This window comes from Hevea brasiliensis, chromosome 6 (assembly GCF_030052815.1).
Source record: "Hevea brasiliensis isolate MT/VB/25A 57/8 chromosome 6, ASM3005281v1, whole genome shotgun sequence".
In the NCBI taxonomy this organism is placed as follows: domain Eukaryota; kingdom Viridiplantae; phylum Streptophyta; class Magnoliopsida; order Malpighiales; family Euphorbiaceae; genus Hevea; species Hevea brasiliensis.
The window spans coordinates 48,617,535-48,689,623 of record NC_079498.1 but is presented as its reverse complement, the minus strand read 5'-3'; the positions used below and the strand labels follow the sequence as shown (position 1 = coordinate 48,689,623).

The following is a 72,089-nucleotide window of genomic DNA, read 5'->3' as shown; positions in this document are numbered from 1 at the left end:
GTTTTGTCTGTTTTTCGATTTCTCACTTTTCCTTGTACTAATAATTTAATTTTTCTTTGATATTTCTAATGATATTCCTACTTCAATTGATGTCTCTTTAAGTCCTAAAAATATTTTCCAGGGTTCCCCGTAGTCCAGGGCCAGTCAACGGTCCACGCCGTGACTTCCTGGTGCGGTCACCCATTGCTAGGGTTCTCGGCTCGCTTAACTTGGTTACCTTTCTTTGCTATTATTTTTCCTTTATTTTTCTTGTATTTTCTTTTCTTGTATTTCATTATTTTATGTCTCCTCCCTCATGTCAAAGTGTAGTTCTAGGCATCCTAGCTGTCCGGACAACACTGGTCACCGGAACAGTAGAATGCACTACCGAACTTTAGGGTGTTACAATTCTCTCCCCCTTGAAATAAATTTCGTCTCAAAATTTTACTTGGCATTAGTCTCTGAACAGCTGTGGGTGCTGTCTCCTCATATCCTCTTCACGTTCCCAAGTAGCTTCCTGGCCTGAATGATGGTTCCACAGCACTTTAACCAGGTGTATCTGTTTGTTCCTCAGCTGCTTCACCTCATATGCCAGAATTTTTATGGGTTCTTCCTCATATGAGAGGTCTGGATTTACCTCAATCTCTTCAACTGATAGTACATGAGATGGGTCAGATCTGTACCTCCTTAACATGGACACATGGAAGACACTGTGTATCCTTGCTAGCTCTGGAGGTAATGCCAACCAATATGCCAAAGGACCCACTCTTTCCAGAACTTCATATGGTCTGATGAAACGAGGACTCAATTTCCCCTTTCTGCCAAATCTCATAATCCTCTTCCAAGGAGAAACTTTGAGGAATACCTTATCACCCACTGCGTACTCAATATCTCTTCTTTTCAAATCAACATAGGACTTCTAACGGTCTGATGCAGCCTTGAGTCTATCTCTAATTAATATGATCTTTTCCTCTGTCTGCTGGATAATTTCTGGCCCAATCATCTTCCTTTCACCTACCTCATCCCAACATAAGGGAGTTATGCACTTCCTGCCATACAATGCTTCATATGGAGGCATCCCAATGCTTGATTGGTAGCTGTTGTTATAAGCAAACTCAATCAAAGGCAAGTGTGTATCCCAACTACCTTCAAATTCAATCACACAAGCCCGTAGTATATCCTCCAATATCTGGATAACCCTTTCAGACTGGCCATCATGCATGCATGGGTGGAATCTTTGTCTTTGAAGTTCAATCTAGTTCCTAGGGCTCTCTGAAGACTACCCCAGAATCTAAAAGTGAACCTAGGATCTCTGTCAGACACAATTGATACTGGCACTCCATGCAATTTTACAATCTCATATATGTACAATCTGGCCAATCTTTCCAGGCTATAGTCCATCCGAACTGGCAAAAAGTGACCAGACTTGGTCAATCTGTCAACTATAACCCATACTGCATCATGAGTACTCTGTATCCTTGGAAGTCCTGTAACAAAATCCATAGTTATTCGTTCCCATTTCCACTCTGCATCGACAAAGGATGTAACAAACCACTGGAACTTGATGTTACGCCTTTACTTGCGACAAGTTAGGCATTTGGAAACAAATTCAGCTATATCTCTTTTCATGCCCATCCACGGTAATGCTCTTTCACCCTCTGTACATTTTAGTTCCACCGAGTGCATAGCAAATGGAGACTCATGTGCTTCCTTCATAATGATCTGTCTCGGTTCCACATCACTAGGAACGCACATTACGCTTCGATGTAGCAATAAACCATCCTCTCTCACGGAGAATTCGGGTTTCTTGCCTGCTGAACTTCTTTCGGTAACCGATACTTTTCATCACTCTGAGCCATTACGATCGATCAATCAACACCGCTGTACATGCCATGCAACTACCGTCATCCCTCATCATCAATCTCTAAACCGCATCTTTGTGCTTTCAATTCATATACCATGGACAAAGGAGAAACTCTGAGACTTGCCATAGTCTTGCGACTTTAGGCGTCAGCCACCACATTTGCTTTCCCCGGCTGATAGTCTATTAAGCAATCATAATCTTTGATGAGTTCTAACCATCGCCTCTGCTTCAAATTCAATTCCTTCTGGGTACCTAAGTACTTCAAGCTCTTGTGATCTGTGTAAATATAGCATTTCTCCCCATACAAATAGTGTCTCCAGATCTTCAGAGCAAAAACAATAGCTGCTAACTCCAGATCATGTGTTGGGTAGTTCCTCTCATGCGGTTTCAGCTGGCGTGATGCATAAGCAATGACATTCCGATCTTGCATCAGTACACAGCCTAACCCATTGTGAGAAGCATCACTATAAACTGTGTATTCTTTACCCGGAGTAGGTAAAGTGAGGACTGGAGCTTCAGTTAAACACCTCTTCAACTCATAAAAACTCTGCTGACATTTATCTGTCCACTGAAATTTTACATCTTTTCGAAGCAGCTTAGTCAGTGGAGAAGATAACATAGAAAATCCCTTCACAAACCGACGGTAATATCCAGCTAAACCTAGAAAACTGTGAATTTTTGTGATGTTCCTGGGCGGCTTCCAATTAAGGATAGCTTCTACCTTGCTGGAATCTACCTTGATCCCTTTAGCTGACACAACATGTCCCAAAAAGGAGATTTCTTTCAGCCAAAATTCACATTTCGATAATTTGGCGTATAGTTGTTTCTCCCTTAAAGTCTGCAGCACAATCCGCAGATGTCTGTCATGCTCCTCTGCATTCCTTAAATATATCAAAATGTCATCAATAAACACCACCACAAATTGATCAAGATATGGTCTGAAGATAGTGTTCATCAGATCCATAAAAGCAGCTGGAGCATTTGTTAACCCGAATGGCATTACTAGAAACTCATAGTGGCCATATCGAGTTCTGAAAGAAGTTTTTGGAATACTCTGCTCTTGCACCTTCAACTGATAATAACCAGATCGCAAATCAATTTTGGAGAATACAGCTGCACCCTTCAACTGATCGAACAGATCATCAATGCGAGGCAATGGATATCTGTTCTTTATTGTCACCTTATTCAACTGCTGGTAGTCAATGCATAAGTGGAGAGTACCATCCTTCTTCTTAACAAACAACACTAGTGATCTCCAAGGTGACACACTAGGGCGGATGAAGCCCTTTTCAAGTAATTCTTGCAATTGTATCTTCAACTCCTTCAACTCTGCTGGTGCCATTCTGTATGGCGTTATGGAGATTGGATCCACACTAGGCATAACATTAATTTCAAACTGCACTTCTCTTTCCGGAGGTAATCCTGGCAATTCCTCAGGAAACACATCTGGAAAGTCATGTACTATAGGGATGTCCTTCATTGCTGGACTCCCCACTTGGGTGTCTACCACATGTGCCAAGTAGGCTTCACACCCCTTTCTGATCATTTTTCTGGCTAGTGCAGCCGAAATGATGTTTGATGGCAATAACTGCCTTTCCCCATGTATTACCACATCACTATACTGAGGAAGGCCAAAAGTGATCTTGACCTCTGACCAATCATGGCATGATGCCTAGCTAACCAATCCATGCCCAAGATGATATCATAATCTCTGAAGGGCATTTCAATGAGATCGGACAGAAAAGTGTGTCCTTGGATCACCAAAGGACAATCTCTATACATTCTATTAACCCTGACTTCCTGTCCTAACGGACTTGTTACTAGCACCTCAAAGTCCATTTTTGTACATGGAACAGCAATGCAATCAATGATGCTAGCACTCACATAAGAATGGGTAAAGCCCGGATCAAATAACACAAACACATTTTGGTCAAAAGTTGAGAAGGTACCAGCCACAACATCAGATGTCTCGGCCTCCTCCCTCTGTCTCATTGCATACATTCTGATTGGAGCACTGTCTTGCTCTGATTGTTTCACTGTGCCTTGGCACTCTTTGGGCTACCTCTACCCCTGCCTCTACCTCTGCTGGGTGGTTGTGAACTTCTGGTGACAAGGCTCTGAACTGATCCTTCTGCAGTAGTAGGAGGTGGTCCAACTCTGCGACTACTGGTGCAGTCCTTGGCAAAGTGTCCTGTGCCTCCACAGTTATAACAGGCTCCAATAGCCTTATAGAATATCCCACCATGATTTTTTCCACAAGTTTCACATTGGCGGGGAGGGTAGGAACCTCTGGTACTCTGCTGACCAGATAGGGGAGGTCTCTGTCCTGAATATCTTCCCCTACCAGATTTCTTGCCACCTCTGCCATATCCCCCATAGTTCTTCCTCTTCCCAGTATGACCACTGGAACTCTGTTCTACTGACTTTCCATCTTTATCTGTCTTCTCTGATTTCTTTTTCTCAGGAGCAGTCTCAATCTCAATTCTTTCCAACTCTAGGGCTTGAGAAATAAGTTCAGAGAAGTTAGTGTGTTTGAAGCCGATCACTTGTACTCTGATACTGGGCTTCAAGCCAGTTTCAAACCTCTTGCATCTCTCCCTGCTGGTAGAGAGTAGACTCACTGCATAATGGCTAAGGCGGGAAAATTCTCTTTCATACTCAGCCACTGATCTGCCCCCCCTGTTTCAGACTTAGGAACTCTTACAGCTTTTGGTCTACATAAGCATCAGGGACATATTTTTGTCTGAATTCCCTGAGAAAATCATTCCATGTTAGCACTGCAGGATCTACCAGACTGTGGGGAATGGTTTTCCACCAGTCATAAGCATCCCCCTGTAGTAAGGACACTGAGTATTAAAATCTGAGCTCTTCTGTACAATGTAGCTTCTTGAACACCCTATCCATCCTCTCTAACCATTGTTCAGCTTCTAGAGGATCTACTGTCACCTTAAACTCTGTAGCCCCATACTTCATCAATTTATCATCTTTGCTGGTAGGAGGCGTGGTTGTACCACTGGTTTATGTATTGGGAATTTAGTAAGAACATTACCAGCCATTTGTTGTAACATTGCAGCCATCTGTGGCGAGTGAGTAAAGGCTGCGATGCTATGCGGGTGGTCTTCTTTGAACCACTGACATTATGTAGGCCTGGGGCATCCCCTTGCACCTCAGCCTCAATAGATTGATCGACTGAACGATCACCCTCTTCCATAATCAATACGAGGATTCTAGATCTCCTGAACAAATAACACAAGGAGATTTGCTCCCGTTAGTGCATTTTATCTTGTAATGTCTTGTATGTATCAAACAATGATATTGAGCAGTTGTACTATGAAGAAAGAATATTCAAATAACATGTGAAAACAGAATTTAAAAACTTTGCTCTGATACCACTAAAACATGTCACACCCTACCCCTCTGTAAGGCATAACATGATCCCATAGTATACCTAATGAATTACCAACTCCGTCTACTGATAATCCATTAAATACACTACAAGGGATTTTAAAAACTTTTCTTACTTCTTTTACAGTGGTGAGCACTATTTACAGGTATTAAAAACTTTTGTGAACTGAAGTGAAACAATTAACTCATTTGATTTATTTGGAATTTCTGTAAAAATTTTGGCAGAGTGCCATCTGTATTTTGGATAAAACAGTTCTTCAGAAAACCTGTAAAAAGACACTTAAATAATTTTCCAAATCTCAACTCCAATACATTTCTCAACACAACAATTTATCAACTCAATTCCATAGAAATTTTTCAAAGTCTGAGATAAGGAAATATAATACAATTTTTACAAGTTAAATAACTCATAATTAATTTACAATTTCAAGGTACAATTTGAATTTACAACTGCTCAAAACCAAAAACAAAATATACATACAGTGAATATACATTCTGAGACAAAATGCCAAATGTGGTATACTCACTATACCCAAAAATCTCTCATTGGCGGTACTAGCGACCTAGTCTGCTTACATGTCTGTCTGTCTACTGCGGACAATAAAACCTATCATTTGAGACAATGTCTCAGTGGTGCACAACATTAACCAAATACAATTTAAATCACAATTCATAAGTCATGTAAATAGTGGATACTTAAAATCATAGTTAAATTCAAGACAGTAATTGTAAACAAGAATTTAAACTCCATTTGTCAATATCACAATAATTTTCATAAGTTAGATCATGTTTAAATTCAAAAGACAGTATATGTCAATGAGAGTTTAAATCCATTTCACAATCTCACAATACATATCAATAAATCACACACAGCTTAATCATGATCCATAGTTCAATTTGTCCCAAAAGCCAATGGCTAATGAGGTATTCAATTCGTCCCAAAAGTCGATGACTAATGAGGAATAACATAGCTAGCTAGCAAAAATATGAGTACTCATTCTATTCGTCCTCAACAGGCACACACCTCAACACTTGATCGGAGAGAATTCAATTCGTCCCACTAGACAAGCTAATGAGGAATACAATCAATATACATGATAGCTGTGGTTTCAAACCATTTCCAATGCTTTTAAATCAATAAGTATCCATCAATGTCATTCAAACAATTTCTCACAGTTTCAAATCATTTACAATGCTTTTCAAGCAATCAATATTCATTCAAATACATTTCCACAATTTAAAACAATAATATACAAATAGTCAATATTTATTTCAATTGAAAAATAATTCAAAAGAAATAGTTGTTGTGCACAAACCTCTGATATTTGTCTCCTTGTCTTGACTCAGAATTTCTTTCCCTTTTGCTGACTCCTTGCTAACTGAGAAACACAATTTGAAGTGTTTCAGTGCTAAATTAATTTGCCTCTAATGATAATGTTCGATAAACAATTCACTGAATACCTTTATTTGCTTAATCACCTAATATACCGACCCTTGATGTTTTCTAGGTAAATTAGGTTTTAGTGTCCTTTATATGTCACATTCGATAGGGTTTTAGGGTTGGTACGTGTTACCAAACTCAATTCTATGTATATTGCATTTTCTTGCATTTCATTGCAAATTGCTGGATTTCGGGATACTAGTTTGACCTAGCCGGACGATCTAGTTCCCTCGGTTTTCGGGTTTCGGTCAAAACTAAAAACTTGTAGATCTATGTCTTATGGACCGCGGTGCAAAATTTTAGGTCATTCCGAGTTAAGTAGACCGAGTTATGGTCATTATACTATTGCTGGTCAAATGGTATCAAATTAGGTCAATTTTAGGTAAATTTGGTCAACTCTGGTTCGGCCAGTTTTTGGACCCGAACTTATGCAAGTTGTTTGACTTGCTTATGGTCATTTCTGGGTTTTTGTGTCTTCATAAGACTTGTAGGTATGGGTCTTAACTATTCATGGTTAAAATTTCATGTCAATTGGACCTGTTTTGAGTGAGTTATGGCCTAAACACTCACTGCTGCCCAATTGGTCATTTTTCAGGTCCTAATTGTACCTAATCCGAATTGGTCATTTTCTTAGGTCACCTTGCAAGCAGAATTTTGGTATGCTTTCTCAATGAAAGTTGGCACATTTTGTGCCTAGTTCCACCTCCAATTGGTCTCATACCAATTGAGGTTACGCATTTAAAGTTATAGGCTAAAATGTACACTGCCCTTAGTTACCTTGCTTAACACACATCAATTACACACTTACATTGCAATATGTTTACTTCCCTACCAAATCTGTTTTGGTACATTACCAAAACCATACTCCACTTCACTTTAAAGTCACTTTGGGCAGATTACAATTATCCTCAACACACCAAATATAACTCTAATTCCCAAAGTCTAAATACAATTACACATACACATAAACATTACCAGTTTTTACATACACTTTACACAATCAATCTTTACACATCTCCATCAATTCTCAAGGTCAATATTCTGCCATTACTTTCATGAACCTATACATTTATTCAAGAATCTCAAGGCTGCCGCAAACTTCCTCAACACCAAAGTATTCCACAATTCATCAATTTCCATCCAAATGCAAAAATCACCATATATGTATGGAACAATTTACTAGGATATTACATCACCATAACCAACATAATTCTCATCAAATATATGTACAAATACTTCATCAATACATGACTACATGGCTGCCCAAAAATGGATATCTCAATAACTCTTCAAACTTAAAAATTTCCTTCACAAAACCAACACCCGTAACATGTACACAAAGTTTAACAAAGAAATCTTCAAAAATGTAAACTTACCTTATGGTTGGAACTTGCCAAACCTTGATTAAACTTCTTAAATTTGGTATCAAGCTCTTCCTTATGATGTCTAGACAATTTTTCATGAAGGGACCTAAGTGTTTGGAGATGAAATGGAGGGATGGATCAAGCTTTACATAAAACGGCCATGGAGGTTTCTAGGTTCTTCAATTCGGCTGGTTTGGTACAATGAAGAAGATGAACATTCTGATGGGTATAGTGGACTTACATCAGTATTTTTATGTTTAATTAAATCCCTAGTGGTCCACTAACTAAGATTAAATCATATAATATGTTAATTGTTCTTTTATCCCACATTAACCCATGATTTTAGCTATTTACTTTAGGTACCACCAAATTAATTTTTCATTTCATTTTCTAAGTGTAATATTATTTATTTTTAATGGAAATTTAGGTCAAAAGATAATTCGGGATGTCAAATGACCATAATGCCCCTGTTCGGGTTGCATTCCCAATTTTTCGGTAACACCGAGTTTTGTCTATTTTTTGATTTCTCACTTTTCCTTGTACTAATAATTTAATTTTTCTTTGATATTTCTAATGATATTCCTACTTCAATTGATGTCACTTTAAGTCCTAAAAATATTTTCCAGGGTTCCCCGCAGTCCAGGGCCAGTCAACGGTCCACGCCGTAACTTCCCGATGCGGTCACCCATCGCTAGGGTTCTCGGCTCGCTTAACTTGGTTACCTTTCTTTGCTATTATTTTTCCTTTATTTTTCTTGTATTTCATTATTTTATGTCTCCTCCCTCATGTCAAAGTGTAGTTCTAGGCATCCTAGCTGTCCGGACAACACTGGTCACCGGAACAGTAGAACGCACTACCGAACTTTGGGGTGTTACAAATATTTTGTATTTTGTAATGTAATGTATGTTCACTGTATGTACATATTGTTTTGGTTTTGAGCTTTTGTAAATTAAAATTGTACATTGACATTGTAAAGTAAATTATGAGTTATTTTGACTTGTAAAATTTGTATTATATTTCTTTTATCTCATCCTTTGAAAATACTAAAAAATTGTTTTGGATTGAGTTGAGAAAAATATTGTGTTGAATTTTGTTGGAGTTGAGATTTGGAAAAATATTGAAGTGCTTTTTACAGGTTTTTTGAAGAACTGTGTTATCCAAAATACAAATGGCACTCTGCCAAAATTTTTACAGAAATTCCAAATAAGTCAAATGTGTTAGTTCTATCACTTCAGTTCACAAAAGTTTTTAACACCTGTAAATAGTGCTCACCACTGTGAAAGAAGTAAGAAAAGTTTTTAAAATCCCTTGTAGTGTATTTAATGGGTTATTAGTAGACGGAGTTGATAATTCATTAGGTATACTACGGGATCATGTTGCATCTTACAGAGGGGTAGGGTGTGACATAATAGGCACTTATACATGATAAGTAGGTCAAACCAGTTACACTTATGACAAGCACATGGAGTTTACTCTTGTCAATGTATTGTCATAAATCATATCAGTGCATATAATCTTTAGACCTGAGATAGCACAATTATCTTGTATATAGGTGGTTTGAGTTTGATACGACTTTCATACTTGTACTGTGTATGGGTATATGGGCTTGTGTTGGCTCCTATTAGTTATATATAGAGGTAGGAGTTGATCAAGATGGAATATGTTCCTCTAAGTAAATACGGATAAAATCCTATGTTCATTTAATTATTCTTGATGTTTCAAGTTCCTGGCCAGGACAGATAGATTTAATCAGAAAAGGGTTTTTGATGGGAAAATCTTTTAATCAAGGACTGAAATTAATAGAGAACATAATATTCATAGCAAATGGGGTTTCACATAAACCATGACTCCAGCTTGAGTTGGGATTTTGTAATAGAGAGATTCTAGTGCATGGTAACATATGATTATAGGTTCATTTAAGGTAAACCTTATTACTAATTGGGTGGCCATGGCATGCTATGCTAGGTGTTAACCATGGTCAATGAGGTGCATAAAATGATTTAGAGAAATTATTTATGGTAAGAAAGAGTTCTGATGATATTAAGAGTTGATATCATGTCTCATTGCCAATTAGTGATGAGCCTAGTAAGTCACACACATACACAAGTAATCACCAAATTAAATATGATTTAATTAATTAATTAAAAAGTTTAATTGATTAATTAAATAGGTTTGGTTTGCAATTAGATTGCAAAATCCCTAGCATGGCTTGAAACTAAATCTAGGTTATTGGATGTATAGTATAAGTTAAATTTATATTTAAAGTGTTTAAATATGAATTTAATTAATGAGAAATTAATTAATTGAGATTAATTAATTTATTTATTGTGACACCCCTTACCCGTCTACAGTATATCCGGGTAAGATATGTCACACGGTGTACCGGGCATAAAGCCATGAATACAGGCATAAAGCCTTTCGCAGTACTGCTAAAACAATACCCTATTGGCATGCCAAACTATCCAATCTGACACACAAGTCTAGGCAATACAAGGGCACATAATATCATTAAACATTAATATATTGTGTTTTATGACTTCATTATTTCATAATAAATTTCAATTATAATTCATACATTCATTTGATCATTTATATGATCACAATTCACATCAATTATCCTTTTTATACCATTGTACTCAAAATACTTATCCTTTCTACAATAATGAGAACTAATGTCTCATTCATACATTAATATGGTTCATTTATTCATTCTTTATGTTATTCATATTAATCACAATTCTAAACAATGGTTCACATGTACCATTGTATTCAAAACATTTTTCCTTTTCTCATTTATACATTCAAGAATCTACTTATGTAATTGCAAATTTTATATTTCAAGTTGAGTTATTAATATTTTATGAATTCCATTTGTGATGGGCATATAAGCCCTAACTATCTATTCATATCAATTAGGTGACTTATTTTTCATGTTTCAAGTAATCCATAAATATTTCATGGATTTCAAATTTATGGCCTTAATTTCTTTTTAACAATTTTGACTAGGATGCATAGTCCACATTTGTCATACAATTCTAAGCATTTAAGCTTAGAATTGGTTCTAGGTCTTCATCTTAATTTACTAATCATTTTGATTACTATTCACCTTACTAGTCAACCAAAATGTTGACTTTTTTATACTTAATGGATATATTAATTCTAATTAAACCAAGATCCCACATTTTGAGTTTTACATTTGCTAGTATTAATTGCCAATTGCAATTTAAAGTCTCCTAAATGCATTTCTAATTTCACATTTGAATTTCAAGTTTTGGTGTCACTATTCACCTCATTGGTCAACAAAAATGTTGACTTTTGGATAGAAAATATGTACATTGGTTTTGACACTCCAAACATACCATATTTTGCATTTAAAACTTGTTGGAAGTGATCACCATTACCATTTCTAAGCCTAACACAAAGTGGCAGAATTTTCAGTTTTTGTACCATAAGTTTACTGTTCTATTAGGGACTGTTACAGTGGAAATTTGAGGAAATGGTAAACATGAAAGTTGTTCCTTATTTTGTCTAGTTGAATGTCCTTTTTTGAATCACTCCATTTGGAGTTTTGTAGCTCCAGATATGGTCCAAAAACCACAGCTGGCCGGATTTCAATTCTGCAGAATTTACCAAATCTATAGTACCATAAACAGTGACTGTGACTGCCATTTTGATTAAGTTCTGGTCATAATTTGGGGTAGGTTTCTTCATGAAAGTTGTTTTTCTATGTCTTAACTTGTTTCTGTAAAAATTTCAGGTCAATTGACCATTTCTACAGTGAGTTATGGCCAATGAACAGTTACTGTTCATTTGGTCATTTTGCAATTTCTGGGTGCAGGGTATCCGGATTGGGGCCAACTTTTGGTCCTCTTGCTTTGGTCTTTTGGGCATGGTTTCTTCAGTAAAAATGTGTCATTATAAGTCTAGTTTCATGTCCAATTGGCCAAACACCAATTGGACCTACACAGCCAAAGTTATGGCTGTCTAAGTGGGCTGAAATCTTAGCCACCCTGCTGCACTCACTAGGCTGCATACTTATTCACTTTGCCATGCATTAGCTCACTTTATATTATAATTAACTTGCCTCAAATGGTCACTAATTGACCATTAGAATGTCCATTAATCATTTCATAAGCCAAGTCCAATTTTTCACTCCCAAAACCCTAATTTTCCCTTTCAATTCACCCATACACCTAGTTAAGCACTTTCATTCATTCTATATGTGTACATACACCTTAAACATAATCTCTAATTCATTTTAAGTCCATTAGAATCATCAAAAACACTCCATCATTGTTCCTTCCTTAGGGCTGCCGAAATTCATGGTGGACATACACATATATTTGGTTCATTTAATTCACAAATTCTTACCTATTTTAAGTTTCTAACATAGAAATAAAGGGTTTAAGGTATATATGTGCACTAACCTCTTGTAGGGCAGATTTTCCCAAGCTCAAACTTCTTTTTCTTTCCTTTTCTAGGCTACCAAACACTTTCCCAAGATAAGTGGACAAGTTTTAATGAAGAGAAGAAGGGATTTTATGGTGGGGAGTGAAGGGAATCAAGCTTGAGACAAGAGCTTCAATGGAGGTCTCTTTCTTTTTTTTCTTTCTCTTTCTTTCTTATTCCAGCCCGTATGAAGAAGGAAACTGCTGGTTTCTTTTGTTTTTTTTTTTTTATCTCATTTTAAGTCATTTTTATCTCTTTTTATTGGTTTGTCAAATGGTGATTGGAGGGGGCTTTTAAATGACATCATCATATGTCATAATTAAGCATTTTCGTTCATTTTCTTTTCTTCTTTTCTCTACTCATTTTCAATTCAATTTTTAGTAATGTTTATTCATATTTTATGTCATATTAATTATTTACTCAACTGGACAAGTCGGCCAAAAATCACCTCTGAAGGCGAAATGACCAAAATGCCCTCCGTTTGGCTTAACGGGTCAAAATTGTCTGTACCGATTGAAAAATTTTTTTAAATATTTTCTTGGCATTCTAATGCCATAGGAACCTCAATGACTCCTCTCTGGAGTCCAAAAATTATTTGATGATTTTTTCTCCAGGTCTAGGGCTCCTAGTTGCGAAAACCGCAACTTCCCGCTGGGTTACCCATCGCTAGGGCACCGGCTCATTTAACTTGGTTGTATTTTATTTCTAAAATTTTTACTAAATTTTTCTTATCAATATTTGAGTTATTTATGGTTCCTCACTTTAGTCTAATTATTTTTCCAGATGTTCTAGCTGTCCGGACCGACACCGGTCACCGGAACAGTAAAATGTATGGAATTGCTACAGTGAGGGTGTTACAATTCTTCCCCTCTAATTTAAATTTCGTCCTCGAAATTTACTGGATATTTTGGATTCTGAGATAATTCTTTTACCTGTCTATTGCTCCATCTGTCTACTTCTTTTATACATATGGTACTATTTAATTTTTTTTTGAATCTATTATTATACACTTTGGCATATCATAAGGGAAGGATACTTTACCTCAAATTTACATTTGGGGCTTCTTGCTCCTCTCTGACTTGGGTGACATTACTGTTGTACTTGGTCCTTCCACGACCTCTGTTTGGGTCCGTGGTAAATTCCTCTTAGGACAATCTTTCAGACGATGGTCTATGGCCCCACATCTATAACAGGCTCCAGTCAATCCCCTACATTCACCTTTATGCCACTTGTTACAATGGCCACATTTTCTTGCTAATCCTGGCGCACTCACTACTAGTGTTTTCGTTGATCTCTTCAGGTATAGGCACAGGTTTGGATCTCCTACTTTGATCAAATGTCTGACTTAACTGTTCTCTCGGCCTCTTATTACTAGACTGTCCAAATTTCCTCTTTTGCTGATCACCACTCCTCTTCTGTTCCTCTTCATGAACACAGCTAATATATTTCTTTCTGAACTCTATCAGAAAGAATTCCCAAGTTACGTCGGCTGGTTGCACTGCCTTGGTTACAACATCCCACCACCGATATGTAGCTTCTTGTAACAATGAAACTGCACACTCCAAACTTTGTTCTGGTGTGCAATGGAGCTGCTGCAAGACTCTTCTAGTTCTTTCTAACCAATACTCAGCAGCTGAAGAATCGTCTTCCTTTCTACCATTAAAATCTACAGCTCCATACTTCTTAATTTTTCCTAGAGGTGATTTTCACTGAGGCAGTGGTGGAATAACCCCAGTCATCTGTTGAAAGAATTCAGTCATCTGCTCAAACAAGGCCTGTTGGGGTTGTACAGGCACCTCTTGCACTGGTTGAGCAGGATTTCCCCGATTTCCAATATCACTCCTAGTCGGGATACGGCTTACTACTTCTTCTTCTATTGCCCTCTGCGATTCTGAGTCCATACCTTAACCTAAAATAACCACGAAAATAGATCTGCATTAGTGTCACCTTGACTCATGTGAATGCAATGCATGTCATGCACACAATCTTATTTTATCTATCTATGCCTAGGAACGCCTAAACCGCGCTCTGATACCAATAAATGTGACACCCCTTAACCGTCTACAGTATATCCGGGTAAGATATGTCACACGATTGTCTTGACACACTCTATTTTTCCTTAATTAATTTTTTTGTCATAGTTTTGAATATAGTTTATGGAATATAATTTATTTAAGCCATTTATCAAAATTATTATTTATTTGAGGTTCCGAAAATTTTAAAGAAAATCCGGCGGAGTACCGGCTAAAAATGGAGAAAAAAGTTCTTCGGAACCTGTGAAAAACACTTCCAATATTTATATCTCATCACTCTCAAACTCCAATATCAAATCTCAACATTTTTCAATTTCATTTCTCAATCATTCATCTCATAATTCACATCTCATTCATATAACTCAATTTCATAATCATTTCCATATATTTCCATTCGTACTCAATTCATATGTAAACATTCTCAATTTACATAAGCAAAATTTTCAAATTTCCTTAATTTACATAATTTAAAAAATAATTATAAAATTTCATAATTTACATGATATACAAATTAATTACAATTTGCTAATTTATATTACAATATAAGAAATAATTAACATACACAAAATACATGATATGCTTAATGTGAGCCCTATCTACATGCATTACTGAGGAGGTGACAACCTTTGACACTCTGCAGGTCTGAACTCTCAAAATTTCCAGTCAAACGTCCAGTGGGTTCTAGCTTCAGTACCTGCGCGAGGAAATAATTCCATCGCGCTAAGCATTGCTGCTTAGTGGTGCAATAATATAGCAAGGAAATAATATACAAATAAAGATAGAAATAAAACATCATTCAAATAATTAAGATCTATTTATACTTCACATGCGGTTTCTAAAATTTAATATGTTTTATCCTAATTTAGTCTTCTTTGGAAGCGTTTATTTCGCCAATGTACAGTAATAATGTACAAGAAAAAAAAATGATATGAAAATAATAAATTTATGCTTATATTATTATATAAGTCTCATTTGCAATATTTATTTATTTTATAATTTTCTTTGCTAATCTTTTAGCATTTTCCCAATACTTGCTAGGTTGTCTCAGATTATCTCATAATAAGTAAATTTTAATATCTGTCCAGTTCATTTCGATTCTTTCTAATAAATAACTATTCTAATTTATTTTAGGTCATCTTACTCATTTATTTTATTTAATTTCTAATATTTTAAATTGCTAATATTCTTAACTTATCTCAATAAATTTCACTGCATAAGTAACCTATGACAGGCTGACTAAACTGGATAACGGGTCGTTGGCACTGGACACCTTGGTGCCTCAGGCCGTCATACCATGGGACGCAGAACGTCAACCACGTATGCAGTCAGTATGGCTAGAAAGCCATGATAACACATAATCGGGCATAGAAGCCATGAATGTTGGCATAATGCCATGAATGCAGGCATAAAGCCATGAATACGGGCATAAAGCCATGAATACAGGCATAAAGCCTTTTGCAGTACTGCTAAAACAATACCCTATTGGCATGCCAAACTATCCAATCTGACACACATGTCTAGGCAATACAAGGGCACATAATATCATTAAACATTAATATATTGTGTTTTATGACTTCATTATTTCATAATAAATTTCAATTATAATTCATACATTCATTTGATCATTTATATGATCACAATTCACATCAATTATCCTTTTTATACCATTGTACTCAAAATACTTATCCTTTCTACAATAATGAGAACTAATGTCTCATTCATACATTAATATGGTTCATTTATTCATTCTTTATGTTATTCATATTAATCACAATTCTAAACAATGGTTCACATGTACCATTGTATTCAAAACATTTTTCCTTTTCTCATTTATACATTCAAGAATCTACTTATGTAATTGCAAATTTTATATTTCAAGTTGAGTTATTAATATTTTATGAATTCCATTTGTAATGGGCATATAAGCCCTAACTATCTATTCATATCAATTAGGTGACTTATTTTTCATGTTTCAAGTAATCCATAAATATTTCATGGATTTCAAATTTATGGCCTTAATTTCTTTTTAACAATTTTGACTAGGATGCATAGTCCACATTTGTCATACAATTCTAAGCATTTAAGCTTAGAATTGGTTCTAGGTCTTCATCTTAATTTACTAATCATTTTGATTACTATTCACCTTACTAGTCAACCAAAATGTTGACTTTTTTATACTTAATGGATATATTAATTCTAATTACACCAAGATCCCACATTTTGAGTTTTACATTTGCTAGTATTAATTGCCAATTGCAATTTAAAGTCTCCTAAATGCATTTCTAATTTCACATTTGAATTTCAAGTTTTGGTGTCACTATTCACCTCATTGGTCAACAAAAATGTTGACTTTTGGATAGAAAATAGGTACATTGGTTTTGACACTCCAAACATACCACATTTTGCATTTAAAACTTGTTGGAAGTGATCACCATTACCATTTCTAAGCCTAACACTAAGTGGCAGAATTTTCAGTTTTTGTACCATACGTTTACTGTTCTATTAGGGACTGTTACAGTGGAAATTTGAGGAAATGGTAAACATAAAAGTTGTTCCTTATTTTGTCTAGTTGAATTTCCATTTTTGAATCACTCCATTTGGAGTTTTGTAGCTCCAGATATGGTCAAAAAACCACAGCTGGCCGGATTTCAATTCTGCAGAATTTACCAAATCTACAGTACCATGAACAGTGACTGTGACTGCCATTTTGATTAAGTTCTTGTCATAATTTGGGGTAGGTTTCTTCATGAAAGTTGTTTGTCTATGTCTTAACTTGTTTCTATAAAAATTTCAGGTCAATTGACCATTTCTACAGTGAGTTATGGCCAAATGAACAGTTAGTCATTTTGCAGTTTCTAGGTGCAGGGTATCCGAATTGGGGCCAACTTTTGGTCCTCTTGCTTTGGTCTTTTGGGCATGGTTTCTTCAGAAAAAAATGTGCCATTATAAGTCTAGTTTCATGTCCAATTGGCCAAACACCAATTGGACCTACACAGCCAAAGTTATGGCTGTCTAAGTGAGCTGAAATCTCAGCCACCCTGCTGCACTCACTAAGCAGCATACTTATTCACTTTGCCATGTATTAGCTCACTTCAAATTATAATTAGCTTGCCTCAAATGGTCACTAATTGACCATTAGAATGTCCATTAATCATTTCATAAGCCAAGTCCAATTTTTCACTCCCAAAACCCTAATTTTCCCTTTCAATTCACCCATACACCTAGTTAAGCACTTTCATTCATTCTATATGTGTACATACACCATAAACATAATATCTAATTCATTTCAAGTCCATTAAAACCATCTAAAACACTCCATCATTGTTCCTTCCTTAGGGCTGCCGAAATTCATGGTGGACATACACATATATTTGGTTCATTTAATTCACAAATTCTTACCTATTTCAAGTTTCTAACATAGAAATAAAGGGTTTAAGGTATGCACTAACCTCTTGTAGGGCAGATTTTCCCAAGCTCAAACTTCTTTTTCTTTCCTTTTCTAGGCTGCCAAACACTTTCCCAAGATGAGTGGACAAGTTTTAATGAAGAGAAGAAGGGATTTTATGGTGGGGAGTGAAGGGAATCAAGCTTGAGACAAGAGCTTCAATGGAGGTCTCTTTCTTTTTTTTTTCTTTCTCTTTCTTTCTTATTCCAGCCCGTATGAAGAAGGAAACTGCTGGTTTCCTTTGTTATTTTTTTTTATCTCATTTTAAGTCATTTTTATCTCTTTTTATTGGTTTGTCAAATGGTGATTGGAGGGGGCTTTTAAATGACATCATCATATGTCATAATTAAGCATTTTCCTTCATTTTCTTTTCTTCTTTTCTCTACTCATTTTCAATTCAATTTTTAGTAATATTTATTCATATTTTATGTCATATTAATTATTTACTCAACTGGACAAGTCGGCCAAAAATCACCTCTGATGGCGAAATGACCAAAATGCCCTCCGTTTGGCTTAATGGGTCAAAATTGTCTGTACCGATTGAAAAATTTTTCTAAATATTTTCTTGGCATTCTAATGCCATAGGAACCTCAATAACTCTTCTCTGGAGTCCCAAAAATTATTTTATGAATTTTTCCCCAGGTCTAGGGCTCCTAGTTGCGAAAACCACAACTTCCCGCTGGGTTACCCATCGCTAGGGCACCGGCTCATTTAACTTGGTTGTATTTTATTTCTAAAATTTTTGCTAAATTTTTCTTATCAATATTTGAGTTATTTATGGTTCCTCACTTTAGTCTAATTATTTTTCCAGACATTCTAGCTGTCCGGACCGACACCGGTCATCGGAACAGTAAAATGTATGGAATTGCTACAGTGAGGGTGTTACATTTATATTTGATACAAATTGATTAGAAGAAGAGAAATAATTATTTTGGGTTGAGAACTCAAAATTAAGACAGGGGTATTTTTGTCATTTCATAGGGTGACATGTGGCACCATGAGATGGTGACACATAGCACTACACATAAGCTTGCCATATATCTTTTAATCATGTAAGATGATCAAAGTCAAGATTAAATATAGGTTTGACACTTGGCACAATGTGATTGGGTCAATTAAACCTAGAGCCAATCAGAAGGTAACATGTGGTAAGGGTTTTAAGTGGTGACCTAGCTATATAAGTGTAAGGATGAAAGAACAAAAATATAAGCTGCCATTCTATCTTTGTGCGGCCACCCTTAGCTGCCATCTCCTCTCTTCTTCTTCATCTCTCATCAATTCAAAGAGATTAGTAAACAATCTCTTGAATTAAAAATACTAGAAATTATTTTTAGTATCTTACTTACATCTGTAATCTCTCAAAAGGAAAAACTTGATTTTCTAATTCATAGAAAAAGCTTTAGAAGTTGTTCAAGGGCTGCCATAGGTGATCTTGGTGTGGACAAGCTAGAGGGACAACATCTGGTGTCCTAAAGACGCATCCCAAAGGTGCCAAACACACTGCAGTGCATCAAAAGGTTAGTGCACTTGTTCTTGATCTAATCTAGGGTTCTAATGGATTGATCTATTAATTCTAAAATCTTAAATGGCAAATGTAGATCTAAAAATAAATTAAAAGAGTTTTAGTATGCTGTTTATCATTGAAATCAAATAGATAAAAATAAATCTTGCATGATGCATGTGACCCTAGAAGAAAAATTTTGAATTTTAATGATCTAAACTTGTGTTTTTCATGCTTCCGCTCCTTCAATTGGTATCAGAGCCACTACATTTTCCTTTTAGATTGTTGTTTATATGATTTAATTGTGCGATATGATCATGAGATGATAGATCCATTGCTGGTTGCAAAGAAAGGTGGCGGCTTGGTGATGAACACCATTGGTGTGCACACTTTATGGTCACCAATGGTGTGCGCAAGGTTTGGGTTTTTAATTTACAATTGTTGTATGATATAAATGCTCATCCTATGTCTAATTAAATTGTTTAATTAGTGTTTTAGTCACACAATTAAATTTTGATTCAAATCAGAATTTTAAAAATTGTTTGAATGTGATTCAAATATGAAATTTTGAATTTGTTTGAATGTGATTCAAATCTGAATTTTTAAATTTGTTTGAATGTGATTCAAATATGAATTTTTAAATTTGTTTAAATCATATTCAAATCTAGATTTTTAAGTTGAATATGAGATATTCAATTTAGTTTAAGTATGTATGTTTTATTTAATTGTTAAATAGTGATATGCATGATGGATGTTCATGGACTATAAAAGATCAATATGATTAGATTTATTTCTTTTATGTTTTTTTGGGTTGTAAATTAATTAATTTATTTTAATTTATTTTTGGGCATGTATTATTAAGGTTGTAATAATTTTGGGTTGTAATTTCATTTATTTAGTTCTTGTAAATTCGCCTTGGTATGCTAAGGATTACTATGTAATTGGATTGTAAGAAGATCAAGGAGGTCAAGAGCATTGGTGGGACCATTGGGAGGAGTTCAAGATCAAGTGTTGATTATGTACTCCTTCAGCAACTTTTGTAAAATGAATAAATGAAATGCACTTAGGAATGCCCTGATTCAATTCTTGGTGGCTCAGAATTGAATCCCATAGAAAGTCCATGATCATACCATATTTACTGTTTATCCATGAATGCATGGGATGTATGGGAATGTATGAAAGTATATGATATATGCTTGCTAAATGGATAATGTGCAAAGTGAGACTTGAATAGTAATTAAGATGACCACAAAATCTTCCAAACAAATGATTAAGTTGGAAATAGTATAATTAAAGTAATTATAACATGGGCCCTCTATTGACGCAATTATTTTAAGAAATTTTAAATACTTGCATAAGATGCAATTAATTTAAGAGATTTTCTTAAGAATAATTGTTAAGAATGAGATGTTGTAAATATGTAAATGGTTTGGTGGCCAATATTGGGATCAACTTAACTAATGCAAGATAAGTCAATAATGGATGTACTTGAGATTTTGAGCATTAGGGGCTAGGTAAAGGATTGAACCTCACATGAGATGTGATGGGCAATGAGTTGCTCACTTATAGTTTATTGTAATTCCAATAATGGATGTACTTGAGGATGATCGATAGAATTATAAGAATTCAATCACCCACTAGAAATCCATCCAACTAGGATTTCCGTATTCTACTTTGTAAGTGTAGGTTAGTGGGAGGACCAATTTGATTAAAAAACCATAATAATTTTAGTTAATTACATGATACATCTACTAATTAATCTGGTTATTTTCTATAGTTAATTTTTGGATAACAATGAGCACAGAACAACCACCACCATCCAATATCCTTGCAAGCACACTTGATCAAAATAGGTTGATAGGGCCTAATCTATCTGATTGGCTAAGAAATTTGAAACTTGTCCTGAACCTTCAACAGATAGGATATGTTCTAGATATAAATGTTCCTGGTTCCTTACCTCCAGAGGCCACTCCAGAAGAACATAAAAATTTGGATAAGTGGAAGGAGCATGATATGAGAGCTAAGTATTACATGTTTGCTTCTATGAGTAATGAGTTACAAAAGCAGCATGAAAACATGCAGAGTGCAAGTGAGATCCTCCTTCACCTATAAGAGTTGTATGGTGAGCACAGCAGGAATGCTAGGTATGAGATATCTAGACAGCTGTTTCGCATGAGGATGTCAGAGGGACAGAATGTTGGGGATCATGTCCACAAGATGATTCGACTGATTGAGCAGCTGGAACACCTGACTTTAACATGGATTTCCAATTGCAGACGGATCTGATCCTTCAGTCCCTACCTGAGTCATTTGGGAATTTTATGATAAATTTCCATATGACTAAACAGGAATGCACCTTGACTAGTTTACTCAACACGCTAGTTATTGCCCAAAAGAATATGCTGGGCAATAAAGGAAAAGAGGTAGCTTTGATTGCATCTTTTTCTGCTGGAAATGTAACACGCCTATATTCGATGGTGCGTTCTACTGTTCTGACGACCAGTGTCTATTCAGACAGTTAGAATGCCGGAACTACGCTTAAATGTTAGTGATGAGTGATAAGTGCATAATTTATTAATTTTATTCCCATCACATTTAGTGTTTTTAAAGTTTTTTTATGTTTAATTCAGTTGGTTAAGTATAGTTATCTATTAGGCACATGTTTAGAGAGTTGTTGAAATAATTGTGTTAAATGGAGAAATTTGACTATTGCTGTATTTTTCAGGGTTTTGGTGAAGTTCAAGAGCAATATAGTGTGGAAGGAAGCTTGGAAAGGTCGAAGGATTGAGAAGCATTATTGATACAAAGTACACCGGCCGTGGAAGCATAACTAGAGACCTGTGTAACATTCTGCCAGAAGGAATCCAGTGAACTGAGGAAAAAACAAAGTACACGGGCCGTGTAAATCGACCCATGTAAATCCTGGAGACCCGTGTAACTTTTTGTGCCCATGCGAAATATACCCATTCAGTTGCAATAAGTTACACGGCCCTGGGCCATGTAGTGATACACGGGCTGTGTATCCGTTGACAGTCAGATTCCTGATTTTGCTCTAGTTGCAGTTTTTGACAGAGACTCTAGAAAAACCTAACCCTAGACCATTTATTATAAATAGAAGAGATAGCAGCCACACTAAGAGGGAAGAGATAGTAGCCTCTCCATTCATCTCTTAGAATTCTTCTTTATTTTTCTTTAAGCCATGAGTGGCTAAGTTTTTAATTCAGTTCAAGGGATTCAAGTTCTTTTGCTTGATTTGTGAGACCAGGTTCTTAATTTAATTTATGTCTTTTTGAATATCTATTGTTTTTCTGATTTCTTTATCTTTGATCTATTGACTGATTTGCTAAAAAGGCCTATTAGTTGATTGTTTGACAAGATTAATTGCTAGTTCATCTTCATAATCCGTAATTACTGTGTAAGATTGAACATAAGTAGCAATTAGGTTTTATTGATTATGATCCCAATTTTCAATAATAACCTAAGGAAAAAATAAGGTGGATTAAATGATTTATGCTTCATAAATTGTTATTCAGCTTAACTGCTTCCTTTTCTTAAATCAGTTATTAATTTGATGAGGATTGCTTAATACCAACTCAGTTAATGATTAGAGTCAATAAGAATGCTGGGCTCGAATTGATGAGTATAAGGAAGTCAGGGACTTACCTCGCTGTTTGGTAAATCTATGTTAAGGATTCAATAAGAGATAATTATATTTCTTTTGTCTATGATCAAATCAATGCATTGGAATGAGAATTACCTTGGATTGAGGTTTGTTTGAATTGAGATTTTCATATTTAGTTCTTGAATTTCTGCTTTCTTCTGATTTTGTGTTACAAAACCCTCCCAATCTTTGTCTACTCTGTTTCCATTAAACAAGTGCACGAAATTTAATAATTCAATCTCTAGGGTTCGACCTGGATTTACCATTTGCTACAGAAAATATTTCATAGTTGGTAATTTCAATTAATTTAATTTCTGGTGGATTCAACACCCATCAAAAATTTTAGCGCCATTGCCGGAGACTGAAATTTATTGGATTTTATGTTTTGTGTATTTTGTTATTAAATTTGTTTGTGAAGTGTTGTTATTTTTAGTTTTTTTGGAAAAAATTATGGTGTTACTATTCATTGTTACTGTTCATTAAGGATTTTGGTTGAATTTGGAGGGCAGCCTATACCTATTTTGAAGGAAACGACGCTCTGATCAAAACTAATCAATCCATAAGATTCCTTGGCCCCACCCTCTTGAGGCCAAATTCCATTGTTTTCTAGGGTTTTGAGGCATTTTTCTGTTTTTACTTTGATTTCTTTTTGTTTATGACAAGAACTTCTGAATCTGGTGAGTTGATCTTTGACCCAGAAGTAGAAAAAATAGCTAAACAGTTGAGAAAATTGGCTAAGCAAGGTAGGCTAATTTCGAGTACATATGAAGGAGTCCAATCTCTAAAGGAGCTAAGTTTGGGTTCGGATTCGGAATCAGAGTCAAATTCCAAAAATGAAACCATGGCTGCTAGGACTTTGAAAGAGTTGGTTGCTCCTGATCTAAACCAACAGCCTTTGTGTATTCAATACCCTACTTTAAATGTTTCTTTTGAGTTGAAAACTGGACTAATCCATTTGTTGCCTAAGTTTCATGGTCTTGTAGGTGAGGATTTGCATAAGCATCTAAAGGAATTTCATGTTGTGTGTTCCAGCATGAAACCTCAAGGAGTTTTAGAGGATTAAATCAAGCTTCGAGCTTTTCCTTTCTCACTGGAAGGAACAGCTAAGGATTCGTTGTATTACCTTCCTTCCGGATTTGTCAACTCATGGAATGGGATGAAACAGATATTTCTAAAAAAGTATTTTCCTGCTTCCTATGCTGCTAACATAAGAAAAGAATTTTGTGGCATTGAGCAGTACAATAGAGAGAGCTTGTATGAGTACTGTGAGAGATTTAAGAAGCTGTGTGCAAGCTGTCCCCATCATCAAATAAGTGAGCAGCTGTTGATTCAATATTTCTATGAGGGACTTCTACCAATGGACCATAGTATGATAGACACTACTAGTGGAGGAGCTTTAGTTGAAAAGACACTAGAAGAGGCAACGAGGCTGATTGCTAACATGGCAGCAAATTCTCAACAGTTTGGAATAAGAATGGATCACACACCTATGAAGGTTAATGAGGCAAGTACATCTAGCCTTGAGAAACAAATTTCTGATTTAACTTCTTTGGTGAGACAGTTGGCTGTAGGGAATATGCAAACTATTAAGGCATGTGGAATTTGTGTCGGGTTCGGGTCATGCTACTGATATGTGTCCTGTATTACAAGAGGATGAATCAATGCAACATGCTAATGCAGTAGGACATTATGGACAGCCACAACGCAGGTATGATCCCTATTCGAATACTTACAATCCAGGATGGCAAGATCATCCCAACCTGAGTTATGGGAAGCAACCGATGCAAAGCCGATACCAGCAGTAAAGACCATAAGTGAATCAACCACAACTGCCTCCACCTCCACCTCCCTCAAATCAAGGTATGTCACTTGATGAAATTGTTAAGGCTTTGGCTAATAATACCCAACAGTTTAAACAGGAGACCAGAAATAGCATTCAAAATATAGAGAGGCAGATTGGTCAGTTAGCCTCATCTGTGAGTAAGCTGGAAGCTCAAGGTTCCGGAAACCTTCCATCACAAACATTCATGAATCCTAGAGAAAATGCAAGTGCAATACTGTTGCAGAGTGGGAAAGAAGTTAATACTCAGACTCCACATGAGCCAATAAAAAAGAAGAAGCAAAGAGAAAAAGAGCAAGGAGAAAAAGAGTCTGAAGTTCCTGAAGTTGAGGTAAATACTAAACCTAACTTTAATAAGATCAATAATTCGGTTCTTCCTCCATTCCCTTGCAGGTTGGCTAAAAATAAGAAAGAAGAATAAGAGAAAGAAATTTTGGAGACTTTCAGAAAGGTAGAGGTGAATATACCTTTACTTGATGTGATTAAACAAGTTCCCAAGTATGCTAAATTCCTTAAGGAACTATGCACTACAAAGCGCAAGTTGAGGAATAATGAGAAGATCAGTGTGGGGGAAAATGTGTCAGCATTAATTCAGTAAAAATTACCCCCTAAGTGTAAGGATCCAGGTTCATTTTCTATTCCCTGCAGAATAGGTGATTCTAAATTTGAACGTGCAATGGTAGATTTAGCAGTATTTATTAATGTTATGTCAAATTCAGTTTTTAAAACTTTAAATTTGGGTCCTTTGAAAGAAACCAATGTCATTATTCAGTTAGCTGATCATTCTAATGCTTACCCATTGGGAGTAGTTGAGGATGTGTTGGTGTAGGTTGGAGAATTGATTTTTCCTACAGAATTTTACATTCTGGATATGGAAGATAGTGTTCCCACATCAAAGTCAGCTTTGATTTTATTTGGAAGACCTTTCCTAAAAATTGCCAAGGCAAAAATTGATGTGGATGATGGCACCTTAACTATGGAGTTTGATGGAGAGACTGTCAAATTTAATATCTTTGATGCCATGAAGTATCCTGCTAATGATCATTCTATTTTTTCTATTGATGTTGTTGATACAATTGTGCAGGATGTTTTTGAGTTAGTCATGGAGGATGTGTAAAAAGTGGTGATTAGTCAAGGAATTCAAGAAATTAGTACCAATCAACCATTAAGTGTAAAGGTTCAAGAGGCAGTAATGGCATTGTAGTCATTACCTCCTGTTCAAAAAACGTAAGGAGTATCAAAAATTGACTTATCTGTATCTCACACAAAATATTACCTTTTGTGGTGCAGGCACCAGTCCTTAAACTCAAGCCTTTACCTGAGCATTTGAAGTATGTTTACTTAGGAGAAAATGAGACACTTCCAGTTATCATCTCAAGTAATTTAACAAAGATTGAAGAAGACAGATTGACTAGGGTTCTGAGAATACACAAGGAAGCAATTGGATGGACAATAGCTGACATCAAAGGTATAAGTCCATCAGTGTGCATGCATAGGATTTTACTGGAAGATAAGGCTAAACCAAGTAGAGAAGCTCAAAGGAGATTAAACCCACAGATGATGGAGGTTGTGACAAAGGAGATTTTAAAGCTACTAGATGCAGGAGTTATTTACCCAATTTTAGAGAGCAAATGGGTAAGTCCAGTCCAAGTAGTGCTAAAAAAATCAGGAGTCACTGTGGTAGCGAATTAAGATAATGAACTTGTTCCAACAAGGATTCAAAGTGGATGGCAAATGTGCATAGACTATCGCAAGCTAAATTCAGCAATAAGGAAGGACCACTTCCCACTATCATTTATTGATTAGATGCTTGAGTGGTTAGCAAGTAAGTCTTATTTCTGTTTTCTTGATGGTTTTTCTGGATATAATCAAATTGTGACTGCATCGGAGGATCAAGAGAAGACTACCTCCACTTGCCCTTTTGCAACTTTTGCTTTTAGAAGGATGCCCTTCGGGCTTTGTAATGCACCTGCCACATTTCAGAGATGCATGATGAGCATATTTTCATATTACATTGATACTTGCATTGAGGTGTTCATGGATGATTTTACTGGGTATGGTGATTCATTTGATGCATGTTTACATCATTTAACTTATGTTCTTGAGAGATGCATTGAGAAAAATCTTGTTTTGAATTATGAGAAGTGTCATTTCATGGTGGAATAGGGGATTGTTTTGGGTCATGTTGTATCTAATAGGGGTATTGAGGTGGATAAGTCAAAAATTGATTTAATTGTGAACTTACCCTACCCCATAACTGTGAGGGAAGTACGCTCTTTTCTTGGTCATGTAGGTTTCTATCACAGGTTCAATAAGGATTTCTCTAAGATAGCATTGCCTTTGTCTATACTCTTGCAAAAAGATGTTTCTTTTGAGTTCAGTGAAGAGTGCAAGGAGGCTTTTGACAAATTGAATTATGCATTGACATCACCTCCTATTATCCAGGCTCCTGATTGGACTATACCGTTTGAAATTATGTGTGATGCGAGTAATTATGCAGTGGGAGCAGTTTTAGGGTAGCGTGTTGGGAAGCTCTTTCATGTGATTTATTATGAATCCAGAATACTCAATTCAGCTCAGCGCAATTATTCTCCGATCGAAAAAGAGTTTTTGGCTATATTTTTTGCTTTAGACATATTTTGGTCATATTTGCTTGCTTCTAAAATAATTATCTTCTCTGATCATGCAGCGTTGAAGTATCCCTTAGAAAAGAAGGAAGCAAAACCAAGGTTGATTAGATGGATCCTTCTACTGCAAGAATTTGATCTTTAAATCAAAGATAAAAAAAAGAACTGAGAACCTGGTAGCAGATCATTTGAGCAGATTAGTGACACAAGAAGATCCACTTCCTTTGCAAGAACTTTTTCCTGATGAGCAGTTGTTTAAATCGCAAGGTATGATCCCTTGGTATGCTGATTTAGTGAATTATTTGGTTATTAAGGTTGTGCCCTTTGATTTGAGTAGAGCTAAGAAAGAGAAATTAAAAAGTGAGGCCAAGTATTAAGTGTGGGATGACCCGTATTTGTGGAAATTTTGTTCAAATCAAATTATTAGGAGATGTGTTCCTGATAATGAGATTCAATCTATTATTGTTTTTTGTCATGCCTATGCATGTGGAGGTCATTTTGGACCCAATAGAATAGGTAGAAAAACTTTAGATTGTGGTTTTTACTGGCCCACTATATTTCGTGATTCATATTTGATTTGCAAAAATTGTGAACAATGTCAAAGAATAGGAAGTTTAACCCATAGGAATGAGTTGATTCAAAATCCAATATTTGTTTGTGACATTTTTTATGTGTGGGGTATTGATTTTATGGGTCCATTTCCTTCCTCTTTTGGCTTTGTTTATATATTACTTGCTGTTGATTATGTTTCAAAATGGGTGGAAGCCAAAGCCACCAGTACTGATGATTCTAAAGCTGTCGTAGGTTTTATCAAGTCAAACATTTTTAGCAGGTTTGGAGTTCCTAGAACTATAATCAGTGACCGAGTTATACATTTTTGTAGTAGAACTGTTGAGGCATTATTGAGGAGATATGGTGTTTTCCATGGAGTATCTATAGCTTATCATCCTCAAACAAGTGGGCAAGCAGAGGTGTCTAATAGAGAGATCAAGTTTATTTTGGAAAAAACAGTGAAACAGAATAGAAAAGATTGGAGCCTTAGACTTGATGATGCATTATGGGCTTATAGGACTGCTTATAAGACACCAATAGGTATGTCCCCCTTCAGATTGGTATTTGGTAAGTTGTGTCACCTTCCTGTGGAGTTAGAACATAAGGCTTATTGGGCTATTAGATAATGTAATTTGAATTTGGATACTGCTGGTGTGGAAAGAAAATTGTAATTACAGGAATTAGAGGAAATTCGACTTGAAGCTTATGAGAACTCTAAGATCTATAAAGAAAAGACAAAGGCATTCCATGATAAATTAATTCTAAGGAAGCAGTTTGAGGTTGTACAAAAAGTTTTATTGTATAATTCCATATTGAAGCTAATGCTAGGTAAGTTGCATTCTCGTTGGATTGGACCCTTTGTTGTTACTAATGTGTTTCCTTATGGTGTAGTTGAAATTCAAAATTTAGGAACAAATAAGGTATTCAAAGTCAACGGTCATAGACTCAAGCCATTTTATGAAGGGTTTCAGGAGCATACAGTGGAGGAACTCAAATTGAGTAACCCAATTTATGAGGATTAAGGAGATTTGCCATGTCGAGCTAACGACATTAAACAAAAGCACTTATTGGGAGGCAACCCATGGGTGGCTTGTTAACCACAATCAGATTTGTTTTCTTTCCTCTATTTTATTTTATTTTCTAGCATTTGGGCTTTACATTGGGGACAACGCAAGTTTTAAGTATGGGGGAGGAGAAATTTATTGCTTTAATAAAAATAAAAAAGAAAAAATAAAAAAAAAATGTTCTCATAAGCTTGATTCATGATTCTATATTCTTTGAGAGAAGTGCTTTATTCTTGAAATGACTTTTCTATTTTAGATTGAAATTTTAAGCAAGGTAATAGTAACTTTAATGATGAATTTTCTCTCTTCTCCATACCATATAGCAATTTTTTCTGCATAAATGTAACATCCTCCCTATACGTGTTCTGTACGTTCTATTGCTCCAGTAGTCAAATAACAGTCCAGGCAAGTCAGGATGTCTAGAACTATACTTCGGTGATAGTGAATATACATATAATGATGAAATAAATAAAAAGAAAATACAAGAAAAATCAAACAAAAATGAAAGAGAGAAAATGATGCTAAGTTAAACGAGCCGGCACCGCAACGATGGGTGACTGCACTGGGAAGGCCGTTGTCGACCCCAGGACCACGGGGAACCCTCTGAATTTAATTTTGAGACATAAATAAAGGTTTATTGAAATGTAATTGACACTAGAAATATCAAAGAAAAATTAATAGATTAGTACAAAGAAAAACGAAAAATCGAGAAACAGACAAAAATCGGTGTTACCGAAAAATCAGGAATATAACCCGAAGTGGGGTATTTTGGTCATTTGACACATAGTGTTGCCTTTTGACCTCAATCTCCATTAAAAGTAAATGATATTACACTTAGAAAATGTCATGAAAAATTAAATTGTGATACATTATAAGAATAGTGAAAGAAATGGGGGATAAAATCCAATTTATGAAACTTTGAATAATTAACATTAAAATCCAAGTTAGTGCTCCACTAACTTGGATATTGGGACCCTTATCACAGCCTTGGGACAGCAGATAGCACTCACCATCATCTTCTTCATCATCCCATTTTACTTTGCCAAAATGAATTCCACCATGGAAATCACCATGGCCACCCCACATGCAACCTCCATGGGTGCATGATCAAGCTATCCTTTCCACTTCATTCCTTCATTAAAGCTTGCCTACTCACCTTGGGGAAGATATTGGCAATAAGAAAAGCAAGATTTGGTGAAGTTTTGATAAGCTTCAAAAGTGGTAAGTGTCCAAAACCTCTCCCCTGCTTTAGTAAACCTTGTGTTTAGGTTGAGGTGAGTATTTTGGTGAAGAGAAACGAAAGAAATAGTGAGAAATGGACTTGTCCATTTTTGGCAGCCATGAACCTTTGTTGAGCTTGAGTTATTTTTACTTCTAATGAATGGAAATGAAGGTTAATAAATTCAAATGAAAGTTGTAGTAAGTTTGTATCTAAGTATGTGCATGTAGTGTTTGAATTAAGGGTGTGAAATGGAACTTTGATACCTTGAGCAAACTGTCATGTGTGGCAGCCCCTAATAGCATGAATTTGTGTGTGAACATGTAGTTATTAATGATATATGCTAATGTTAAATTGTGGGCAGCAAGTGTAAGTGATATTGAAGTATGATTATGTTGAAGTGTATGTGTAATATTGACATTGAGATGTGTTAAATTTTGGTGGAAGTGAATGTTGAATTAATGGTGAATTGTGTGTGTCACACCCTACCCCTCTGTAAGGCATAACATGATCCCGTAGTATACCTAATGAATTACCAACTCCGTCTACTGATAATCCATTAAATATACTATAAGGGATTTTAAAAACTTTTCTTACTTCTTTTACAGTGGTGAGCACTATTTACAGGTGTTAAAAACTTTTGTGAACTGAAGTGAAACAGCTAACTCATTTGGATTATTTGGAATTTCTGTAAAAACTTTGGCAGAGTGCCATCTGTATTTTGGATAAAACAGTTCTTCAGAAAACCTGTAAAAAGCACTTCAATATATTTTCCAAATCTCAAATCCAACATTTTTCTCAACCCAACATATTTCTCAACTCAAATCTGCAGTGATTTTTCAAAGACTGAGATAAAGAAATATAATACAATTTTTTTACAAGTCAAAATATCTCATAATTTACTTTACAATTTCAATGTACAACTTTTATTTACAACTGCTCAAAACTAAAAACAATATGTACATACAGTGAACATACATTACATTACAAAATACAAAATACTGGTATACTCATTATACCCGGTAGTCTCTCGCTGGAGGTACTAGCAGCCTAGTCTGCTGCCCTGTCGGTCTGTCTATCTACGACAGCAATAAAAAGCTATCACTGAGACAATGTCTCAGTGGTGCACAATATTAATAAAATACAATTTAAATCACAATTCATAAGTCATGTAAACAGTGGATACTTAAAACCATAGTTAATTTCAAGACAATAATTGTCAATCAGAATTTAAACTCCATTTCTCAATATCACAATAAATTTTAATAAGTCAAATCATGGTTGAATTCAAAAGACAGTATATGTCAATAAGAGTTTAAATTCATTTCACAATCTCACAATACATATCAATAAATCACACACAGCTTTAATCATGTTCCCAAGTCAATTCATCCCAAAAGCCGATGGCTAATGAGGTATTCAATTCATCCCAAAAGTCAATGACTAATGAGGAATAACATAGCTAGCTAGCAAAAATATGAGTACTCATTCTATTCGTCCTCAGCAGGCACACACCTCAACACTTCAGCCAGAGAGGGAATTCATTCATCCCACTAGACAAGCTAGCGAGGAATACAATCAATGTACATGATAGCTGTGGTTTCAAACCAATTACAGTGCTTTTCAATCAATAAGTATCCATCAAATATCATTCAAACCATTTTTCACAATTTCACAATTTAAAACAATAATATGCAAATAGTCATAATTTATTTCAATTGAAAATAATTCAAAAGAAATAGCTGTTGTGCACAAACCTCTAATAACTGTCTCCGGGTCTGGACCCAGTATTTCCTTCCCTTTTCCTGAGTCTTTGGTAACTGAGAAACACAATTTGAAGTGTTTCAGTACTAAATTAAACTGTTTCTAACGATAATGTTCGATAAGTAATTCACTGAACTCAATTATTCACTGAATACCTTTATTTGCTTAATCACCTAATATACCGACCCTCGATGCGTTTTAGGTAAATTAGGGTGTAGTGTCATTAATATGTCACATTCGATAATGTTTTAGGATTGGTATGTGTTACCAAGCTCAATTCTATGTATATTGCGTTTTCTTGCATTTCATTGCAAATTGCTAGATTTCGGGATACTCCTTTGACCTAGCCGGACGACCTAGTTCCTTCGGTTTTCGGGTTTCGGTCAAAACTACAAACTTGTAGATCTATGTCTTATGGAATGCGGGGAAAAATTTTAGGTCAATCCGAGTTAAGTAGACCAAGTTATGTTCATTATACTATTGCTGGTCAAATGGCATAAAATTAGGTCAATTTTAGGTCAATTTGGTCAACTTTGGTTCGGCCAGTTTTTGGACCCGAACTTGTGCAAGCTTTTTGACTTGCTTCTGGTCATTTCTGGGTTTTGGTGTCTTCATAAGACTTGTAGGTATGGGTCTTAACTATTCATGGTTAAACTTTCAGGTCAATTGGACCTGTTTTGAGTGAGTTATGGCCAAAACACTAACTGCTGCCCAATTGGTCAGTTTTCAGGTTTCAATTGCACTTAATCCGAATTGGTTATTTTTCATGTCACCTTGCAAGCAGAATTTTGGTATGCTTTCTCAATGAAAGTTGGCACATTTTGTGCCTAGTTTCACCTCCAATTGGTCTCATACCAATTGAGGTTACACAATTAAAGTTATTGACTAAAATGCATACTGCCCTTAACTACCATGCTTAAACACACATCAATTACACATGTACCTTACTATATGTTCACTTCCCTTACCATTCCTGTTTTGGTTCATTACCAAAACCATATCCCACTTTACATTAACATCACTTTGGGCAGATTACAAACATCCTTAATACACCAATTAAAGCTCACATTTACAAAGTCTAAATACAATCACATACACACCTAAACATCACTAATTCTTACATACACTTTACACAATCAATCTTTACACATATCCATCAATTCTCAAGGTCAATATTCTGCCAATACCTTCATGAACATATACATTTATCCAAGAACCTCAAGGCTGCCAAAAATTTCCTCAACACCAAGGTATCCCACAATTCATCAATTTCCATCCAAGTGCAAAAATCACTATATACATATGAAGTAATTTATTAGGATATTAAATCACCATAACCAACAACATTTCTCATCAAATATATACACAATTATTTCATCAATTACATGACTCCATGGCTGTCCAAAATGATCATCTTAATAACTCTTCAAACTTAAAAATTTTCTTCACAAATTCAACACCCATGACATGCACACAAAGTTTAACAAAGCTATCTTCAAAAATCCTAACTTACCTTATAGTTGGAACTTGTTAAACCTTGATTAAACTTCTTAAATTTGGTATCAAACTCTTCCTTGTGATGTGTAGAAATTTTTCATGAAGGAACCTAAGTGATTGGAGTTGAAATGGAGGAGTTAGGAGAGCTTGATGAAAACGGCCATGGAGGGTTCTTCACCTCTTCATTTCGGCATGGATGAGGAACCTTGGGGAAGATGAAGTTTCTGCTAGTTTAGTGGAGTTACAGCTGCCCCTCTTTGTTTTATTTTAATCCCTTAGTGACCCACTCACAATTTTAAATCATATAATATGTTAAATTCCTACTTATTCCACATTAAACTCTTAATTTTTGTTATTTACTTTAGGTACCACCAAATTAATTTTTCATTTTATTTTCTAAGTGTAATATTATTTATTTTTAATGGACATTTAGGTCAAAAGACAATTCGGGATGTCGATTGACCATAATGCCCCTGTTCGAGTTGCATTCCCGTTTTTTCGGTAACACCGGGTTTTGTCTGTTTTTCGATTTCTCACTTTTCTTTGTACTAATTATTTAATTTTTATTTGATCTTTCTAATGATATTTATTCTTCAATAAGGGTCTATTTAAGTCCTAAATATGTTTTCCAGGGTTCCCCGCAGTACAGGGTTAGTCAACGGTCCACGCCGTGACTTCCCGGTGCGGTCACCCATCGCTAGTGTTCTCGGCTCGCTTAACTTGGTTACATTTCTTTGCTATTATTTTTCCTTTGTTTTTCTTGTATTTTATTTTCTTGTATTTCATTATTTTATGTCTCCTCACTCATAACGAAGTGTAGTTCTAGGCATCCTAGCTGTCCGGACAACAGTTCTGACGATGAGAACGCACTCTAGAACTTAGGGGTGTTACAATTCTCCCCCCCTTAAATAAATTTCGTCCACGAAATTTTACCCAATAGCCATCTTACAATAGTCATACGTTTATTTTCTCCTCTCTATATGATCGTATAATCTTTTTTTTTTTTCTCAAATTTGTATAAGACTTTTAATAATCTAATACAATGTTTAATTTGTTTGGATAACACCAATCTCCTTTTACTATTATGCTGTCTAATATTTTGGTTCACATTGCTTCTTGAATGGCCCTTGAGGTCATGTTAGAATCATTCATCAGTCATTGGTCCTCTGACCATTCTGGTCCATAGTCTTCCTCACATTCTTAATATTTCTTTGTTATATATGAATCAACTATTCAAATCTCTACTTCCATAACTCTTTTTATCTGTCAATATTTTATAACTTACTTTCTTTTGTACTGAACTATAACCTTTCGATATTCTAACTTTTGAGTTTTAGATCCCTAAGTAGGATTTTCAAACTTATTTCTAACAATTAAATTATGTCCTAGCATAACTACACAAAAACAGATGCCATTGGCAACTATCCTCATCTAGGTGTACTATCAGGTAGTACGTAGCTCTACACAATAATCTCAAGTTAGTACTATAATCCACAGTTTACAGTATAAACAATCAAGAACATTGCATAGTTACTACAATACATCCCAATAGATCAAACTATCCTATCCTTTATCCTTTTCGAATTCACTGATATCCGAACTTATTCTGATTACAATATCCATTAACAATTACTAATAGTAACATCTCTGCCTTCATCTAGAGCAATTCTATTACTGTAACTTACTTTTACGTCCTCTTGCTTTACATTAAATAAGCTCGCCAATTAGCTTTATAATTTATGGTGTGTCAGGAAATACTTTTTTGTTGATAAACTCTTACAAAACTAATTTCACTTATTATCACAATCCCTATCCTAAAGGACTAATCACTAATGCATCAAAATTTATTTCCCTGACCTCCTGTCCTAGCGGACTTGTTACTAGGACCTCAAAGTCCATTTTTGTACATGAAACAACAATGCAATCAATGATGCTAGCACTCACATAAAAATGGGTAGAACCCGGATCAAATAACACAAACACATCTTGGTTAAAAGTTGATAAGGTACCAGCCACAACGTCAGATGTCTCGGCCTCTTCCCTCTGTCTCATTGCATAGACTCTGACCGGAGCACTATCTTGCTCTGAATGTTTTACCGTGCCTTGGCTGCCTGCTGGGTTACCTCTACCCCTGCCTCTACCTCTGCTAGGTGGTTGTGAGCTTCTGGTGACAGGGCTCTGAACTGACCCTTCTGCAGTAGTAGGAGGTGGCCAACTCTGCGACTACTGGTGTAGTCTTTGGAAAAGTGTCCTGTGCCTCCACAGTTATAACAGGCTCCAATAGCCTTATAGCATATCCCACCATGATTTTTTCCACAAGTTTCACATTGGCGGGCAGGGTAGGAACTTCTGGTACTCTGCTGACCAGATAGGGGAGGTCTCTGTCCTGAATATCTTCCCCTACCAGACTTCTTGCCACCTCTGCTGTGTCCCTCATAGTTCTTCCTCTTTCCAGTGGGACCACTGGAACTCTGTTCTACTGATTTTCCCTCTTTCTCTGTCTTCTCTGATTTCTTTCTCTCATGAGCAGTTTCAGACTCAATTCTTTCTAACTCTAGAGCTTGAGAAATAAGTTCAGAGAAGTTAGTGTGTTTGAAGCCGACTACTTGTAGTCTGATACTGGGCTTCAAGCCCGTTTCAAACCTCTTGCATCTCTCCCTGCTGGTAGCAAGTAAACTTACTGCATAATGGCTCAGGCGGGAAAATTCTCTTTCATACTCAGCTACTGATCTGCTCCCCTGTTTCAAACTTAGCAATTCTTGTAACTTCTGGTATACATAAGCATCAGGGACATATTTCTATCTTAATTCCCTGAGAAAGTCATTCCAGGTCAGCACTGCAGGTTCTACCAGACTGTGGGGAATGGTTTTCCACCAGTCATAAGCATCCCCCTGTAGTAAGGACACTGAGTATTCAAATCTGAGCTCCTCTGTACAATGTAGCTTCTTGAACACCCTATCCATCCTCTCTAACCATTGTTCAGCTTCTAGAGGATCTACTGTCCCCTTAAACTCTGTAGCCGCATACTTCATCAATTTGTCATACTGCCTAGTAGGAGACTGTGGTTGTACCACTGGTGTCTGTATTGGGACTTGAGTAGGCACATTACCAGCCATTTGTTGAAACATTGCAGCCATCTCTTGGCGAGCGAAGCAGAAATCGCAGATGCTGCAGTAGTGCAGCTGAACAACTGACATTATGTAGGGCTGGGGCATCCCTTTGCACCTCAGCCTCAATAGATTGATCGACTGAATGATCACCCTCTTTCATAGTCAATGCGAGGATTTTAGCTTTCCTGAACAATTAATACAAGGAGATTTCCTCCCGTTAGTGCATATTTATAATGTAATGTACTGTATGTATCAAACAATGATATTGAGCAGTTGTACTATGAAGAAAGAATATTCAAGTAACAGGTGAAAACAGAATTTAAAAACTTTGCTCTGATACCACTAAAACATGTCACACCCTACCCCTCTGTAAGGCATAACATGATCCCGTAGTATACCTAATGAATTACCAACTCCGTCTACTGATAATCCATTAAATATACTACAAGGGATTTTAAAAACTTTTCTTACTTCTTTTACAGTGGTGAGCACTATTTACAGGTGTTAAAAACTTTTGTGAACTGAAGTGAAACAGCTAACTCATTTGGATTATTTGGAATTTCTGTAAAAATTTTGGCAGAGTGCCATCTGTATTTTGGATAAAATAGTTCTTCAGAAAACCTGTAAAAAGCACTTCAATATATTTTCCAAATCTCAAATCCAACATTTTTCTCAACACAACATATTTCTCAACTCAAATCTGCAGTGATTTTTCAAAGACTGAGATAAAGAAATATAATACAATTTTTTTACAAGTCAAAATATCTCATAATTTACTTTACAATTTCAATGTACAACTTTTATTTACAACTGCTCAAAACTAAAAACAATATGTACATACAGTGAACATACATTACATTACAAAATATAAAATACTGGTATACTCATTATACCCGGTAGTCTCTCACTGGAGGTACTAGCAGCCTAGTCTGCTGCCTTGTCGGTCTGTCTACCTGCGACAGCAAGAAAAAGCTATCGCTGAGATAATGTCTCAGTGGTGCACAACATTAATCAAATACAATTTAAATCACAATTCATAAGTCATGTAAACAGTGGATACTTAAAACCATAGTTAATTTCAAGACAATAATTGTCAATCAGAATTTAAACTCCATTTCTCAATATCACAATAAATTTTAATAAGTCAAATCATGGTTGAATTCAAAAGACAGTATATGTCAATAAGAGTTTAAATTCATTTCACAATCTCACAATACATATCAATAAATCACACACAGCTTTAATCATGTTCCCAAGTCAATTCATCCCAAAAGCTGATGGCTAATGAGGTATTCAATTCATCCCAAAAGTCAATGACTAATGAGGAATAACATAGCTAGCTAGCAAAAATATGAGTACTCATTCTATTCGTCCTCAGCAGGCACACACCTCAACACTTCAGCCAGAGAGGGAATTCAATTCATCCCACTAGATAAGCTAGCGAGGAATACAATCAATGTACATGATAGCTGTGGTTTCAAACCAATTACAGTGCTTTTCAATCAATAAGTATCCATCAAATATCATTCAAACCATTTTTCACAATTTCACAATTTAAAACAATAATATGCAAATAGTCATAATTTATTTCAATTGAAAATAATTCAAAAGAAATAGCTGTTGTGCACAAACCTCGATAATCGCTCTGTCCGGAATCGATTTCCTTCCCTTTTCCTGAGTCTTTGGTAACTGAGAAACACAATTTGAAGTGTTTCAGTACTAAATTAAACTGCTTCTAACGATAATGTTCGATAAGTAATTCACTGAATTCAATTATTCACTGAATACCTTTATTTGCTTAATCACCTAATATACCGACCCTCGATGCGTTTTAGGTAAATTAGGGTGTAGTGTCATTAATATGTCACATTCGATAATGTTTTAGGATTGGTACGTGTTACCAAACTCAATTCTATGTATATTGCGTTTTCTTGCATTTCATTGCAAATTGCTGGATTTCGGGATACTAGTTTGACCTAGCCGGACGACCTAGTTCCCTCCGTTTTCGGGTTTCGGTCAAAACTACAAACTTGTAGACCTATGTGTTATGGAGCGCGGGGCAAAATTTTAGGTCAATCCGAGTTAAGTAGACCAAGTTATGGTCATTATACTATTGCTGGTCAAATGGCATCAAATTAGGTCAATTTTAGGTCAATTTGGTCAACTTTGGTTCGGCCAGTTTTTGGACCCGAACTTGTGCAAGCTTTTTGACTTGCTTCTGGTCATTTCTGGGTTTTGGTGTCTTCATAAGACTTGTAGGTACGGGTCTTAGCTATTCATGGTTAAAAGTTCAGGTCAATTGGACCTGTTTTGAGTGAGTTATGGCCTAAACACTAACTGCTGCCCAATTGGTCAGTTTTCAGGTTTCAATTGCACTTAATCCGAATTGGTCATTTTTCATGTCACCTTGCAAGCAGAATTTCGGTATGCTTTCTCAATGAAAGTTGGCACATTTTGTGCCTAGTTTCACCTCCAATTAGTCTCATACCAATTGAGGTTACACAATTAAAGTTATTGACTAAAATGCATACTGCCCTTAACTACCATGCTTAAACACACATCAATTACACATGTACCTTACTATATGTTCACTTCCCTTACCATTCCTGTTTTGGTTCATTACCAAAACCATATCCCACTTTACATTAACATCACTTTGGGCAGATTACAAACATCCTTAATACACCAATTAAAGCTCACATTTACAAAGTCTAAATGCAATCACATACACACCTAAACATCACTAATTCTTACATACACTTTACACAATCAATCTTTACACATATCCATCAATTCTCAAGGTCAATATTCTGCCAATACCTTCATGAACATATACATTTATCCAAGAACCTCAAGGCTGCCAAAAATTTCCTCAACACCAAGGTATCCCACAATTCATCAATTTCCATCCAAGTGCAAAAATCACTATATACATATGAAGTAATTTATTAGGATATTAAATCACCATAACCAACAACATTTCTCATCAAATATATACACAATTATTTCATCAATTACATGACTCCATGGCTGTCCAAAATGAACATCTTAGTAACTCTTCAAACTTAAAAATTTTCTTCACAAATTCTACACCCATAACATGCACACAAAGTTTAACAAAGCTATCTTCAAAAATGCTAACTTACCTTATAGTTGGAACTTGTTAAACCTTGATTAAACTTCTTAAATTTGGTATCAAACTCTTCCTTGTGATGTGTAGACAATTTTTCATGAAGGAACCTAAGTGATTGGAGTTGAAATGGAGGAGTTAGGAGAGCTTGATGAAAACGGCCATGGAGGGTTCTTCACCTCTTCATTTCGGCATGGATGAGGAACCTTGGGGAAGATGAAGTTTCTGCTGGTTTAGTGGAGTTACAGCTGCCCCTCTTTGTTTTATTTTAATCCTTTAGTGACCCACTCACAATTTTAAATCATATAATATGTTAAATTCCTACTTATTCCACATTAAACTCTTAATTTTTGTTATTTACTTTAGGTACCACCAAATTAATTTTTCATTTTATTTTCTAAGTGTAATATTATTTATTTTTAATGAAAATTGAGGTCAAAAGACAATTTGGGATGTCAATTGACCATAACGCCCCTGTTCGGGTTGCATTCCCGATTTTTCGGTAACACCGGGTTTTGTCTGTTTTTCGATTTCTCACTTTTCTTTGTACTAATTATTTAATTTTTCTTTGATATTTCTAATGATATTTATTCTTCAATAAGGATCTATTTAAGTCCTAAAAATGTTTTCCAGGGTTCCCCGCAGTCCAGGGTTAGTCAATGGTCCACGCCGTGACTTCCCGGTGCGGTCACCCGTTCTCGGCTCGCTTAACTTGGTTACATTTCTTTGCTATTATTTTTCCTTTGTTTTTCTTGTATTTTATTTTCTTGTATTTCATTATTTTATGTCTCGTCACTCATAACGAAGTGTAGTTCTAGGCATCCTAGCTGTCCGGACAACACTGGTCACCGGAATAGTAGAACGCACTACCGAACTTAGGGGTGTTACAGTGTGCATTGAGCACTTGAATATTCTGCCCAAAATTATTGCTGGAATTGTGTACAATATATATATGGAAGTATTATTGATTGAATATTGAAGAAATGCGGAGGAGAAGGAATATCAAATTGGAAGTGTATGTGCTTTGTGCAGGTTGTATGTGAAGGCAGTATATAAATTAGGCCATAAGTGCCAAACTATGAACCCAATTGGTATGAAGCCAATAGGGGGTAAAACTAGACACCAAATAGGCCAACTTTCATGTAGAAATTTTGCCAAAATTATGCCTAGAAACTGACCTTAAAAATTACCAAATCCGGATTAGCAACCTTGCAACCCAGATTTTTGACCATATGAACAGTAGTCCTTTGGATGACCATAACTCACTCAAAACAGGTCCAATTGACCTGAAATTTTTACCATGGTTAGTTTAGAGGTAGATCTACAATTCTTATGAAGAAACCAAAGCCCATAAATAGCCAGAACCAAGTCAAATGGCTTGCACAAGTTCGGGTACAAAAACTGTCGAACAAAAATTGACCTAAAATTGACCAAATTGACCTAAAATTGACCAAATTTTGCACTAAAAATGCAATCTGTCCAGTTTTAGTAAATTGACCATATCTTGGTCTATACAACTCAGAATGACCTGAAAAATTGCCCTGCGTGCAATAAGACATAGAGTTACAATTTTTCTTCTTTGACCAGAAGCTAAAAACCAAGGGAAATAGGACTTTAAGCTAGACCAATCCAGCACACAAAATTTGAGAATTTGACATTTTGCATGCAATGATGCTTGAAGCATTTTGGCAATGAATGCCAACTTGTAAAAATGGTAAATTGCACTATATTGGCAGCATATTGAGATATAAATTGTGACATATTGATTCTAGAAACAACTTTTCCATATTACCTAAAAAGGTCAACATATGTATTGACTTGTGAATTATATAATAGTTAGTAAACTCCAAAAATTGAAGAATTAAATAATTAATTAATAATGTGCCCTAGTTTGCCTAGTTGACTAGTATGGATAGGTTGGCATACCAATAGGATTCTGACAGCTGTTCTGTAAATGCTTTATGCCATACTGTGTTTTTACAGCTTATTATGCCGCACTGTGACTTTAATAGCCTACAGCTATACATATTGTGTATTTATTTTTGGCTTATCGCCAGATTGACTACATGGCTTTTTAGCCACTCTATTTGCACACCGGGAGACACTTTGTGACCGATGGTGTGATGGCCCGAGGTACTAGGTACCCAGTGCCAGTATATTCATTTATCCAGTCTGGTCAGTATATAGGCTACACGGGCAGTAATTCAAGTATTATTAAATTCAAATACCTAAATCCAGTCTACTGACATACAGCACCATCAAAAAAATTCGTAAACACTTTATTTACTTTATTTTAGTGTATATTTCTTTATATTTGGCACCACTAAGCAAAATTGCTTAGCGCGTTGCTTTTGTAACGCGTAGGTATTGGAGACACAGCTCGGGAGCCCAGCAGACCTACGTCCGGGTGAGACATCAGATCTGCACAGGAGTCCAAAGTCATCTGCACTGCATTGCATACATGGTAGGACTTAGGATATCTTGTATTTTGTACTTTTGTTGTATATTTGAAATTCAACCCTATATTTTGTAATTTTATGAAAGCTCTAAAGTTTATAATATTTTGTACATATTAAATGACATGGAGATTTTTTATATATATTTAAATTATTATGGACTATATTATGGAACTGTTTAATGACTGTAAAAGTCTATTGACTTTACTGAGAAATAGAGACTGTGAAATATTTGAGATTTTGATATCATCAGATTAAACTGTTTTCAACAGGTTTGGAAGGACAGTTTGTCCTAAATATAGACGGCACCTTGCCAAATTTTTATTACCAATCTTGAAACACTGATTTTATCAAAGTATGACAATAGTATCAGCATGATATGAATATTACATAAAAGACTTCTTAAAATCAAATTGAGTTCAAGACATGAAATAATCATAGAATAGGTGTTCCGGCACGCCGTGTAGCATGCCTTGCTCGGCTATACTGTAGACGGGTGAGGGGTGTTACAATAAATCATTTAGGCTTGATTTAATGGTGAAATAATTAATTATGTGCTCTTTAAACTAGTGTCATGCATATTTCAAAACTTTGTTTAATCTATCAGGGCACTTTATAATATGTAGATGCATAAATTGGGGCAAATAAAATCTTGAACTTGAAAATTGCTCCTCTATTTTAGTTAAGCAAACTAACCAGGGGTCTTCATGAACCCATGTCGATTCTCAGGCCAAAAGCTAGCTAGGATATGAGCAAGGTACTTCTCTGAAGGTGACGGTTAAAAAAAAAAAAACTATGATAAGAGAGAAGTACCAATTTCAAATATAAAATAAAAAAAAAGGGCATTCCTACCTCCCCTAAGATTTGCAAAGAGCTATAATTGTTTTGCTTTGATAAATTTGTGACACCCCTTACCCGTCTACAGTGTAGCCGAGCAAGTTATGCCACTCAGTGTGCTGGAGCACCAATTTATATTTCTATTAAAATTTATCCCTTTATAATTCATTTATTTTCAATTTTGATAAATCTGAATTTATTTGTAAATTTTATAGAAAATCCGGCAGAGTGCCGGCTGTAAATTGGAAAAACAGTTCTTCTGAACCTGTTTAAAAACACTTCCAAAATAATTCCCAAATCTAAACTCCATTATACACATTGAAGTCAATCTCAAACTTTCAATCTCAAATCACAATACTATTTTCAAAACATTTCTGTTCACTTCATCACTAGAAGCATATTCACAAATCATTCTCAACATATCATTTATCAACATACAAAATGCAGAAAGTCTTAATAATATGAAATTTCATATATTTACATTAATACATAATTACAGGAGTTGATAGTTATAATCCAAATTAATACAAAATGCCAAAATACAAAATACTCCCAAAATCCTATGTCCTACCATATGCACTGCAGGTGTGAGGTGACTCGGGACTCCGGTTGCAAATCTGAAGGCTCACCCACTCTGATGTCTGCTGGGCTCACTAGTTAGGTCTCTAGTACCTGCGCGTGGCAAAAGCGACGAGCTAAGCAATTCTGCTTAGTGGTGACAATATAAAATAATATAAAATAACATAAAATGAAACAAATATGCAGAGTGTGTGTTTACATTTTTTTGGTAGACTTAACTTCTGATATTAATTTCATTATTATTTGATTAAACTCTGGTAAGGTTTATTATCATTGCCCGAGTAACCCATACTAATTGACTGGACTAGATAAATGGGTAAACTGGCACTGGGTACTAAGTACCTCAGACCATCACACCATCAGTCACATTATGTCTCCCGGCGTGCAACAGAACAGCTAATAAGCTGTAATAATTATCAGGGTCAAAACCAAAGTATATTAACTCAATAACATAGCCAAAGGCTATTATGTCACGGAATGGCATGGGAAAGCCATGAAACACAGAATGGCATGAAGCCATATGCAGTACTGCTAACAAAACCCTATTGGCATGCCAAGCTATCCAAACCAATCTTGCTAGGTATACTAGGGCATATTACATTTTTAAGTTTTACAATTTTTTGAATTTCAAGTTTTGGTGTTACTATTCACTTCATTAATCAGTCAAAATGTTGACTTTTGCATAGGCAATAGGTACATTTGTTTTAATACTCCCAACATACCATATTTTGCATTCAAATTTTGTTGGTATTGGTTGCCAATACCATTTCTAAGCTTAATGTTAAGTAAGCAAAATTTTCAGTTTTCATGCCTCATCTTTACTGTTTTATTAGTCATTTTTGCAGCGGGAATTTGGCAAAATGATCAACATGAAAGTTGTTTCTTATTTTGTCTAGTTGAATTTCCCTTTTCAAATCACTCCATTTGGAGTTTTGTAGCTCAAGTTATGGTCTAGAAACTACAACTGGCCGGATTGGAATTTTTCTGGACTGACCATATCTATAGTGCAGTGAACAGTGACTGTAACTCCCTTGTTGGATAGGTTCTGGTTCTAATTTGGGGTAGGTTTCTTCATGAAAGTTGTTGGTCTATATCCTGTCTTGTTTCTGGTAAAATTTCAGGTCAATTGGACCGTTCAACATTGAGTTATGGCCAAATGAACAATCACTGTTCATTTGGTCATTCTGCAGAAATAGCCTGCAGGTCACCCGGATTTGAGCAAGCTTTTGGTCCACTTGGTTTGGTTTTATGGGCATGGTTTCTTCACCAAAGTTGTGCCATTATGTGTCTAGTTTCATGTCCAATTGGCCTTACACCAATTGAACCTTTACAATTCAAGTTATGGCTGTCCAAACCTGTTGGACTCAAGTCCAAATTCTGCAAGTCACTCCATTCTGCAGGTCCCTTTCATGGCAGCCACACCAAGCCCAATCCCATCACTCAACACACTTCATTTTTAATTTAAATAGAACTAAATGGTCACTAATTGACCATTAAAATCTATTTTCATCATCACATGGTGAAAATCCCATTTTTCCACCCCAAACCCTAACCCTAACATCTTAAACATTACCCCACATGCATTTTCACTTCATTTCATTAATCCACTTAGTAAATACATGTTCTGGGCAGCCATGATGGTCTTTTAATTTCATTAAACTCACCACAAACAAACCCTAACCATGGCTGCCATGAATTTAGGGTTTCCATCCAAATGGTATTCAACAAATTTTTCTTTGCAATTTATACATATTCAAAGTTGTTAACATGAATTTAAAGAAAAATTCATGGTTAGGTCACTAACCTTTGTTGGAGAGTTTCCCTAGCTTAGAAAACTTCTTGATTTTCCTTTCTTTTTGCTGCCCAAAGTTTCCTCAAGGTGCTAGGTTAATATTTTGTGAAGAAGGCTAGGGTTTTGGAGTGAGATTTGGTGAGGTTGGGAGCTTGGGCGCGCTTTAATGGAGTTTTTCCTTCCTCTCTCTCTCTCTCCACGTTTTTGGCTGCCCCAAAGGTTGAAGAAGTCTGATTTTTTTTGCTCCATTTCCAGCCCATTTGTCTCTTTTAAGTGAACTTATGCCATGTGTCAACATTGGGTTGGTTGAGAGACTTTTAATGACATCATTATGATGTCATAATTTCAATTTCTTCCATTTTTCCATCCTTTTTTTTGTCTAATTAATTTCAATTAAATTTTTAATAATATTTATTCATATTTTATGTTATATAAATTATTTATTTAACTAGACAAGTTGGCCCAAAACTCATCTCTGAAGACGAAATGACCAAAATGCCCTCCGTTTAGCTTAACGGGCCAAAATTGTCTTTACCGATTGAAAAAAATTTTCTAAGCATTTTCTTGGCATTCTAATATCATAAGAACCTTAATAACCCTTCTCTGGGGTCCCAAGAATTATTTTATAATTTTTTCTAATTTTTTTTTAATTAATTTAAATTTTTTTTTAATTTTTTTTATTAATTATTTGAGTTAATTTTTGGTTCCTCACTTTAGTTTAAATATTTTTTCGAACATTCTAGCTGTCCGGACCGACACTGGTCACTGGAATAGTAGACTGTACGGACTAGCTAAAATGAGGATGTTATAACTCTTCGTCCTCGAAATTTACCTGATGCAAACAGTTGAGGGAACTGTTGCCTCATTATCTCTTCACTTTCCCAAGTTGCCTCTTCAGTGTTGTGGTGCCTCCAAAGCACTTTCACCAGTGGAATTTGTTTATTTCTCAGTTCCTTCACTTCCCGAGCTAGGATTTGCATAGGTTCTTCTGTATACCTCAAGTCCGGTTGGATTTCAATCTCTTCCATGGAAATGACATGTGAAGGATCTGAGCGATATCTTCTCAGCATAGAAACATGGAATACATTGTGTATTTTATCCAGTTCTGGTGGTAAAGCTAGCCGATAAGCCACTGGTCCCACACGTTCAATGACTTCATATGGGCAAATGAACCTAGGGCTTAACTTACCCTTTCTCCCAAACCTCAATACTTTCTTCCACGGCAAGACTTTGAGAAACACTTTGTCGCCAATTGCATATTCTATCTCTTTTCTCTTCAAGTCGGCATAAGATTTCCGTCTATCTGAGGCAACCTTCAGGTTAGCTTTGATTATCTTCACTTTTTCCTCAGTCTGTTTCACCAGGTCTGGTCCTACCAGCTTATCTTCACCCAATTCAGTCCAACACACTGGGGTTTTACATTTCCTTCCATACAGTGCTTCATACGAGGCCATTTGGATCCTAGCTTGGTAGCTATTATTGTATGCAAATTCTGCCAGTGGGAGGTATCTATCCCAACTCCCCTCAAACTCAATGACACAACTCCTTAGCATATCCTCCAGGATCTGGATTACTCATTCTGACTGTCCATCTGTCTGGGGATGAAAAGCCGTGCTAAAGCGGAGTTGTGTGCCCAAGGCTTCTTGCAACATTTTCCAGAATCTCGATGTAAACCTTGGGTCTCGGTCAGATATGATGGAAAGTGGGTTTCCATGTAGTCTAACTATCTCACTAATATACAATTCTGCTAGCTTCTCCAATGAGTAGTCATTCCTAACTGGCAGAAAATGTGCTGACTTTGTCAATCTATCCACTATCACCCACACTGTATCATGCTTCCTTTGGGTGAGAGGTAGACCACTAACAAAATCCATAGTAACGCGGTCCCATTTCCATTCAGGTATGCTTATAGGTTGTAGCAATCCTAATGGAACTTGATGTTCTGCTTTAACTTGCTGACATGTCAAACACTTAGTCACATAGTCAGCTATATCCCTCTTCATACCAGGCCACCAATAATGAGGCTTCAAATCATTATACATTTTTGTGCTTCCCGGGTGCATAGCATAAACACTAGTGTGTGCTTCTTTCAGAATACCAATCTTCAGTTCCCCATCATCTGGTACACACACTCTTCCTCTGTAGTGCAGACACCCATCTACTTTCACCTCATAATCAGTTTCCTTCTCCTCTGGAATTTTACCCACAATGGCCATTAGTTTTTCATCTGCCCTCTGCCTATCTTGTATCTGCTGTAGCAAGGTTGGCCTTACTTGCAACTCAGCCAAAATAGCTCCATCTTGAGCTAAGGACAGACAGGCATTGAGTGATCTTAAAGCTGTGATGGACTTCCTACTCAAAGCATCAGCAACTACATTTGCCTTCCCAGGATGATAATCTATCACACAATCATAGTCCTTTAGAAACTCAATCCATCGCCTCTGTCTAAGATTGAGCTCCTTCTGGGTTGGCAAATATTTTAGACTCTTGTGGTCTGTATAGATGTAGCATTTTTCGCCATATAAATAATGCCTCCATATCTTCAGTGCGAAGATAATTGCTACTAACACCAGGTCATGAGTAGGGTAGTTCTGTTCATGTGGCCTTAACTGCCTAGAAGCATAGGCGACCACTTTCCCCTCTTGCATCCATACACACCCTAGCCCATTATGTGAGGCATTACTGTAGACCACAAAGTCTTTTCCCGACACTGGCTGCGTTAACACTGGTGCTTTTGTCAACATAGCCTTCAGCCTCTCAAAACTGGCTTGGCACTTGTCGTTCCAGCCAAATTTCACATTCTTGTGCAACAACTTGGTCATTGGAGCAACTATAAGAGAGAACCCCTTCACAAATCTTTTGTAATACCCAGCTAGCCCCAAGAAACTTCTGACCTCTGTTGTATTTCTAGGAGGCTTCCATTCCATCACTGCTTCTATCTTTTTGGGATCCACTCTAATCCCCTCAGCTGACACTATGTGTCCAAGGAATGCAATCTCATTCAACCAAAAGTCACACTTGGACAACTTAGCATACAGCTCCTTTTCTCTCAAGGTTTGTAGAACAATCCTCAAATGTTCATCATGTTCTTCCCTAGTCTTGGAATACACCAGAATATCATCAATAAAGACCACTACAAACCGATCTAAGTATGAATGGAAGATAAGGTTTATAAGGTCCATAAATGCTGCTGGTGCATTTGTTAACCCAAACGGCATCACTAGAAATTCATAGTGCCCATATCGGGTTCTAAATGCAGTTTTTTAACACATCTGCATCCTTTACCCTCAACTGATGATACCCTGATCTGAGGTCAATTTTTGAAAATACACCGACTCCCTTCAACTGATCAAACAGATCGTCAATTCTGGGCAATGGATATTTATTCTTCACAGTTACTTTATTCAACTGCCGGTAATCAATACACAATCTCAAAGTTCCATCATTTTTCTTCACAAACAGCACCGGAGCTCCCCATGGTGACACACTGGGGCGTATGAGCCCCTTATCAAGCAACTTTTGCAACTGAGTTTTCAACTCCCTCAATTTAGTGGGTGCCATCCTATAAGGAGCAATGGAAATGGGTGTTGTACCCGGCATTATCTCAATAGCAAACTCGACTTCCCTTTCTGGTGGTAAACCAGGCAACTCTTCAGGAAATACATCTGGGAAGTCTCTTACTGTGGGTATATCATTCAGGTTTGGCTTAGCTTGCCTAGTATCAACCACGTGTGCTAGGTAAGCTTCACAACCTTTTCTCATCATTCTTCTTGCAACTGTAGCTGAGATAACATTGGAAAGGAAATCTGTCCTTTCACCCACAACAGTGATCTCATTACCCTCAGAAGTTTTCAGAGAAATTCTCTTCAATTTACAATCAACTATTGCCTGATGACGTGACAATCAGTCCATTCCCAAAATCACGTCAAACTCGTGGAAGGGCAATTCAATTAGGTCTGCCAAGAATTCATACCCCTGAATCCTCAACGGGCAACCTTTATACACCTTATTCACTATCACACTGTGGCCTAGTGGATTTGTGACCAGAATGCCTTGATCACTCTCCTCTACTGGAACTCCCCTCTCTATGGGTAGTTTGATGCAAATGTAGGAATCAATGGATCCTGGATCCACCAATGCAAGTACAGAAGTGTTGTAGAGGGAAAACATACCCCTGATGACATCCAGGGCATCTTGCTCCTCTTGAGCTCTGATGGCATAAGCCCTAGCTGGTATTCTAGTGTCTAGCCTCTCAGTTGACTCGGATGTAGGCCTCAGTGATGGACCAGCTACCTCAGGTTTACCAGGCTTCCTACCCCTTTGTGGTTCAAGAGCAGGTCTGTCAGTTTGTGTTGGAGCAACAGTAGTAGTCCTCTTTAGACAATTCTTGATCTGGTGTTCTGTCGATCCATGATGCATGCATTTTATATCATCATTTAGGTGTAATTTTTGCACATAATTTACCCTTGTTCATAGCCATTATTATAGATATTAGTATATATTTAGTCAATTTTGCAATTTTCACATTTCTTAGTTTAATTTTTGGAATTTATTTGTTTTGTAGGGTAAATTTGGAGAAATTTGATGTATTTTGATCAGAGTAGCCATTTGGAGGAGATTAAAGTCGAATTGCAAAAAATTTTGAAGTTGAGTAAAAAAATGGCTGAGAGTGACACAACCTGCAGCACAACCGAATTACCTTATGTCGCAGGTTGTGTCGATCGTCAGATATTCAGGCCGAGAGCTACACAACCCGCGACACAACCCACGACACAACCGACTCGGCTTATGTCATTTTTACTGGAAATGGTTGACGTGGCATTTCCGTTACTCTGGCTTTTTACCTCACTTTCTCTGGAACCTTCCCCCTTTTTACCCATTCTAGGGTAGTCCCCTCACCTATATAAAGTCTCATTTATCATTTTCTTTCCATAGAGAGCAAGGGAGGCATTTTTGGAAGGATAGAAAGAGAGAAAGAGATGAGCTCGTTCTGCATTTTTCCAGCAGCAGCAAGGATCACGTTTCTGCACTTTTCTGCAGCAAATCCTTCTGCATTTTTATGGGTTTTTCTACCCCTTAGCTTACATTTCCATTATTTCTTCATTTATACATTTGGGTTTGTCTTAAAACTATGAATAGTGAGTAGTTGATTGAGATTCTAGAGATGGGTTTGTAAATATTGATTTGTATTGTGGTTTTGAACTGATTTAGCCATTTAAATGGGATTTGTTACATTTTGATTTATTGCTTGTGAGCTTGTTGCCTTGCTTGATGAATGGGCCCTCATTAAGTTAAGCTTTAATCCTTAATAGATGGACTGAAAAGTGAATATTAGGGATAGATAATCTTGCAATAAACTTTATTTTCTTGGTGTTAGAGATAAGCTAAGAGGATTAAGGGGAACTTTCCAGAAATCAATTAGAGCTTTAAATGGGTTTTTGTTAGGTTTGAAATACCATGAAAACAGGGTTTGATTTAATGAAAACCAACTTTGAGATGCTTGAAAAAGGTTTCAAAAATTTAAGAATTGATTTCCCTCAAAATTGCAATTCTCATGTGTTTGGCTAAATTAGGGATAAACCACATACAAACAATATTAGACACAATCTCTAGAATCACTTTAATTTTTATTAAATTTAGATTTAATTCCTCTCAATTTCATAAATAGAAATTTCAAATTAATTTTTGGTAATCTAGTTTAATTAATTTTAGTTAATTGTTTGATTTAGTTTTAATTCCTCAAATACCAATTTTAATTCCAAATTTCATTTTACATCTTTAATTTTTGTCATTCTAATTAGCTTATACTTTTATTTCCAATTTAAGCACAATTCCCTGTGGGATCGATATCATTTTTTTTAAAACTATACTACTGTGACCCATGCACTTGCGGACAAACCGTATCAAGTTTTTGGCGCCGTTGCCGGGGAATTGTTTGTTTTTAAGTTGGATTTTAATTGTTTTAAGCTAATTAGAATTTTTATTTTCTTTTATTTTCACTACTGTTCCTTGTGTTTTTCAAGTACTTTTCTTGTTTATGAGACGATCGAAAAGCACAAGTGACACTGAATTGTTGTTCAACCCAGAAATTGAAAAATTCTATCGAGCTAACAAAAAGGAATACAAGAGAAGAAAGGAAGCAGAAAAAGAAGAACAACAAAGATTTGAGCAAGAGGAGACAATTGAAAATATGGAGAATCAAAATAGAGCTATTGGTGGAAACAATGGAGGAAATGAGCAAAACGGGCAAAATGTAGTTGTTAATCAAAATGATCCTCAAAGAAGATCCATGTTAGATTATGCTTTTCCTAGATGTGCAGATGTGAGAGATAACAGACCTATTATTAGAGCTAATCAATTTGAGTTAAAGACTGGTTTAATTCAAATGGTTCAGAATTCACAATTTGGAGGTAGTCCACTTGAAAATCCTCATTCTCATTTGAAGAAATTTTTGATGATATGTGGCACACAAAGGCAGCCTGGAGTTTCAGATGAAGTGATTCGGCTCACCTTATTTCCATTTTCTCTTTGGGATTCAGCATTGGAGTGGTATGACTCACTTCCACAAGCTATTATAGCTACTTGGGAGCAGCTATCTCAAGCTTTTCTATCTCAGTTTTTCCCACCTGGGAAGACCACTCATTTGAGGAATTTGATGGTAGCTTTTAAGCCAAGAGATGATGAAACTTTGTATGAATCTTGGATGAGATTTAAGGAGCTTGAAAGGCAATGTCCTCATCATGAAATACCCAAATGGATGATTGTTCAGAATTTCTACACCAGAGTTACTCCAGCCATAAGAAACACAATTGATTCACAAGCAGGAGGAGATTTCATGAGAATGACAAGTGAAGAATGCTATGATTTATTAGAGAAGATTGCTCATAATACCCATTTATGGGGAAATCCTAGAGCACTTGAGCCAAAGAAGGCTGGGATTTATGAACTTGACTCAGTTAGCTACATGAATGCAAGATTTGATCAGTTGACTCAGCTTCTTAGTGATTTTTGCACAAAGGCAACAACCTCAACTCCTACAACTGTGCAACAAGTTGCCTACACAGATGGAACCCAAAGTTGTGGAGTTGATTACTCTTCTTATGGTGATGATTATTTGCAAGAACAAGCTGCTTATGCAGGAGGTTATCAACAGAAACCTACGGGAAATTCTTACTCTAATGTGAATAACTCAACATGGAGACCACAAGCAACTTTTGCTCAACAAAGTCAAAGCTCAAATTATCCTCATAACCAGCAGTTTATGCAGCAAAATAGGCCTCAATTTCAGCCTCAATTTCAGCCCACAAGGCAGCCACAACCTGGATATCAAGCAAGAGCACAACAATCCCTTCCACCTCATGAACCGAAGCCAACCTTGGAAAGCATGATGGAGAAATTTTTTGCTGAACAAAGCAAGATGAATAGCAAATTGGAGGAAGAAATGCAACACATGAGACAAACCATGGATCAATTACAAGTCCACAACCGCATGTTGGAGACTCAATTGGCTCAACAAGCAAGCTCATCAGGAAGCAAATCCTATGGGAAACTACCTAGCCAACCACAAAACCCTCATGAACATTGTAAGGTTGTGACCTTGAGAAGTGGTAAGAAAGTTGGTCAAGAGAGTGAAAACAAGAGAGAAGAAAAAGAGAGCACAAAAGAAGAAAATTCAATTGAGAGCAAGTAAAATGAAAAAGAAGAAGAAAGCAAAAGTGAGCAAGATGAAGGAGAGAAACCATACATCCCACCTAAACCTTACAAGCCCACCCTTCCCTACCCTCAAAGATTCATCAAGCATAAGCTAGACAAACAATTTGGCAAATTCCTTGAGGTGCTAAAGAAGTTGTATATCAATGTGCCATTCACTGAGGCACTATCCCAAATGCCAAGTTATGCCAAGTTTTTGAAGGAGATTCTTTCCAATAAGAGAAGGCTAGAAGATTATGACACCATCAACTTGGGAGAGCAATGCAGTGCTATAATTCAGAAGAAGTTACCTCCCAAACTCAAAGATCCGGGTGTGTTTTCCATTCCTTGTCATATTGGTGATAATTGTGTGGCAAATGCCTTATGTGACCTTGGAGCTAGTGTCAGCCTAATGCCTCTTTCAATTTATGAGAAGTTGAATATGGGAGAGTTAAAGCCCACAAACATGTATCTTTCATTGGCTGACCGTTCAATTAAGTATCCAGAAGGCATTCTAGAAAATGTGCTTATCAAGGTTGGGAAATTCTACATTCCGGTGGACTTTGTCATTCTAGATATGGAAGAAGACACAAAAGTTCATATCTTATTGGGAAGACCCTTTTTGGCAACAGCTGGTGCATTAATTGATGTAAAAGGTGAGAAATTGACACTTAGAGTGGGAGATGATCAAATGATATTCAACATCAATCCTGCCATGAAAAGGAAACATGAAGAAGTTGAGTCTTGTTTACGGGTAGACATTATTGATGAGATTGTTCAAGAGCATTTCAGAAAAAGCTATCCACAAGACCCTCTTGAAAATTGCTTAGTCCATGGTGGGAGCATTGATGATGACAATCACAACATAGCTGCTTTTGCACAACACTTAGAGAGCTCTCCACCACATCCTGAAGCCACAATTTTTCAACTTGAAGGAGTACAAAATTTAGAGATTAAACCACCATCATTAAAGGTAGAGGATGCCCCAAAGGTAGATCTTAAACCTCTTCCTTCCAACCTCAGGTATGCTTTTCTTGGACCGAATGAAACATATCCTGTTATAATTAATGCATATTTGACTGATATTGAGAATGAAAAATTGTTGAGAGTTTTGAGAGAATATAGAAGAGTTTTGGGTTATGCAATTGATGATATAAAGGGAATTAGTCCAACAGTTTGTATGCATAGGATTTTCCTTGAGCCAAATAGTAAACCTTCCATTGAACACCAAAGAAGATTGAATCCTACAATGAAGGATGTTGTGAAAAAGGAAATCCTAAAATTACTAGCTGCTGGAATTATTTACCCCATTTCTGACAGTGAGTGGGTGAGTCCTGTGCATGTTGTACCAAAAAAAGGTGGGGTGACCGTTGTTAAAAATGAGAATAATGAATTGATACCCACTAGAAATGTTACAGGTTGGAGAATGTGCATAGACTATAGGAAGTTGAACAATGCTACAAGAAAAGACCATTTTCCCCTTCCTTTTATGGATCAAATGTTAGAAAGATTAGCCAAGCATTCATTCTTTTGGTACTTAGATGGATATTCTGGTTTCTTTCAAATTCCAATCCATCCTGATGACTAAGAAAAAACTACCTTTACCTGTCCCTATGGCACCTTTGCCTATCGAAGGATGCCATTCGGATTGTGTAATGCGCCTGGCACATTTCAAAGGTGCATGATGGCCATTTTTTCTGATTTTATTGAAGAAATTATGGAGGTCTTCATGGATGACTTTTCAGTATATGGCACTAATTTTGATTCATGCTTGACTAATTTGTCTAAAATCTTGCAGAGATGTGCTGATAATGATTTGGTGTTGAATTGGGAGAAATGCCACTTTATGGTCCAAGAGGGGATCGTTTTAGGGCATTTGATCTCAAATAGGGGAATTGAAGTGGATAGAGCTAAAATAGAAATTATTGAAAAAATGCCACCTCCAACTATCACAAAGGAGTGGAGTTTCCTTGGACATCTTTGGGTTTTACTACGATTTTTTCAGGATTTTTCTAAACTTGCTAAACCCTTAACAAATCTTTTGAATCATGATGTTAAATTTGATTTTAATCAAGATTGTATGGTTGCTTTTTGCAGGTTAAAGACGGCATTAACAACAGCTCCTATCATGCAACCCCCGGATTGGACTTTGCCATTCGAAATCATGTGTGATGCAAGCGAGTTTGATATTGGAGCCGTCTGGCCAAATAAAAGATAGAAAACCTTATGCCATTTACTATGCAAGCCGAACCCTTGATGAAGCTCAAGTCAATTACGCTACAACTGAAAAGGAGTTCCTTGCAGTAGTATTTGCACTCAATAAGTTTCGTTCTTATTTGGTCAACTCAAAGGTAATAGTTTTCACTGATCATGCAGCAATAAGGTATTTAATGAGCAAGAAAGAAGCTAAATCTAGGTTGATTAGATGGATTTTATTACTTCAAGAATTTGATTTGGAAATAAGAGATAAAAAGGGTGTTGAGAATGTGGTGGCTGATCACCTTTCTAGGATAAAAACTGAAAATAAAGATGATGAAATTGTGCCAATTGATGAGTTTTTCATGAATGAGCAGTTGTATGTGTTGAATTCTGCACTTCCATGGTTTGTTGATATTGTGAACTTCTTGTCTTGTGGTGTCTTGCCACCTGATTTATCTTGGCAGCAAAAGAAAAGATTCTTGCATGATGTTAAATTTTATTCTTGGGAAGAACCTCTTTTGTTTAGAAGATGTAATGATGGAATAATTAGGAGATGTATACCAAAGGAAGAAATAAATGATGTTATTTACCATTGTCATTCCTCTGAATATGGTGGTCATTTTAGTGTCTCAAAAACTGTTGAAAAGGTCTTGACATTAGGATTCTATTGGCCTAATATGTTTAAACACGTGAGAGACTTTGTAAACAAGTGTGATAGGTGCCAAAGGGTAGGCAATATTTCCAAGAGGGATGAGATGCCCCAACAGTCCATATTAAAAGTTGAATTATTCGATGTGTGGGGAATTGATTTCATGGGGCCATTTCCATCTTCTTATGGAAATAAATATATCTTGGTAGGGGTGGACTATGTATCTAAATGGGTAGAAGCTATTGCTACACCTACCAATGATGCAAAAGTTGTGGTGAAATTTCTGAAAAAATTTGTTTTGACCAGGTTTGGTGCCCCACGTGCCATAATCAGTGATGGTGGTAGCCATTTTTGCAACCACCAATTTGAAAAATTGATGAGAAAATATAGGGTAAAGCATAGGATTGCCACACCATATCACCCTCAAACAAATGGCCAAGTAGAAATCACAAATAGAGAAATCAAGCAAATCTTGGAGAAAACTGTCAATAAGTCCAGAAAAGATTGGTCCCTTAAATTAGATGACACTCTTGAAGGAACGGAAGCGTGAAAAACACAAGATTATACCATTGAATTCAAAAATTTTCACCTAGGGTCACATGCACCATGCAAGATTTATTTTTATCTATTTGATTTCAATGATAAACAACATATTAAAACTCTTTTAATATGTTTTTGGATCTGTATTTGCCATTTAAGATTTTAAAATTAATCAGATTAATTTTAGAACCCTAGATTAAATCAAGAACGATTACACTAACCTCTTGATGTCTTGCGTGTCAGCGCCTTTGAGATTCGTCTTCAGGACACCAAATGTTGTCCCTCTAGCTTGTCCACACCAAGAACACCTATGGCAGCCCTTGAATAGCTTCTAAAGCTTTTTCTATTAATTAGAAAATCAAGTTCTGCCTTTTAAGAGATTAAAGATGTAAACAGGACACTAGAAACAATTTCTAGTGTTCTTAATTCAAGAGATTGATGGCTAATCTCTTTGAATTGATGAGAGATGAAGAGAAATAGCTGGAGAGGCTCAAAGTGGCGTGACATATGAGAGGAGAGGCTGCTGGTTGTGTTTTCTTTCATAACCCCACTTAAATAGCTAGGTTAACACATTAAACCCTAGCCACATGTCACCTTTGATTAGCTCTAGGTTTAAGTGACCCAATCACATTGTGCCAAGTGTCAAACCTATATTTAATCTTGATTTTAATCATCTTACATGATTAAAAATATTTGGCAAGCTTATGTGTTATGCCATGTGTCACCATCTCATGGTGCCACGTGTCACACTGCAAAATGACCAAAATGCCCCTGTGTCTTAATTTTGAGTTCTTAACCCAAAATAATTATTTTCTTCTTCTAATTAATTTATATCAAATATAAATTAATTAATTAATCTCTATTAATTAATTTCTCATCAATTAAATTCATATTTAAACACTTTAAATATAAATTTAATTTATACTACACATCCAATAATCTAGATTTGGTTTCAAGTCATGCTAGGGACTTTGCAATTTGATTGCAAACCAAATCTATTTAATTAATCAATTAAACTCTTTAATTAAATAATTAAATCATATTTAAATAGGTGATAACTTGTGTATGTGTGTGACTTACTAGGCTCATCACTAATTGGCAATGAGACATGATATCAACTCTTAATATCATCAGAACTCTTTCTTACCATAAATGATTTCTCTAAATCATTGTATGAACCTCATAGACCATGGTTAACACCTAGCATAGCATGCCATGGCCACCCAATTAGTAATAAGATTTACCTTAAATGAACCTATAATCATATGTTACCATGCACTAGAATCTCTCTGTTACAAAATCCCAACTCAAGCTGGAGTCATGGTTTATGTCAAACTCCATTTGCTATGAATATTATGTTCTCTTTTAATTCCAGTTCTTGATTAAAAGATTTTTCTCATCGTAAACTCTTTTCAATAAATCTATCTGTCTGCCAGAACTTGAAACATCAAGAACAATTAAATGAACATAGGATTTTATCTCTATTTACTTAGAGGAACAGATTCCATCTTGATCAACACCTACCTCCATATATAACTAGCGAGAGCCAACACATACCCATATACCCATACATAGTATAAGTATGAAAAGATCAAACTCAAACTACCTATATACAAGATAACTGTGCTATCTCGTGTCTAAAGATTATATGCATCGATATGATTTATGACAAAACATTGACAAGAGTAAACTCCATGTGCTTGTCATAAGTGTCACTGGTTCGGCCTACTTATCATTTATAAGTGCCTATTATGTTTGTTATATGGCATGAGACTCACCATTCCATCTTATTTATATCTCATATAAATAACTTGGGAACAAACATGAATACAATCTTTCTGGATAAGTCATGTCCTTATTATGAAGTATCCTCGATTGTGAACCTATTTATGATACTTTGTGCTAGAAATATTGTCACTCATATTCTTAACAACTTAAGAATAATATTTCTAACAAAATATCAATGGACCTTTTCTATTACACATAAATATATTATGTAAACGGAAAAGTGGAAATGCCTTTTATTATTAAAAATATGTACAAGATACATACTAAATGATATGCTCTAGGGCATACTACTAACAATCTCCCACTAGCACTAGAGCCATTCATTACAATATCTTAGACCTATCTTCTCAAGATGTCGGTCTAACTGAGTCTGTGACATAGGCTTAGTGAATGGATTAGCTGGATTTTCAGCTGATGCTATTTTCTGCATGGCTACATCGCCTTGCCCAACTATTTCTCTGATAATGTGGTAGCGCCTTTCTATGTGTTTGGATTTCTGGTGAGACCTTGGTTCCTTAGCTCAGATGATCGCTCCATTATTGTCACAAAGGTAGTGGAACCGCTGACTCAATGGAAGGAACTACTGTAAGTTCTCACGAACTTCTTTATCCAAACGACTTCTTTTGCAAGATCCGATGCAAAGAATATACTCACCTCGGAGTGGAATCTGCAATGTGCTCTGCTTGGAACTCTTCCAACCGATCGCACCTCCATTACAAATGAACACATATCCAGAGGTAGACTTTCTATCATCGATATCCGATTGGAAATCGAATCGTGATAACCATCCAATTGCAAGTCTCCACCTCCATAAATCAAGAATAAATCCTTAGTTCTTCTTAAGTACTTAAGAATATTCTTGTGACTATCCAGAGGTTCCAAACTGGATTGGATTGATACCGCTAGTCAAACTAACGAGATATGCGATATCCGCCTAGTACACAAGATTGCATACATTAAACTTCCAATAGCCAAGCATATGGAATCCTGCCATCTTATCTCTTTCTTCAGGGTCTTTGGAGACATCTCTTTAGAAAGGTGGATACCCATGTCTCACTGGTAACAATCCTCTCTTGGAATCAAGCATGTTAAACCTCTTTAACACCTTTTCCAAGTATAGACTTTGGGATAAACCAATTATTCTTTTCGCTCTATCTCTATAGATGCGAATCCCAAGAATATAGGTTTCCTCCCCTAAGTCTTTCATGGAGAATGTATTTGACAACCATACCTTTATAGTCGTCAACATACCTGTATCATTACCCATCAACAAGATGTCATCCACATATAAGACAAGGAAAGTGATAGCATCACACTAACCTTCTTATATACACATGGCTCATCCTCATTTTTGATAAAACCAAAAGATTTAATGGCTTCATCAAAACGGATGTTCCAACTCCTCGAAGCTTGTTTCAACCCATAAAATGGATCGCTTTAGCTTGCATACCTTGGAACCATCTTGGGATTCAAATCCCCTATGTTTTTCCATTTAAATGTTTAATTCATTGTATCCATTGAGAAAAGTCGCTTTGACATCCATTTGCCAAATCTCATAATCATAGTATGCAGCTATTGCTAATAAAATCCTAATTGATTTAAGCATGGCAACAAAGTAGAAAGTCTCCTCATAATCTATTCCTTGCCTTTGCGAAACCCTTTCGCTACTAGCCTTGCCTTATAGGTCTCTACCTTTCCATCGTAACAAATTTTCTTCTTGAAAACCCATTTTTTCCCTATAGGTACAATACCTTCATTGGGGTCAACAAGATCCCAAACTTGATTCTTATACATGGAATCAATCTCGGATTTCATAGCATCAATCCATTTTGAAGAGTCTATATCTGATATAGCTTCTTCATAGGTAAGTGGATCATCTCCATGATCTACTTCTTCATGAGTAGACAACTCTTGTTCTTCTTCATGAAGAAAACCATATCTCACCGTGGGTGAGATACCCGGTTGTTCTACGAGGAACAGATGTAGATGTTTCATCAATGGGTATAGGTTGACTAGATGGATCTATATCCATCTGATCTGTTGGTTGGTCAGAATTCTCCAATTCTAACTCTATTTGCCTTCCTTTGCCTCCTTCTTGAACAAACTGTTGTTCAAGAAATGTGGCATCTCTACTTATCACAACCTTTTGTGAAGTAGGCAAATAAAAATAATATCCAAAACTATCTTTGGATATCCAACAAATCGACCTCTTTCTGATCCGGTCTCCAATTTATCGTTGTTCACTTTTGATATAAGCTGGACAACCCCAAATCTTAACATGCTTAAGACTTGGTTTTCTTCCATGCCATATCTCATAAGGTGTGGAAGAAACTGATTTTGATGGAATCCTATTCAGAATATATAAAGCTGATTCTAATGCAAATCCCAAAAGGAGATTGGCATATCAGTATAGCTCATCATACTACGTACCATATCTAATAGGGTACGATTTCTCCTTCAGATACACCATTCACCGTATGCTCTGAGGAGTCACCGAGAAACAATGCCATGCTCTCTCAAGTATTCATCAAATTCAAGACTCAAATATTCACCTCCACGATCCGATCAAGAGCTTTAATACTCTTTCCTGTTTGATTTTCTACTTCAGATTTAAATTCTTTGAACTTTTCAAAGGATTCATGTTTGTATTTCATCAAATACAAATACCCAAATCTTGATTTATCATCAGTAAAGGTAATAAAATAATGAAAGCCCCCTCTAGCCATTTCTTTAAATGGAACACATACATCACTATGTATTAGCTCCAAAATATTTTCACTCTTAGCCCCTGTCCAACAAAGGGTGATCTAGTCATTTTGCCCTGAAGGCAAGATTCACAAGTTGGAGTAGGCTCAGAGCCCAATGAGGATAGAATCCCCATTTTCTCCAATTTTGCAATCCTATCTTCTGCAACATGACAAAACCTTAAGTGCCAAATATATTTTGAACTTGAGTTGGTTTTCACCACGGCATTGCTTTCATTTAGATTGCTATACTCTGGCCAGTGGAAACACTTTCTTGTTGGCAATGGAAACACTTTCCTGTTGGCCGTGGAAACACTTTCCTTTACCTTCATCAGCTTTAGTTTTCCTTTTCTGTTTAGCTATTTTCTTAGAAGGACCAGGAATCTGAGGTTTCTTTTTCTTATTGCCCTTCTTCTTGTTGGACTTTCCAGCAGAAGAAGATGCAACCAAAGCTACCTCTTTTCCTTTATTGCCTGGCATATTCTTTTGGGCAATAACCAGCATGTTGAGTAAACCAGCTAAGGTACATTCCTGTTTAGTCATATGGAAATTTGTCAAAAATTCCCAAAAGACTCAGGAAGGGACTGAAGGATCAAATCCGTTTGTAGTTGGAAATCCATGTTGAAGTCAAGATGTTCCAACTGCTCAATCAGCCGAATCATCTTGTGGACATGATCCCCAACATTCTGTCCCTTAGACATCCTCATACGGAATAGCTGTCTAGATATCTCATACCTAGCATTCCTACTGTGCTCACCATACAACTCTTGTAGGTGAAGGAGGATCTCACTAGCACTTTGCATGTTCTCATGTTGCTTCTGTAACTCATTACTTATGGAAGCAAGCATGTAACACTTAGCTCTCATATCATGCTCCTTCCACTTATCCAAAGTTTCATGTTCCTCTTGTGTGGCCTCTGGAGGTAAGGGACCAGGAACATTTGAATCTAGAACATATCCTATATGTTCAAGGTTCAGGACAATTTTCAAATTTCTTAGCCAATCAGAGAGATTAGGTCCTGTCAACCTATTGCGATCAAGTATGCTTGCAATGATATTGGATGGTGGTGGTTGTTATGTGCTCATTATTATCAGAAAATTAATTGCAGAAATAACCAGATTAATTAGTAAATGTATCATGTAATTAACCAAAATGATTATGGTCTTTTAATCAAATTAGTCCTCCCACTAACTTAGCGAATCCTACACTTCCAAAGTAGAAAACGGAAATCCTAGTTGGATGGATTTCTAGTGGGTGATTGAATTCTTATAATTCTATTGATCATCCTCAGGTACATCCATTATTGGAATTACAATAAACTATAAGTGAGCAACTCCTTGCCCATCACATCTCATGTGAGGTTCAATCCTTTACCTAGCCCCTAATGCTCAAAATCTCAGGTACATCCATTATTGACTTATCTTGCATTAGTTAAGTTGATCCCATTGAGCCAGTAATTATGCAAATAATTTTAATGTCCTCAGGTACATCCAATATTGGCCACCAAACCATTTACATATTTACAACATCTCATGCTTAACAATTATTCTTAAGAAAATCTCTTAAATTAATTGCATCTCATGCAACTATTTAAAATTTCTTAAAATAATTGCCCCAATGGAGGGCTTATGTTATAATTACTTTAATTATACCATTTCCAACTTAATCATTTGTTTGGAAGATTTTATAGCCATCCTAATTACTATTAAGGTCTCACTTTGCACATTATCCATTTAGCATGCATATATCATATAATTGCATACATTCCCATACATCTCATGCATTCATGGATAAGCAGTAAATATGGTATGATTATGGACTTTCTAAGGGATTCAATTCTGAGCCACCAAGAATTGAATCAGGGCATTCCTAGGTGCATTTCATTCATTCATTTTACAAGAGTTGCTGAAGGAGTACATAATCAACACTTGATATTGAATTCCTCCCACTGGTCCCACCAATGCTCTTGACCTCCTTGAACTTCTTGCAATCCAATATTACATAGTAATCCTTGGCATACCAAGGCGAATATACAAGAACTTAAATAAATGAAATTACAACCCAAAAATATTAAAAACTTAATAATACATGTCCAAAATAAATTAAAATAAATTAATTAATTTACAATCCCAAAGAAACATAAAAGAAATAAATCCAATCACATTGGTCTTTTATAGTCCATGATCATCCATCATGCATATCACTATTTAACAATTAAATAAAACATACATACTTAAATTAAATTGAATATCTCATATTCAACTTAAAATTCCAGATTTGAATATGATTCAAATAAATTTAAAAATTCAGATTTGAATCTCATTCAAACAAATTTAAAAATTCAGATTTGAATCACATTCAAACAACTTCAAAAATTCAGATTTGAATCACATTCAAACATTTTTTAAAAAATCAGATTTGAATCACATTCAAATATTTTTTAAAAAATCAAATCTGAATTTTATTGAATCAATTTTAAAAAATCAGATTTAAATATGATTCAAACAACTTTAAAAATTCAGATTTGAATCACATTCAAACAACTTTTAAAATTCAGATTTGAATCACATTCAAACAATTTTTAAAATTCTGATTTGAATCATAATTTAATTGTGTGATTAAAACAACTAATTAAACACTTTAATTAGTCAAAGAATAGGCCTTAGATCATACAACAATTGCAGAATTAAAAGCCAAACCTTGAACCACCCAAGGAACCATTGTTGCCGCCACCAATGGTGGCTTCACCATGTGTGACGCCACACCTCATGATCCAACCAGCAATGAATCTCTTGATCTCATGATCAAACACACAATTAAATTATATAATCAACAATCTAAATGGCAAATATAGTGGCTCTGATACCAATTGAAGGAACGGAAGCGTGAAAAACACAAGATTATACCATTGAATTCAAAAATTTTCACCTAGGGTCACATGCACCATGCAAGATTTATTTTTATCTATTTGATTTCAATGATAAACAACATATTAAAACTCTTTTAATATGTTTTTGGATCTGTATTTGCCATTTAAGATTTTAAAATTAATCAGATTAATTTTAGAACCCTAGATTAAATTAAGAACGATTACACTAACCTCTTGATGTGCTGCAGCGTCTCGCGCTTTGAGATTCGTCTTCAGGACACCAAATGTTGTCCCTCTAGCTTGTCCACACCAAGAACACCTATGGCAGCCCTTGAATAGCTTCTAAAGCTTTTTCTATTAATTAGAAAATCAAGTTCTGCCTTTTAAGAGATTAAAGATGTAAACAGGACACTAGAAACAATTTCTAGTGTTCTTAATTCAAGAGATTGATGGCTAATCTCTTTGAATTGATGAGAGATGAAGAGAAATAGCTGGAGAGGCTCAAAGTGGCGTGACATATGAGAGGAGAGGCTGCTGGTTGTGTTTTCTTTTCATAACCCCACTTAAATAGCTAGGTTAACACATTAAACCCTAGCCACATGTCACCTTTTGATTAGCTCTAGGTTTAAGTGACCCAATCACATTGTGCCAAGTGTCAAACCTATATTTAATCTTGATTTTAATCATCTTACATGATTAAAAATATTTGGCAAGCTTATGTGTTATGCCATGTGTCACCATCTCATGGTGCCACGTGTCACACTGCAAAATGACCAAAATGCCCCTGTGTCTTAATTTTGAGTTCTTAACCCAAAATAATTATTTTCTTCTTCTAATTAATTTATATCAAATATAAATTAATTAATTAATCTCTATTAATTAATTTCTCATCAATTAAATTCATATTTAAACACTTTAAATATAAATTTAATTTATACTACACATCCAATAATCTAGATTTGGTTTCAAGTCATGCTAGGGACTTTGCAATTTGATTGCAAACCAAATCTATTTAATTAATCAATTAAACTCTTTAATTAAATAATTAAATCATATTTAAATAGGTGATAACTTGTGTATGTGTGTGACTTACTAGGCTCATCACTAATTGGCAATGAGACATGATATCAACTCTTAATATCATCAGAACTCTTTCTTACCATAAATGATTTCTCTAAATCATTTTATGAACCTCATAGACCATGGTTAACACCTAGCATAGCATGCCATGGCCACCCAATTAGTAATAAGATTTACCTTAAATGAACCTATAATCATATGTTACCATGCACTAGAATCTCTCACATAAAATCCCAACTCAAGCCGAGTCATGGTTTATGTCAAACTCCATTTGCTATGAATATTATGTTCTCTTTTAATTCCAGTTCTTGATTAAAAGATTTTTCTCATCGTAAACTCTTTCTTAATAAATCTATCTGTCCTGGCCAGGAACTTGAAACATCAAGAACAATTAAATGAACATAGGATTTTATCTCTATTTACTTAGAGGAACAGATTCCATCTTGATCAACACCTACCTCCATATATAACTAGCAGGAGCCAACACATACCCATATACCCATACATAGTACAAGTATGAAAGCAGTATCAAACTCAAACTACCTATATACAAGATAACTGTGCTATCTCAGGTCTAAAGATTATATGCACTGATATGATTTATGACAAAACATTAACAAGAGTAAACTCCATGTGCTTGTCATAAGTGTCACTGGTTCGGCCTACTTATCATTTATAAGTGCCTATCATGTTTGTTATATGGCATGAGACTCACCATTCCATCTTATTTATATCTCATATAAATAACTTGGGAACAAACATGAATACAATCTTTCTGGATAAGTCATGTCCTTATTATGAAGTATCCTCGATTGTGAACCTATTTATGATACTTTGTGCTAGAAATATTGTCACTCATATTCTTAACAACTTAAGAATAATATTTCTAACAAAATATCAATGGACCTTTTCTATTACACATAAATATATTATGTAAACGGAAAAGTGGAAATGCCTTTTATTATTAAAAATATGTACAAGATACATACTAAATGATATGCTCTAGGGCATACTACTAACAATCTCCCACTAGCACTAGAGCCATTCATTACAATATCTTAGACCTATCTTCTCAAGATGTCGGTCTAACTGAGTCCGTGACATAGGCTTAGTGAATGGATTAGCTGGATTTTCACCGATGCTATTTTCTCGCATGGCTACATCGCCGCCCAACTATTTCTCCGATAATGTGGTAGCGCCTTTCTATGTGTTTGGATTTACGGTGAGACCTTGGTTCCTTAGCTCAGATGATCGCTCCATTATTGTCACAAAGTGTAGTGGAACCGCTGACTCAATGGAAGGAACTACTGTAAGTTCTCACACGAACTTCTTTATCCAAATGACTTCTTTTGCAAGATTCGATGCAAGAATATACTCGACCTCGATGAGTGGAATCTGCAATGCTCTGCTTGGAACTCTTCCAACCGATCGCACCTCCATTACAAATGAACACATATCCAGAGGTAGACTTTCTATCATCGATATCCGATTGGAAATCGAATCGATAACCATCCAATTGCAAGTCTCCACCTCCATAAATCAAGAATAAATCCTTAGTTCTTCTTAAGTACTTAAGAATATTCTTGATACTATCCAGATGTTCCAAACCTGGATTGGATTGATACTTGCTAGTCAAACTAACGAGATATGCGATATCCGCCTAGTACACAATATTGCATACATTAAACTTCCAATAGCCAAGCATATGGAATCTCGCCATCTTATCTCTTTCTTCAGGTGTCTTTGGAGACATCTCTTTAGAAAGGTGGATACCATGTCTCACTGGTAACAATCCTCTCTTGGAATCAAGCATGTTAAACCTCTTTAACACCTTTTCCAAGTATAGACTTTGGGATAAACCAATTATTCTTTTCGCTCTATCTCTATAGATGCGAATCCCAAGAATATAGGTTTCCTCCCCTAAGTCTTTCATGGAGAATGTATTTGACAACCATACCTTTATAGTCGTCAACATACCTGTATCATTACCCATCAACAGTATGTCATCCACATATAAGACAAGGAAAGTGATAGCACTGTCACTAACCTTCTTATATACACATGGCTCATCCTCATTTTTGATAAAACCAAAAGATTTAATGGCTTCATCAAAACGGATGTTCCAACTCCTCGAAGCTTGTTTCAACCCATAAATGGATCGCTTTAGCTTGCATACCTTGGAACCATCTTGGGATTCAAATCCCCTAGGTTGTTCCATGAAAATGTTTTATTCAATGTATCCATTGAGAAAAGCTGTTTTGACATCCATTTGCCAAATCTCATAATCATAGTATGCAGCTATTGCTAATAAAATCCTAATTGATTTAAGCATGGCAACAGGCGAGAAAGTCTCCTCATAATCTATTCCTTGCCTTTTGCGAAACCCTTTCGCTACTAGCCTTGCCTTATAGGTCTCTACCTTTCCATCAGAACCAATTTTCTTCTTGAAAACCCATTTGTTCCCTATAGGTACAATACCTTCAGGTGGGTCAACAAGATCCCAAACTTGATTCTTATACATGGAATCAATCTCGGATTTCATAGCATCAATCCATTTTGAAGAGTCTATATCTGATATAGCTTCTTCATAGGTAAGTGGATCATCTCCATGATCTACTTCTTCATGAGTAGACAACTCTTGTTCTTCTTCATGAAGAAAACCATATCTCACTGGTGGGTGAGATACCCTGGTTGTTCTACGAGGAACAGATGTAGATGTTTCATCAATGGGTATAGGTTGACTAGATGGATCTATATCCATCTGATCTGTTGGTTGGTCAGAATTCTCCAATTCTAACTCTATTTGCCTTCCTTTGCCTCCTTCTTGAACAAACTGTTGTTCAAGAAATGTGGCATCTCTACTTATCACAACCTTTTGTGAAGTAGGCAAATAAAAATAATATCCAAAACTATCTTTTGGATATCCAACAAATCGACCTCTTCTCGATCCGTCTCCAATTTATCGTTGTTCACTTTTTGATATAACCTGGACACCCCCAAATCATAACAGGCTTAAGACTTGCTTTTCTTCCATGCCATATCTCATAAGGTGTGGAAGAAACTGATTTTGATGGAATCCTATTCAGAATATATAAAGCCGATTCTAATGTAAATCCCAAAAGGAGATTGGCATATCAAGATAGCTCATCATACTACGTACCATATCTAATAGGTACGATTTCTCCTTTCAGATACACCATTCACCGTATGCGTTCTGGAGGAGTCAGCTGAGAAACAATGCCATGCTCTCTCAAGTATTCATCAAATTCAGTACTCAAATATTCACCTCCACGATCTGATCGAAGAGCTTTAATACTCTTTCCTGTTTGATTTTCTACTTCAGATTTAAATTCTTTGAACTTTTCAAAGGATTCATGTTTGTATTTCATCAAATACAAATACCCAAATCTTGATTTATCATCAGTAAAGGTAATAAAATAATGAAAGCCCCCTCTAGCCATTTCTTTAAATGGAACACATACATCACTATGTATTAGCTCCAAAATATTTTCAGCTCTTAGCCCCTGTCCAACAAAGGGTGATCTAGTCATTTTGCCCTGAAGGCAAGATTCACAAGTTGGAGTAGGCTCAGAGCCCAATGAGGATAGAATCCCCATTTTCTCCAATTTTGCAATCCTATCTTCTGCAACATGACAAAACCTTAAGTGCCAAATATATTTTGAACTTGAGTTGGTTTTCACCACGGCATTGCTTTCATTTAGATTGCTATACTCTGGCCAGTGGAAACACTTTCTTGTTGGCAATGGAAACACTTTCCTGTTGGCCGTGGAAACACTTTCCTTTACCTTCATCAGCTTTAGTTTTCCTTTTCTGTTTAGCTATTTTCTTAGAAGGACCAGGAATCTGAGGTTTCTTTTTCTTATTGCCCTTCTTCTTGTTGGACTTTCCAGCAGAAGAAGATGCAACCAAAGCTACCTCTTTTCCTTTATTGCCTGGCATATTCTTTTGGGCAATAACCAGCATGTTGAGTAAACCAGCTAAGGTACATTCCTGTTTAGTCATATGGAAATTTGTCAAAAATTCCCAAAAGACTCGTGAAGGATCAAGGATCAAATCCGTTTGTAGTTGGAAATCCATGTTGAAGTCAAGATGTTCCAACCGCTCAATCACCGAATCATCTTGTGGACATGATCCCCAACATTACATCCCTTAGACATCCTCATACGGAATAGCCGTCTAGATATCTCATACCTAGCATTCCCTCGTGCTCACCATACAACTCTTGTAGGTGAGGGAGGATCTCACTAGCACTTTGCATGTTCTCATGTTGCTTCTGTAACTCATTACTTATGGAAGCAAGCATGTAACACTTAGCTCTCATATCATGCTCCTTCCACTTATCCAAAGTTTCATGTTCCTCTTGTGTGGCCTCTGGAGGTAAGGGACCAGGAACATTTGAATCTAGAACATATCCTATATGTTCAAGGTTCAGGACAATTTTCAAATTTCTTAGCCAATCAGAGAGATTAGGTCCTGTCAACCTATTGCGATCAAGTATGCTTGCAATGATATTGGATGGTGGTGGTTGTTATGTGCTCATTATTATCAGAAAATTAATTGCAGAAATAACCAGATTAATTAGTAAATGTATCATGTAATTAACCAAAATGATTATGGTCTTTTAATCAAATTAGTCCTCCCACTAACTTAGCGAATCCTACACTTCCAAAGTAGAAAACGGAAATCCTAGTTGGATGGATTTCTAGTGGGTGATTGAATTCTTATAATTCTATTGATCATCCTCAGGTACATCCATTATTGGAATTACAATAAACTATAAGTGAGCAACTCCTTGCCCATCACATCTCATGTGAGGTTCAATCCTTTACCTAGCCCCTAATGCTCAAAATCTCAGGTACATCCATTATTGACTTATCTTGCATTAGTTAAGTTGATCCCATTGAGCCAATAATTATGCAAATAATTTTAATGTCCTCAGGTACATCCAATATTGGCCACCAAACCATTTACATATTTACAACATCTCATGCTTAACAATTATTCTTAAGAAAATCTCTTAAATTAATTGCATCTCATGCAACTATTTAAAATTTCTTAAAATAATTGCCCTAATGGAGGGCTTATGTTATAATTACTTTAATTATACCATTTCCAACTTAATCATTTGTTTGGAAGATTTTATAGCCATCCTAATTACTATTAAGGTCTCACTTTGCACATTATCCATTTAGCATGCATATATCATATAATTGCATTCATTCCCATACATCTCATGCATTCATGGATAAGCAGAAATATGGTATGATTATGGACTTTCTAAGGGATTCAATTCTGAGCCACCAAGAATTGAATCAGGGCATTCCTAGGTGCATTTCATTCATTCATTTTACAAGAGTTGCTGAAGGAGTACATAATCAACACTTGATATTGAATTCCTCCCACTGGTCCCACCAATGCTCTTGATCTCCTTGAACTTCTTGCAATCCAATATAACAAAGTAATCCTTGGCATACCAAGGCGAATATACAAGAACTTAAATAAATGAAATTACAACCCAAAAATATTAAAAACTTAATAATACATGTCCAAAATAAATTAAAATAAATTAATTAATTTACAATCCCAAAGAAACATAAAAGAAATAAATCCAATCACATTGGTCTTTTATAGTCCATGATCATCCATCATGCATATCACTATTTAACAATTAAATAAAACATACATACTTAAATTAAATTGAATATCTCATATTCAACTTAAAAATCCAGATTTGAATATGATTCAAATAAATTTAAAAATTCAGATTTGAATCTCATTCAAACAAATTTAAAAATTCAGATTTGAATCACATTCAAACAACTTCAAAAATTCATATTTGAATCACATTCAAACATTTTTTAAAAAATCAGATTTGAATCACATTCAAATATTTTTTAAAAAATCAGATCTGAATTTTATTGAATCAATTTTAAAAAATCAGATTTAAATATGATTCAAACAACTTTAAAAATTCAGATTTGAATCACATTCAAACAACTTTTAAAATTCAGATTTGAATCACATTCAAACAATTTTTAAAATTCTGATTTGAATCATAATTTAATTGTGTGATTAAAACAACTAATTAAACACTTTAATTAGTCAAAGAATAGGCCTTAGATCATACAACAATTGCAGAATTAAAAGCCAAACCTTGAACCACCCAAGGAACCATTGTTGCCGCCACCAATGGTGGCTTCACCATGTGTGACGCCACACCTCATGATCCAACCAGCAATGAATCTCTTGATCTCATGATCAAACACACAATTAAATTATATAATCAACAATCTAAATGGCAAATATAGTGGCTCTGATACCAATTGAAGGAACGGAAGCGTGAAAAACACAAGATTATACCATTGAATTCAAAAATTTTCACCTAGGGTCACATGCACCATGCAAGATTTATTTTTATCTATTTGATTTCAATGATAAACAACATATTAAAACTCTTTTAATATGTTTTTGGATCTGTATTTGCCATTTAAGATTTTAAAATTAATCAGATTAATTTTAGAACCCTAGATTAAATCAAGAACGATTACACTAACCTCTTGATGTGCTGCAGCGTGTCTGCGCCTTTGAGATTCGTCTTCAGGACACCAAATGTTGTCCCTCTAGCTTGTCCACACCAAGAACACCTATGGCAGCCCTTGAATAGCTTCTAAAGCTTTTTCTATTAATTAGAAAATCAAGTTCTACCTTTTAAGAGATTAAAGATGTAAACAGGACACTAGAAACAATTTCTAGTGTTCTTAATTCAAGAGATTGATGGCTAATCTCTTTGAATTGATGAGAGATGAAGAGAAATAGCTGGAGAGGCTCAAAGTGGCGTGACATATGAGAGGAGAGGCTGCTGGTTGTGTTTTCTTTTCATAACCCCACTTAAATAGCTAGG

The 72,089-nt window shown here is 35.8% G+C and overlaps 2 non-coding genes across 2 annotated transcripts; both read right to left on the bottom strand.

Annotated features, from left to right (window-relative positions):
* Positions 1-24,346: 24,346 nt before the first annotated feature.
* LOC131181250 (small nucleolar RNA R71) lies at positions 24,347-24,453 on the bottom strand. The gene has a single exon (XR_009149876.1). It is a non-coding gene; the product is annotated as a small nucleolar RNA R71 (small nucleolar RNA).
* A 27,796-nt stretch (positions 24,454-52,249) lies between these two features.
* LOC131181209 (small nucleolar RNA R71) lies at positions 52,250-52,356 on the bottom strand. Its single transcript, XR_009149837.1, has one exon. It is a non-coding gene; the product is annotated as a small nucleolar RNA R71 (small nucleolar RNA).
* Positions 52,357-72,089: the final 19,733 nt, after the last annotated feature.